This window comes from Phaseolus vulgaris, chromosome 9, assembly GCF_051622355.1.
Source record: "Phaseolus vulgaris cultivar YP4 chromosome 9, ASM5162235v1, whole genome shotgun sequence".
Classification (NCBI taxonomy): Eukaryota; Viridiplantae; Streptophyta; class Magnoliopsida; order Fabales; family Fabaceae; genus Phaseolus; species Phaseolus vulgaris.
Window position 1 is genome coordinate 4,236,422 of NC_143506.1, and position 72,089 is coordinate 4,308,510.

The 72,089-nt window shown below is 32.0% G+C and overlaps 6 protein-coding genes, 1 long non-coding RNA gene and 1 pseudogene across 8 annotated transcripts; 5 read left to right on the forward strand and 3 right to left on the reverse strand.

Moving 5' to 3' along the window:
• The first annotated feature begins 379 nt into the window (after nt 1–379).
• Nucleotides 380–1,530, forward strand: LOC137821122 (uncharacterized). The gene has a single exon (XM_068625564.1). It carries the CDS (start codon nt 562–564, stop codon nt 1,429–1,431), a length of 870 nt encoding a protein of 289 aa, XP_068481665.1. The 5' UTR covers nt 380–561; the 3' UTR covers nt 1,432–1,530.
• Nucleotides 1,531–2,432: 902 nt separating this feature from the next.
• XBCP3 (xylem bark cysteine peptidase 3) lies at nt 2,433–6,006 on the reverse strand. Its single transcript, XM_068625563.2, has 5 exons — nt 5,255–6,006; nt 4,046–4,281; nt 3,578–3,715; nt 3,041–3,466; nt 2,433–2,750 (listed from the first exon to the last, which is right to left on the reverse strand). The coding sequence occupies exons 1-5, from the start codon at nt 5,661–5,663 to the stop codon at nt 2,673–2,675; spliced, it is 1,287 nt and encodes a 428-aa protein (XP_068481664.2). The 5' UTR covers nt 5,664–6,006; the 3' UTR covers nt 2,433–2,672.
• A 5,952-nt stretch (nt 6,007–11,958) lies between these two features.
• LOC137821410 (LisH and RanBPM domains containing protein) lies at nt 11,959–15,278 on the forward strand. Of its 2 annotated transcripts, XM_068625994.1 has the most exons (7): nt 11,959–12,412; nt 13,248–13,389; nt 14,158–14,305; nt 14,381–14,456; nt 14,540–14,651; nt 14,764–14,855; nt 15,015–15,278. In XM_068625994.1, exons 1-7 carry the CDS (start codon nt 12,380–12,382, stop codon nt 15,057–15,059), a joined length of 648 nt encoding a protein of 215 aa, XP_068482095.1. In that variant the 5' UTR covers nt 11,959–12,379; the 3' UTR covers nt 15,060–15,278. The 2 variants fall into 2 exon arrangements, 1 of the variants encoding a protein (XP_068482095.1); XR_016515367.1 differs by lacking the exon at nt 14,381–14,456 and having other exon boundaries at nt 12,095–12,412.
• Nucleotides 15,279–15,586: 308 nt separating this feature from the next.
• LOC137821411 (uncharacterized) lies at nt 15,587–16,554 on the forward strand. Its single transcript, XR_011082791.2, has 3 exons — nt 15,587–15,719; nt 15,810–15,866; nt 16,180–16,554. It is a non-coding gene; the product is annotated as an uncharacterized LOC137821411 (long non-coding RNA).
• Nucleotides 16,555–23,431: 6,877 nt separating this feature from the next.
• On the forward strand, nt 23,432–24,574 carry LOC137822873 (dehydration-responsive element-binding protein 2D). Its single transcript, XM_068627886.2, has one exon. The coding sequence runs from the start codon at nt 23,495–23,497 to the stop codon at nt 24,251–24,253; it is 759 nt and encodes a 252-aa protein (XP_068483987.2). The 5' UTR covers nt 23,432–23,494; the 3' UTR covers nt 24,254–24,574.
• A 15,177-nt stretch (nt 24,575–39,751) lies between these two features.
• On the forward strand, nt 39,752–41,495 carry LOC150025118 (uncharacterized). Its single transcript, XM_090295108.1, has 2 exons — nt 39,752–39,776; nt 40,669–41,495. Exons 1-2 carry the CDS (start codon nt 39,752–39,754, stop codon nt 41,493–41,495), a joined length of 852 nt encoding a protein of 283 aa, XP_090151234.1.
• A 7,627-nt stretch (nt 41,496–49,122) lies between these two features.
• LOC137821123 (protein WALLS ARE THIN 1) lies at nt 49,123–53,480 on the reverse strand. The gene is made up of 6 exons (XM_068625565.2): nt 52,540–53,480; nt 52,352–52,414; nt 52,020–52,136; nt 51,495–51,909; nt 50,677–50,828; nt 49,123–49,617 (listed from the first exon to the last, which is right to left on the reverse strand). The coding sequence occupies exons 1-6, from the start codon at nt 52,761–52,763 to the stop codon at nt 49,425–49,427; spliced, it is 1,164 nt and encodes a 387-aa protein (XP_068481666.1). The 5' UTR covers nt 52,764–53,480; the 3' UTR covers nt 49,123–49,424.
• Nucleotides 53,481–65,549: 12,069 nt separating this feature from the next.
• On the reverse strand, nt 65,550–66,629 carry LOC150025119 (uncharacterized; annotated as a pseudogene).
• Nucleotides 66,630–72,089: the final 5,460 nt, after the last annotated feature.

Sequence of the window (72,089 nt, forward strand, 5' to 3'; positions counted from 1 at the left end):
GTGGATCCGAAATTTTACCGGAAGTTTCAATCTGAAGTTTTTTCAGATTCCATAATCCATAATACAAAAAAATAAATACAGTTCAAATGCATTTTAGGATTTTTTAAAAAATAATAGGGACAGTTTGGTCTTTGCATAACATTGTGGGGGTGTATAAAACGAATGTACGGGTGCAGGAAGAAACTGCCTTCATTAAAAGGTTGAGGAGATTTTAAATTAAAGTAGTGGGCCGAAGCATTAGATTAGGCCCAATCTAATATCTGGGGCCTGATTTGCCTTGATCTAATATGGCACGTGGAATATACAGAACCACAAAAAGAAATCTTGTGTCATCTGCTTAATCTTCATTATTATGTCATCCACATAATCTCACATTGAGCAGCTATAGCAAAATCTAACTCCAGCACTGTGAAGTTCAGAACAGATTTATAACAGAAAAGAGTAATAATAAAATTAGAGAAGGTCCAATAATAACCACACAACAAAACCTTTTGTGTACATTCACTTCCACTTCTGCGTTTTCTTCTCTTATATTCTATTCTAAATTTCTCATTGGAAGAAATGGCATTCCCGCAGCTTATCCCTTCTCCTTCTTCTTATTCTTTACCTCACAAACCCTCCTTAAACCCTATAACACTCTCCCTAAACCCTAAATCCCCAACCTCTCCGCACCATCTCAATCTCGCCGTTCTCCGCCACCGCTGCCGGAAGCCTAATTCCACTCTCCGCTGCTCCGCGTCTTCCTTCTCCGAGAAGCACCACACGAACTCCCCCAACTCCGATGATGTCGTTGAGCTTCCTCTCTTCCCTCTCCCTCTGGTCCTTTTCCCCGGTGCCATCCTCCCCTTGCAGATCTTCGAGTTCCGCTACCGCATCATGATGCACACACTCCTCCACACAGACCTCCGCTTCGGCGTCATCTATACCGACGCTGTCTCCGGTACCGCCGCCGTCGGTTGCGTCGGCGAAGTCATCAAGCATGAGAGCCTCGTGGATGACCGTTTCTTCCTCATCTGCAAGGGCCAGGAGCGCTTCCGCGTGAACAGTTTGGTCCGTACGAAACCGTATCTGGTCGCGCAGGTGACGTGGCTCGAGGACCGGCCATCTCCCTCCACCGACCTTGATCTGGACGGTCTCGCCACCGAGGTGGAGACCTACATGAGGGACGTTATCCGGTTATCCAACCGGTTGGGAGGGAAACCGGAGAAGGAGGTTGGGGATTTGAGAAGAAACCTGTTTCCAACGCCGTTCTCGTTCTTCGTTGGGAGCACCTTCGAGGGCGCGCCAAGGGAGCAACAAGCCCTGCTTGAATTGGAGGACACCGCGGCCAGATTGACGAGGGAGAAGGAAACATTGAAGAACACTCTCAATTACCTCACTGCTGCTTCTGCTGTTAAAGATGTTTTTCCCTCTTCTTCCAGTTCTTCTTGATTGGTGACTTATACTCTATACCCAATGTATTGTTGCTTTTAAGTGTAACTTCGTGGCAACATATTGAGAAAATAGTTGTAAATTGTTTTCGTGCGTAAAGTCTGCTTGCTTTTTTGTTCTTTACTGTCATACCTATTATATTGCTTGAGTAGATAAAGATAGTAGATACCATCTGATATGCGCGATTCAGTACAAGTAGTGCTGCTGGCTAATAGAATATTTAATCCTTTTCATTTCGCGACCTGATGCAGACAGTTAGAAGCATATTCTGTTTTAGAAAAAAAATGCACACCACATGATTTGATGTTCTTCTGTGTTGATGATGTTTTAGTAATGTTTTTTTGATAACTTGTTCTTCAGTGAATGTGAATTGCTGTGACTGTTCATTGGCTTTAATTGTTTCTTTGGATTTGCAGTTTTGCAATTATTGGTGTTGAAACAATTTAGTTTGTAACTAGAGTTTTGTTGAACATGTTTAATGATTAGTTTCAAAGTTTATATCTGAAGGCTGAGGTTTGAGTTGTGCAAACTGAAACCAGAGCATGAATAATCCAAATGAATACAATAGGTTACCCGATTTTCACTATCCTGCAAACGAAAACAAACATCTACATTGGCAGAACTTGCACTGATGGAGGATTGAGGGTGGTTTCTTCTGTCAATATCTGTCACCTCCCTCTCTTAACTCCTTTTGTTTTGACCTTAAAAAAATAATTCTTCCATTTTTTAAAGAAAACAAAGGCACGTTTTAGTTTTAACGTAATTTTATAACCGAAGTTGATTTTATTCTGATCATATATTTAATCTGTTACAGTTCATAATCAATTTCAAGCACATGTGAAACGCATGCATCATGATGTAAAAGCCACACAAGTTAGCATTAGTAACATTTATTTTGATAGGAAAATCACATGCGAGATCCATTCTCAAACACGCACTTCTGACAACTTTGAAATGGACAAACTCCAAATGTAGTTATGCAAAACTTTAGAAGCTAGCGATTGTAGCAAAAACATACATGTTTACTCTATAGTATAACGATATGCTATTCGGGTTGTACACGCATTCCCTACTGGCTTATCCAATCAATATCCTTACACAATATCGAATATAATCCATTTGTCAAAACTTGTGATTCCTTTTGAGCGCTAATAGGCTACTATTGATAAAATAGCCCATTAACACAAATAGGATGGCAACTAGAAGAACTGAATCATACAGATGGATGGGGTTGAAAAACCTCAATTAGATTTCCAACCTCTTGGCTTGTTGGAGATATCTTTATTTCCGGATGTGATCGTTGTCGTCCCATTTGTAATCTGCAAGTATAGAGAAAGTCACTAAGGATATTTGTTTTTATTAAAAATCCAATGCTCATGACACAATTTTCTTAATACATCTTTTATTTGTATGAATACAACGTGTTAGTATTTCTTAGCAAAGAATTGCAGCAAACATGGCAATGAACTAAAAATTGTTGAATTGAAATTTGACGTCGTGCATATTGAAATATATTTTATTGGAACATAAATGTCAAAAAAATTCATCACCCAAGTTTTGGGCATCATTTACTTGTGATGAGCATAGGTCAGAAGGAGTTCATACTAACCTTTAAACATTGGCTTTTTTCTGTATCACAAATTGGATAATCACGGGGGCAACAATGCCGCTTGTCTTTGCAACACACAGCAGAAGTTAAGCCACAGCATTTCCAAGAAAAGCATATTCCAAGAAAGCTCTTGGCACAACAACATGTTTCTCCTTCTGAACAGTGAGTGAACAGATTACATCTTACAGGAGCTGGGGGAGGAGGAGGATTGGGCTTGGTCTTGATAGGATATGAAGCTAATGTGTTGATTCCACATATCCCTTTGGGATCGCCGGTGTTCCGTATCATGTGTATGTAACCTTCCATTCCCCAATATTTTCCCCACGAGTTCTTTACAATCCAATAATCAACTCCATTTTCCGAACCATATCCTACGATCAGTACTGCATGATCCAAAGAAGTTGAACATGGTCCGGAGAAGATACCCTAATACATCAATAATTTGTAGCCACTGTTAATTTTAAGATAGATAATACAGACATATGTGGTAGTAATTACAAATAGGTCAGTGTTAATATTGATCGCTGGACTACCAACCTGTGAGTACAACTGGAAAGCTCTTTCACTACCACATATGCCTACACTTACAGGCTGTGAAGCAACAGCCTTTAGTAGCTCTTCCTCGTTCGGAGGCAAATCAACATAATCATCAATTGTAACAATGTGCCTTTTTAACTGTAGATTAAATGCAGGAAGAAAGGGTGAAAACAGATAATAAACTTACTAATCTCAGTAAAACAAATAAACACAGAAGAAAGAAAGGAAAGACTTGGTTGACTCATTATCATTGATACCTGAAGTCACATTAAACAGCGATTAATTTGATGGTGGACTCATTAACAATTTTTTATCTTTCTTTTCTTTTCACTTGATCTCAAGAACTACTTACAGAGAAATCATGTTCCATGGTGCTTGGACCAACAAATTTGGGTATACAAGCATTCTGATAGACGATGAAACATAACAATTCAACATTTTGGAGGGAAAGTGGGATGAAGCAAATACCTTGTCCTTATTGCAGGGCCGTTGCCGAGCTTGGTATGGATAATCATCTTCAGTATCAATCCCTTTGTTGTCAATGACAAATTGGTACGCATAATCCATTAGTCCACCTTCACAACCACTGTTGTAGGATGTATCACAATCTACCAATTCTTGTTCAGAAAGGCTTTCAAGAGACCCAGTAACAATCTTATTTATACCTTCAATTGCACCAGTAGCCGAGAACGCCCAACATGCACCTAGATAACACATCTTAAGTTGTCACTGAATTCTATCATGAAAGCTCTCTACCAGTACAAATCACAGTGACAACCAAAGTCCAAGAAGAACAAATAGCATGTCACCAAAAATGATGAATTCAAAATCAACTACTGAATTTTTTGTACAGCATACAAGAGAGATGAGTAGCTTTTTCGTATCAAAAGTTTTTGAACTAAACAGGATTTCCCTGAAAGTCTTATGCCACGAATTGGCAAAATCGTAAAACCAGCTGACCATGGAATAGTTGTTTGTCAAATTGGAGGCGAACTAAACACCTAACAATAGTCTATCAATGCCTATTAAACGTTTGGAAAAAATAATTATTCCTTTGAAATAACTTACTAATTATAAATATTAATCTTGGAATTTGGATTTGAGATTAACATACTCCCAAAAGCTAATTCATCAAGCGAAGATTGTTTCTCACTTATGTACACTATTTACCTAGTATGCCAGAATCTCTACCACACCCATAAGCATAAAATTTGTAGGATTCCATATTCACAACAAATGGTTGGCATAAAACACCCAACATTTACATTCACAAGCATCTTAAAATTGACCAAACTTCATAATGAGATGGCTCTCCTCCCCCAAATATTACATATAACTAGTTAGTGTAAAATCTCTTAGGCGAAGGATTAAGTATCTCCAATATGATATTTGCAGAACTAAGGGTTATAATAGACGGTCCAATGAAGGCAACGACAACTACTAAGCTACTGCTATAGTGTATAATTTTAACTTCCTTTTTATTTTTCGTTCCAGAAAGTACTTACAAGAAGAAATTTGCGGCTGTCTAATCCAACTTAAAAATTGAGCTCATGGAGTGAGAGTTAAGTACTACTACCCCTAGTTATACGCACTATGAATGAGGGATGATAAACGATTAAGAAGTAAGAGTATTTGATCATTTTTGAAAAGGGCGTATAAAGAAGAAACAGGGAGTACCGCAGCTTGCTTGGTCTTTGACGGGTGTAACAGCGCCGCTCTGTCTCCAATCGATCTGAGAAGGATTGTGTAGAAGGTGACGGGGTTGTTGATTCTGAACACGCTTGAATCGAAGCAAGGAAGGGGAAAAACCAAGGCGTGAGGTTTTAAATTCATGGTGGGTGAGATCGGCGAAAGCGTTGAGGGAGAGGGTGTAGGTGGAATTGTTATCATTCGCGTTGCGGTTGTGTTGGGAGACAAAGGCATAGTTGTCCTCGAACACATGGAACCTGTAGCGTTTCTCTTTCTCGGAAGAATAGGTTTTGGCGTGTTCCTTGCACCACCTTTCGAACAGATCGGAGGTGTCGGAGGCAGAGGCGAAAGGCAAGTAAAGCGTGAATAGGATGATGAGAGAGAAGAACAATTTCATCGGACCTTTCGTAGAAAACCAGAATTAACAGCGCTGAGTTGAGTTGGGATTCCTAGAAAAGAGGAACGTACGAGGGAGAAAGGTTGAGGTAGCCACTTTTGGATCGATTCTGGACATCCAATGATCCACACGCTCCTAACTCTCAACTTCAAACCCACACTCAATATGTGTTCTATCCACTTATAATTAACTATATTTTATTTCAAAAATAAACAAACAAACATCTTTGTCTCAAAATTTAACTACCAAAGTCTACCTGCGCATAAAATTTGTTTTAAAGGCACTGTGTATATATTTTTGCAGCGTGTGTGGACTGAACACTATTTTTTTTTTCGCCAATAACACATTCTCTACGAACTCGATTTTACTTAAATTGGATAAGATTATCACCCAACACTTGAAAAAATCATGGACAATATTTTTTGTAACTGGAGAATAGTTATTCGTTCTTCAAACACTAAGTGTAGACTTCAAATTATGAAGTAATTAAAATCAATCACTACATTATTCACTTTACACTTTAGAGTAAATTAATTATTATATGCTCAGCTATTTATATAAAATAAAAGATAAAATTGGATAAGATTATCACCCAACACTTTAAAAAATCATGGACAATAATTTTTGTAGGTATTTAATTTCGTTCTTCAATCACTAACTGCCGACTTCAAATTATGAAGTAATTAAAATCAATCACTATATTATTCACTTTACACTTTAGAACTCCGTAAATTAATATTTTCTAGTTTGTGTAAGATATGTTTATAATGAAAGAAATAAATTTTATGTAAAGATTGTATGTAAGAGTTTATAGAAAATATACATAAAATTAATCGTATAAACTTATAGATATAAAACAGAACATTATAATTTAGTTTAAAAAATGTATTTTTTTCGCATTTTATAAGTAATTATTTTAATAAGCTCACAAAATAAGCAAAATTGAAGAAAAAAATAATAAATAAATATTTTGTATTTTGAAAAAGAAATGATAATTGTGCTTTGCTTTTTTATTTTTCAATTTTTTTTTACTATAATTTTATTTTAGTGTTGTAGAGGTTACCTAACCATTATGGGTGGGCTTGAATTGGATTTTCCAATCTAGATCCAATCCAAATTCAAATAAATGGATTGGATTTAAAATCCATATCCACTTCAACTAGATCAAATATATTTGGATTTTTTTAAAATCCATTTAAAATTAAATCCACTTTGTTAATTATATTAAATCTACTTTGTCAATTACATTAAATCCATTTTGATATAGACAGAGACTAACTTGGCTTGAACTAGGCCTAAGCCGACTCAACCTGGACGCAGACCAACTCGGCTCTACATCGGCCCCGACCCAGACGACTCAACATCGGTCCGGGCCGGACGACTCGACATCGGCTTGGGCCTGGACAACTCAACATCGGCCCCGACCCGGACGACTCGACATCGGCCCCGGCCCGTCGACATCGGCTCGGGCCCGTTTGGCTCGACATCAGCTTGAGCCTGCTCGACTCGGGCCCGGTCAGCTCAAAATCGGCCCTGGCCCGGTCAACCCGATAGTGGCCCGAGCCCGCTCGCCTCGACATCGGTTCAGGCTCAATCGTCTCGACATCGATCGGGCCCGCTCGCTTCGACATCGATTTGGGTTCGCTCGACTCGACATCGGCCTGGGCCCGAACGACTCGACATCGGCCCGAGCCCGCTCGACTCGACATCGGCCCGGGCCCGCTCAACTCGACATTGGCCCCGACCTGCTCGACTCGAAAGCAGCCCGGGCTCAGTTTGCTCGAAATCGGCCCGGGCCCGCTCGCCTCAAAATCGACCCGGGCCCGCTCGCCTCGACATCGACCAAAGCCGCTCGCTTCGACATCGATTTGGATTCGCTCGGCTCGACACCGGCCCGGACCTAAACGAATCATAATCGGGTTGAGCCCGCACGACTAGACATCGGTCTGGGCTCGCACAACTCAACATTGGCCCAAGCTCGAATGACTAGATATCGGCTCTGACCCCCTCGGCTCGACATTAGCTTGGACCCGCTTGGCTCGACATCAGTCCGAGTCCGCTCGGGTTGACATCGGCCCGAGCCCGCTCGGCTCGACGTGGACTTGGGTCAACTTTGCTCAACCTGCGCTTGAATTGTCTTTGCTCAACCTGGATCGGGCCAATTCAAAATCTAACCCAAAATACAATTTAGATAATCCAAAAATGTATCCAATCCATATCCAATTAATTGGATTGGATTTAAAATCCAAAAATATAGATTTGGATTTGAAATAAATCCATTTAAATGGATCAAAACTAATATGAATTTGGATAATTATGGATTGGATTTTGTAATTTGGATTTTTTGTCCACCCTTACTAACCATAATCCACTTTATGCGAAGACTTCAAGAGCTAGAGTTTTTTTCAACAAATTCATTGGGTGTGTCATCAAAAATAACTTAATTTAAAATTGGATCGGAGTTGATTTATGGATCATGGGTGAAATTAACGAGTTTGCATCTAATGTCATTTATAAACACACATTATGAAATAAACCATAGTTGAATATGACTGTTTATATTTTGAATTGGTACTATAGGTCCTTTTAGGTTGAGTGGTGAGGAAAGAAAAAAATATGAAAAAAATATAATGCATATCGAGAGTGAAAAATAATCTTTAAAACGATGGAATTGTATTTTTTTCAATATAACTTTTAAATTATACTTTTTTGTATACTCATGTTCTAATAACTTTCTATTACCTATTTTTCTTATTATGTTATATAAAACACTTATATTTAATAATTCTATCGATAATTTCGGATCATAGAAAAATGTGTTTGCGTATTTAGTATTTTTTATATTTAAAATTTTGATAGTTTTATTATGAATTAAGTTAAGTTAGAATAAAGGAGGATTCTCCATTGTTATACATAAATAGTAGTGTTCGTGAAAATCATTGTGTTAGTTGACGATTACATATACTCTAAAAAACAACAAGTATATGCAAAATTTCAAAAATAGAAATAAAAACAAAATTCTTCATTACTCGGGGCAAGACTGCATTAATGAGTCTCTTTAGACTTATAAAGAAAATCAAATTAATTCATAACATACTTTTAACCATTTAAATGTTTGATTTGAGCCTTATGTATACTAACCACAACAACAATATTTTTCGTCGTATTTCAACTTTGTCCTCAAAGTTGAAATATTGGTTTGACATTAATGTTGGAATAATGAGTTAAACTAGTAAATGAGTTGTAGGAAAATTGTTAAGTGGTGTGAGATGGATTAAGAAGGGTAAATGATATGTAAGAATATTAATAGAATTTGTGACAAAACGTGATAAATTTTATGTCAAACAGATGAATATTATGTTTGAAAAAAAAAATCAAATAATTTTACACAGAGAAACAAATCTTCCTTCCAGCTCGGATGAATAAAAAATATTTAGTGCAAATCTTGTAGGACGAATTTGGGGCTCAAATTTTAGCCACAACTCAATACACACAATAAAGAATGTTCGGTAAACATTTTAGATCAACACTCAGGGAATAAGGCATAAGTTCCAGACCGAGAGCAAATAAAACTAAAAAACTTGTTTTTTCGAAAACAAAATGTCTTGATTTTTCTTCCCTATATCTTTTTTTGTGTTTTGTTTTTGGAGATGCCTCTTTAAGTGCATGCAAACAACATATAATGAAAGTACTTTGTGAATTTTTTCGGATTTTTTTAATGTGATATGGACCCATAATAAAATTGTAGAAAGTATGACGAAAGTTCACGAATTTGGAAGAAAGAAAGCCTTTGAGTGCGCCAAATTTTTGAATTTTTTTTCCAAAACAATTTTTTCTTGAAATTCTATGTAAGAATCCCAACAACATTTGGGACAAAATACGATAAATTTCAAGTCAAACGGATGAGTATTCAGTTAGAAAAAATATCAAACAGTTTCACACATGGAAACAAATCTCCCTTCCATCCCTGACAATGATGAATAAAAAATTTATTGCAAATTTTGTGGCACGAATTTGAGACTCAAATCTCAGTCACATCACAAAACAAACAATAAGGAATGTTTGGTAAAAACTTCATATTTAAAACACCCAATGAATAAGGCTTAATAAGTCCAAGACCGACAACAAACAAAACTGGAAAACTTGTTTTTCCGAAAATAAAACGTCCTGGATTTTCTTTCCTATATCTTTTTTTTTGTTTTATTTTCGGACGTGATTCCTTAACTATGTGAAAACAACATATGAAAGTACTTGTGTGAATTGTTTTAGAATTTTTCAATGTAATATGGACCTAGAATAAAATTGAGAAAGTAAGGCCAAATTTAGAGAGTTTGGAAAGAGGAAAGCCTTAGAGATGCACAAAATTTTTGAAATTTTTTCCTCAAAACAACTTTTTGTTAAAATTCCATGTAAGAATCCCCACAAAATTTGGGACAAAACGCGATAAATTTCAGATCAAACGAATGAGTATTCAATTAGAAACAAAATCAAACAGTTTCACACACAGAAACGAACCTTCCTTCCAATCCTGACATTGATGCATAAAAATGTATTGCAAATCTTGTGGATGAATTTGAGGTTCAAATCTCAGCCACAACTCAATACACACAATAAAGAGTGTCTGGTAAAAATTTCAAATCAAAACACCAAGGGAATAAGGCGTAATAAGTCTTAGACTGAGAGCAGAGAGAACTGGAAAAAAAAAATCCGACAAGAAAACGTCTTCACTTTCTTCCCTATATTTTTTTTTGTGTTTTGTTTTTTGACGTGTCTTCTTAACTGAGTGTAAAAAAACATATGAAAGTACTTGTGTAAATTTTTTCGGAATTTTTCAACGTAATATGGACACAGAATAAAATTTTAGAAAGTATGGTGAAATTTTTTTAGTCGGTCTAGGACTTATTGATGACTTTGAGCTCTTCTCCTTGCGGTTTTTGTGGTGGTTTTGGTGGAAGCATTCACAGATTGAGGTGGAACAAGGCTCTCCTAAGAGTTATGGTAGCCTTGGAGGTGCATGAAGAGTAGGAGAGTGAGAGAGGTTCGGCCAACTCTCTTTGTAGGTGAAAGGTTTGAAGATTAGAGACCTAAATCTTAAGAGATTTTAGGCAAGAGAGTAAGAATGACACATTTTAGCAGCATTTCATTACTCAAATTAATCTTACAAAATGAGAGCCAAGCACCTCAATTTATAGTGTTTAGAGGGCTGGAAATTCAAAAGAAAGTGGAGGGAAATTCAAATGAATTCCCTCCCAAAAATGGAGCCTAAATGAGCACATGGAGATGGGTGTGTCTAGTTTGTATGCTCACCCCCTCCATGTGCTTTCTAGACCGGCCTTGGTAAATTTAGAGGTTTTTTTAGAAACTCTAAGTTTACCTAGGTTGGTGTTTTAGGTGCCAAAATTAATTCTAAGAAAAATTACAAATAAAGTTCCTATGCTAATTTTGACAAAAAATTAAAGTCTACTCTACACTAGAGTTTATGACATTTGAACATGTAAAATAACGTCTTCTTGGATCCTCTTGGCCATAACTCTAGGGTTGGCCAAAATCTACCATTTGGTGGGCTTGCGTGTGGGCTTGTGCTTGGGCCTCTTCCGTCACTTATTATGCCTTATTCATGAGGTATTTTGATCTAAATTTTTTACTAGACATTTCTTATTGTGTGTATTGAGTTGTGGCTGAGATTTGAGACTCAAATTTCTTCCACAAGATTTGCAATAAATTTTTTATTCATCATTGCCGAGCTGAGGGAAATGTTCGTTTATGTGTGTGAAATTGTTTGATTTTTTTTCAAACTGAATACTCAACTGTTTGACCTAAAATTTGTCGCGTTTTGTCCCAATTTTTTTTAGATTCTTACATAGAATTTCACCAAAAAGTTCTCACGAAAAAGTTTTGAGAAATTTTTACACTCAAATACTCTCTTGCCTTATTTGTGAAATTTTGTCATATTTCAATGATTTTATCATGAGTTCCCAGTCCGCTTTTTATTTCTCTTTATCAAATTGATATTTCTTTTTCATTTTTTTATTTATTCATTCCATTAAATTGAGATCTATTAATAAAAATAAAATATTATAAAAAAATGAGAGATTTTATTTCACCCCTTACATTGATGTGTGTGCCTAATAATATAAATACTATACACCTTTCAAGAATTTGTTCAGATATTAACTATTTATTAAAATGTAAGTTATAATAATATTATATTTTGGTAAATCTAGGAGTCCACACTTATGACCTCTCAGTTGTTATTAACATAGATGAATCTCATGAAGCCTGTTTCACCTACCACATGCCTATAGTGCTAACGGTCATGGTTCTTGAGTCTAAAAATAAACCTTGTAAAACATTAACTTCTTAAAACATGGATTATACAATCTAAAACTTATTTAAATGTATAAAAGTATAGCGTCATACTAGGGTTAGTTGGGAGAATAAAAACAAAGAAACAGATTTTTTGGGAAAGAGAATCGTAATTGGTTGATTTGGGTTCAGTGGGTCGCTCGCTCACGTGCACCAGGCAGACTCATCACGAGTTGAGAATCACTCACGTGTTTGATCTGAGAAAACACACACCCACTACGCAGTGCTATCATCACGAACACGAACGGTTTGAATTGGAATCGGATCGTTTAGTAGCCACCGCAACGCAGTCGTGTCGTAACCGGCGCCTTCTTTCACTGTTTGGTTCTCACGTTGTTGTCTACCGAACCATGGACCTCGATCCTCGTCAATACGAAAACGTTGTATGTTTCTTTTTCCCTTTCCGTGCGCTATTGCTACTACTTCACTCTCTTCTTTTATGACTTTATTTTCTGGGACTGTGTTGTCAATTTCTCATATCCCGATCCCTTCTCGGGCCACTATTCGCATCTGTGCTCATTTAACGCTTCGTTGTTTTTTCTAACAAAATTTTGTTGAGTCCTATTTCCCTGTAGAACACGTAGTTGTTTATTGAGGTATCGACTAAAATGGAGACCCTTGTGAGTAGTTGGCCTGTGGATATTAATAATATGTTGCTTTCGCGATAAATGATTTCTTAGTCTTAGGGAAAAACTTCGATTAATTATTTCCTGAAAGATATTCCCAACCCTAATTTCTCATGGCAAAAAATTGAACATAAGAGGGATTGGAAACATGAAATAGAATATTTCTCCTGTCCTGTGTACTCGATGTTGCTCTCACATGAATCGCTTCGCTACAATTATGCGTTTTGGTTCCGATGATTAAAATTTTTGCCCTCAAATTTATGTTTGAAAGAGAATGTAATTAAATCCCTGGGAGGTTAGTTGAGTGGATAAGAGATGGTTTTGTATTTCAGTGTGCATATGAACTTGTCATTCATTTCTCTGGGATGAAGTAAAATTAAGTTTCTCTCTAAGTGGTCTTTGAGTTTGTCTTGGATTGGGCGTCATCCCCTCCTCCTAATTTTTATCTACCAAAGAAATAGAGTTGAGCTGAGATTGAATCCTTGTAGTATGCTTTGTTGGTTTTCTATTTTTGAATTGTTGATTTTCTGGTTCCATTGATTCTCTTGCTGTAATTAATCCATAATTTTTTCTTGGTTACTTGAATTTACAGGCTATAAATGATAATGACATCCACAGTATTGTACTGTCATATCTTATACACAATTGCTACAAAGAATCGGTGGAATCATTCATTACTAGCACTGGGACAAAGCAGCCATCAGATTATTTAGAGGACATGGACAAAAGGAAAAGTAGGTTTATGGTTATTTTTGGTGTACAAAGCTAATTCAAGACTTTTTGGTGTTTTCTGGTTATATTTTATTTGCTTGCTTAGCCTAGAAATTATACACTAAGTTCATTCATAACAGCTCTTGAGAACTTTTCAAATATAAAATTCACGTTGTCAACCCCAACTCGAGGGATGCTGAACTGTTGTTCGCGTTAATACTACTTGAAACATCTGTGGTTCTTTTATTTGAAATTGAAATGACCCGACTTTTGTATTTGAATTGTGATTAGACTGTTTTTGTTTAGTTGTGGTGTTAGTTCCTGAAACTTGGAGTGAATCTGGTTTTGGTCCCTTAAATTTGAAAAAGTTAGTTTTAGTCTCTCAAATTTAGAAAAATGTGGTTTTAGTCCCTAACACTAAATTAGAGGGACTAAAAAACAACTTTAAACAAACATTTTATGCCCTTCAAATTTAGTATTTAGGGATACAACTATATTTTTGAAAAGTTGAGGGTCTAAAAGAACTTCTGTAAGTTTGGAGGATTAAAATGACATTTATCCTAAAGTTTAGAGACTAAAAACATATTTAAGCCTACTTTTTTTCTAGCAGATCTTTTTTACTATGTTAAGATATCTCTACCGGGCTTCTCTTGACATTTTAAGATATCTTATTGTGCCACAAAGGGTGCTGGGAAATCCTCCACACTCCTATGAAGATAATTTGGCTTTATATTGGATCTTATTATTAGTAATGAAAACATTTCATGATGATAAATTTCACTTTTCTTTAGGAATCTTTCACTTTGCACTTGAGGGAAATGCACTCAAGGCTATTGAGCTTACTGAGCAGCTAGCACAGGATATTTTAGAGAAGAATAAGGATTTGCAGTTTGATCTACTAAGCCTTCATTTTGTTGAGCTCGTCTGCTCAAGGAAATGGTAAGCAGAATTTAATTTTGTCTCTAAAAGAATCCGTAGACTTCCCACTTTCATATAATTTCATTTTATTGCCAGCACAGAAGCTTTGGAGTTTGCTCAGACCAAGTTGGGCCCTTTTGGAAAGGAGCCCAAATATATGGAAAAACTTGAAGTATGTTTTGAATTTCGCATAGTTTTTGTGTGATGTACGCGTGTGCTTAAGATTGAATTTTTGCTATGCTACTGTTGTTGCAGGACTTTATGGCCCTTCTTGCTTATAAGGAGCCAGAGAAATCCCCAATGTTTCATCTCCTTAGCTTAGAGTATCGGCAACAGGTTGCAGATAGTTTGAATCGAGCTATTCTTGGTTGGTTAACATGTTATCTGCATCTTTCTTTAATATATTTTGTGGCAAATCATGGTGCTTTTTTCTATCCATGTTTAATGTGATTTTTTCTGTGATGGTGGGTAATTGGCAGCACACTTGAATCTTCCCAGATACACAGCAATGGAGAGGCTAATACAGCAGACTACAGTTGTTAGACAATGCTTAAGTCAAGAACCTGGCAAGGTAATGGGTATAGCTTATGAAATTTAAGATTTGATGCGAAGTTCTGTCTGACCTGGAAAACCTTGAATGCTCAGCTCATCTTGGACCAGTAAAAGGGAGATGTAGCTACTATAGTATGCACAATTGGTGTTCAAGCTGATTCTTTCATTATCTTTGCAGGATGGGCCTCCGCCATTTTCCTTAAAGGATTTTCTCAAAAGTTGATGGAGAGTCAATTGGGAAATGAAACACGTTTACCTTCATGTCACATATTGGATTTGTTAATGGTCTTATCATAGGTGTAAATTTTTTGAATACCTTTTCATCTATAAATTGTTTGCTGCCAAGCGATCTTGATCTTTTTGGTCTTGGTGCACTTGTGTGAACATGAGTAAACCATGCTTACCAATGTTAAAAAATGCAACCGGTACCGGATTGAGATGATCCTTCCTGTCTGAGGCATTTAGTTGGTTTCATTTATGGCCTAATTTCAACTGCCTTAATTTCTACTAATTTAAGTTATTTTCTATCCATTACAAGTTTGAACAGACAAGAATAATTATCACAATTCTCTAAATTTAGATGATTTTTAATCCATTAAGGTGAGCTGAAGGATATATATATATATATATATATATATATATATGTGTGTGTGTGTGTGTGTGTGTGTGTATTACTTTTTTCTTTTAATATTTGACGTAAAATGCTTAGGCTTCTTCTGGTTACATGTATGTGAATATTAGAAGGAAGATTGAAGACTAATAGTCTATGATATTATCTTTTCTCCAGGTTTGTAAGTATCAGCATTTTGTTATATATTAATATCTTAAGAGAGTACGAAAAGGCGCGTGGCTGGATTAAATTTCCGTTTGGGTGGTTATTATTGTATGAATTTTTAATTTTATTTTAGCTACATTCTTATTATTTTGGTGTGAGTATCAATATTTGTTTAATGATGCACAATAATCCATGCAGTGCCATTGTTCCACTCAACTTCTCTTTCTGTAAATCATTTGATTCAATAATATGATGGTGAGGATTAGGCTGTTTCTTCCTGCACTTCCTTATATTCTTCTCTTACCTTCATACATTTTCATATTTTCAAAAATATTCCTCTTTAATATTCTGGATTACGTAATCTGGAAGTTTTTATTTAAAATTGTAATTAGCTTCTGGATTATATAATCGAAAATCTTTTTTCAGATGCATGATTAGTTTCTGGATTATATAATCTGGAAATCTTTTTCTCAAATGTGTGTCCGGATTACATAATCCGAAAGTTACTCTATTGGGGTAGCATAAGAAGGATAAAAATGTGATAAAAATGTATTTTCATGTTGTGTAGGGGTGATAGAAGAATTTATGGAGGTGGAGGAAGAAACAGGAGGATTAATCTTCCATATCCAAAGACACCAATTTCCTCAAAACACTATGGCCGTTACACTTTGCACCCCTATTATTTTGAAGTTGCACCCCATGGAGGTGGTGAATGACTAAACTGCCCATGCTTCATATTTATAAGAATGTAATTTGGAATGTACAATTGCATATTAATGCATTTTAGATTTTTTATTTTGAAATATTTGTTTTGTATTTTGAAATGTATATTTCTATTCTGGATTGTATTTTTGTATTTTGAAATATACATTATAGAATACAAATTTATCTGTACATTTTGGAATAGAAATATATACATTTTAAAATAGAATATAAAATATATATTTTAGATTATACATTCTTAATATATATTTTGTATTTTGAATTATATATTTTAAAATATTTTTTTTATAGTGTATATTTTGAGATATAAATTTAATTTTTAAAATATTAGAATGTAGAATCCAAAAACTACATAAATAAAATTTCAAAAACAAAAATAAACACTCACCAAAGTCATTTCACCAACCACAGCGGAGTAGGACTAGTCACCACTAAAAACCTCCAAGCACTGGCAACATCTTCCCAAAGTATCCAAAAACTCCAACAAAAACACATTGAATGTCCACAGCTAATGATTTATTTTTAAAAATGTAAAATTATAATTTTCAATTTTATGGAGATTCAATTTCAAAACATGTGAGGGTGGTTGTTTCTTCATGCACCTCAATAGATTCTTCTAGAACTCCATACTTTTTACAATATAAAAAATACCATTGATATCTTTTTATTTTAAAATGAATCCAGAAAAACTCCAGAATACAGGATTCGTAAGGTATTTTCTGATCCAAATACCTTTCAGAATTTATAATCACGAATAAGTTTCTTAAAAAAATATAATCCATAAGGTTTTTTAAATATGGAAATACCTTTTTTGAATTTTGTAATCCAAAATATCTTTTTTAAGAAAAAATATTTTGAGTTATAAAATTTAAAAGATATTTAAGAATCTAAAAATATTTTCTAAATTCTACAGGAGGAAAATTTTAAAAAAAACTATTATAAATTATAGAATTATGTAGCACAAACACGGACAGTGATACGACACGAATACGAATACGAAGATACATATAATCTCTAAAATGTAGGATACGAGGACACATATCTATATATTATATAATTATGAATTATATAAATTGTCAATAAAGACTTATGTACACAAGTATGTTCCAGATTTTTTTTAGTAGAAATATGTTTTTCATAACTGGTTCAAAAGTATTTGTTTTTTACTTTTATATATACAATAAATTTGAGTTTTTAGAAAATTAATGTATTTTTTCATTTTAAAATTATGTTAGAACCGTGCTAGAATTTTCAGAAATCCAACAAATATTTTTTTAATTGAACATTTCATGAATACGTGTCCTACAAGTGTCGGTGTCCGATATGTGTATCCGATACCGACACGTCATTTAAGAGAAGTATCCGAGTTTTCATAGTTATAGAATGTAGAAAGTATTTATAGATTCAAATATATAGTTTAAAAAAAATATCTTTTAAAGAAGGAAATAGTCTTTTTACCTAACTTATGGGTGTGAGGAGAAACTATAAAGGTGCAGGAAGACAAAACACCATTTATGTAAAAATAGAGGCCCGGAAAAGCAATCTTAAGGGCTTTGTCCACTGTTTCTAACCTTTCGCATAAGCCATTAGTTTAAGACTGTTTCTTCCTGCACCTCCATATCTTCTTCTGCCACCTCCATACACAACATGAAAATACACTTTTATCCTTCTTGTGTCACCCCATACAATAGTTTTCGGATTATTTAATCCAGAAACTCATTTGAAAAAAGACTTCCGGATTACATAATCCAGAAGCTAAATAAGACTTCCGGATGTAATCCAGAAAGTGATCATGCATCTGAAAATAGACTTCCGGATTATGTAATCTAGAAACTAATTACAAGTTTGAAAAATGACTTCCGAATTATGTAATCCGGAAGGGGCATTTTTGGAATTTCGAAAATTTATGGAGGTGAGAGAAGAAAGTATGGAGTTGCAGGAAGAAACAGTCTTAGTTTAATTATGAAGTGTGTTGTCAATGTTGATGCATGATTAATTTTGGTCTCTCAATTGCATTATTAACACAACCTTGCAAGTTCTTATGTCGTGTACTTTTGATTATTAATTTGTGGGTTTACTTAAAAATATATGTAATTTTAAGACAAATTTTTATGGAAGCCAAATTTAACATACATTACAATTTTTTTATCAGATAATACTGTAATTCTTTTTTATATTAATGAATAAATGAATTTTTCCTTAATTTTTAATATTAATTGTGTATTACACTGAAGAGACTCTTTTTTTTTTCATCTGAAGAACTGGAAAACTTTTGTATTAAACTCGAATCTTAAACGTTGTGCTCTCCAGCTGTGGGGGGATTGTTATCCAATATTATTTGACGGTGAGAATATAATATTCGGAAAATGCAATGAGAGATTGAGGTTGGTGTGTAAAAAAAATACGATAAATAAAGTAAAATCATTAAGAAGGAATTAAAAATTAATACTATTTAGTTTTATGATAAATAGATTATTAATAAAATATTTATTTACTTTACTTTTTTAATTGTTTAGATACAACTTTTATTTTTAACAATATATTGTGATGGACCCAATGATCCTAACATTCTCCTAAAATAGACTCACATCACAAAATTAAAACTTTGTCATAGCCATTATTACTATTCGTGGATGTTGGTGCTATATTTTTTATTGCTTGGTATGTATCACCCTCATCAATAATTATAATCGAGATAAATAATGATTTGAATATGTGTATTTACTCTTTTTATTTCAAAGTCAACTCCAATAACTATGTATATATTATAATGAAACTTTAGGCTTCAAAAAATATATAAAGTATCCCTCCTCTTCACACAAATATTTCAAATCAAATAATTAGAATATTATCTACCCATAATAAAACCTCTTACTATACCATATCGTTTGAATAGCTAAGGACGAAAGATTGTTTAATTGAATGAACTATTCACCTAGTACATTAAGTATATTCACTTGTTTCTTAACATAAAAAGTTAAGAGATCTATAATTATATTTGTTGTTTAATTTTATAATGAATAAAAAAACTCACATTTACAACAACCACTTCAACAAACGTCTCATTTACATCTTATATTACTATTAAGGAAAAGGGTATTTGAGACTAATTTCATTAATATTTCTCATTTATTAAATGATTATCATTAATATGTAGTTGTTAACTTTAAAAATCAGTCATTTTGCATCTTAAAACGAAGATACACGTATATTCATAAATGCTTATAAAAAGGTATAATAAATGCTAACTTTTATTTAGAGAACTAATGAAAAGATAGACATATTTTTCATTGGCGTGAAGATAAATATATATTCTTTTATGATTTTTTAATGCGTTCTAATATTTGTTAATTTTTTAGTTAGTGTCATAAGTAAGGGTTAAAATAGACTAGATTATAGAAAAATCTTTTGGAATTAATTGATTTAAATCTATATAAAGAAGATTTTTCATTACAACCGGTTTTTGGTATACACAATTTTCTTCTAATTCTACCGTATTTAATATATTTCATTTTATTAATACAATGAAATATTTTGTCATTTCAGATGAGTTATTTAAAAAATAAAATTATTTTTTAAAATAATATTAATGTACAATTTTTATATGACTCTCCCACTTTTTTCTTAATTTTTATTTTAAGGCAACAACACTAAGAAAGAGAAAACATACATTCACACATTTCTACACCAAATCTTACCTATCAAATAAAATAACTTTAATTTTTAATTATTTTTAGCATTTTATTTTTTCTTTTCATTTTTTACTCATCTAAAATTATTTCTATATGTATATTAAATTAAAAATTGAGTAAAAATGAAAAATGCGAATAAAACGTGTATGTGTATTTTCGCTAGTAATATTTTTTCATATTCTTTGTTGTTTTAATTATTAAACTTGTTAATTTATATAAAAAATTATTTAAAGATAAATTCAAATCTCATTTAAATATTTTATTACAATATATCATTATTATATTATATTATATTAACATAAACATATTTAATATAAGAAAATCATAATTATTCATTCACTTATATAAATTAATACTACAGTAACTTTGTTAGTATTTGAAAGATTTTTACCAATGAAACAAATTTGTTAATAATTTTTTCTGCAACTCAGGCTGGTTGTTAAAATAAAAAACTGAAGAAAATAAAGAAATCAGTTTATTTATTTATTTGAATAAAAAAGAAGATTATCCTGATCTGACCTGAGCAGAGATATTTTGTCTGTAATAAGGACAAATGCGAGGAAAATGGTAATTAAAATAATAAGGTGTTTTGGTCACGTGTCTAAATGCATTGTACGCATGTCTTTCTAGAAATAAACTGAGATGCAACAACAGCTTCTACGTGTTTAAAGAAACGCACGTCATTTCAACTCTTTCATATGTGTGTCGAAATACAAACGAATCACGTGTTTAGATCACCGTTCGCCTACGTGTCAATACCTGCGCACCTCAGAGATCACACAAAGCGAGGTTCATTTTTTTTTTTCTTTTTTCTTTTTAAATGATCATTTTTCATTCACAGACAGCGTGTAACAGATATAATCTATAGTTCATCAAAATTAAAAAAAAAAAAATCTTAAATGCAAAAGATAGCATAAAAAAGTCTTCAATTTTTATAATTCAGCATCAAATTAATCTCACAAAATGTAATTTAACATCGAGCTGATCTTTAAATATTAGGAAACGTTCTCTTGCATGTTAAAAAATGGAATAAAAAACAATTTTTTTCTGAAACCAAATTCACATCTTCGAGGGATGAGAATGATATTTTTTCTTCCTTCATTTGACATTGGCATTATTAATATTGTCTCTGTCGTGATTGTGAATCGATGTTGCGAAACTGCTTCGGGAGTTGAACGTGTCTAATGTAGACAAAGGCTTGAAATATTGCATCATGATGTGTGAGAATTCCAACCTAGGAAATACTTCAAATAAAAATAAAAGTTTTATTTGCTGCCAAAATGGTGAAGCTTCATCATATTGTGTCAGAACAAGTTCATCCTAAACGATCTCTTTCTGCTTTCTCTGCTTCTTAACCTTTTAACTTCAACACTTGCATCTTCTTGTTACATCAATTTCATTAACATTGCATATGTAAATGACAAAATTTCCTTGTGTCTACATTATCATATAAATCTTATGCAAGGAAAAAAAAACACTTATGGGATGCAGTTGGTTGAATAAAGTGTGATGATTACAAGCTTTCTAAGTTTTTAATTTTTATGAATAAAAAACTTATACAAGAAAAAGAAGATTGCTTTGAGAACAAACATACTGAAAAGTAGTGCTTCTTGGTTTTTCTTTTTCTTTGTATAACGGCTGCACTTGAATATTTCCAGTGCAGTCTTCACTTCAAAGTCAACTGTAATTTGTTATTGAATGGTTATGAGTATACTTTGAGTGAGGTGCTTTAAAGAAAATTTTCAATAAAACTAATATTTTTTATTTTTCTTCTGAAAATGTTATTTATAAGTGTTTATGATAAAGTTTCTTTAAACAGATTCTATGTTGTTTAACTTTCTAAAGTTGTGCACAACTTGATTCTAACATTTGATCTATTTTATCTCTAATCTTTTCAATTGTTTTGATCCTACGAAATGTTGATGACTTTGATCTAGAGAACCTGTAACAATTAATTAATGGTTTAGAATACAACATGCCTCTTATAAGCCTTGAGACTTTCTGAATATTGCAGGCACTTGCAATAATACCAACGCCCATATGATGAGATGTTGAGATGCTTACTGTTTTACTTCTGACCTTATTGTAAAAACTTAACACCAGTTAAGGATTAGCATATATAAAACACTTGGATGACAGGTACGGTTACAAATTAGGTGATTAACAAAACTTATGGGGTAAAACATTGATTTGAAGGAAAGTGAAATTCATAATGACTTTGCTTCTGCCCCTTTGGATGGTATTCTCAACCAGCTGCTAGTTGAATTTGTGTTTTGGTAATAAGTTGGTGATTGAATTTGAAGTGAGTCACAGTGAAGTGTGAGACAAATAATGACATGCACATCAGCTGCATATATGAATCTCGAATCCCGCAATTGATGAAGAAGTAAACATTAAAGACTGCTTATCTCTCGGTTTGTGTTACTCCTTATCTAGTCCCTTCGATCCACCGCTAGCTTTGTTGTTAATGCTATGGGGCAAAATATATTATATATATATATATATATATATATATATATATATATGCCATAATAGTAACGGTCCTCTTTTGTGTTGACAACCCCCTAGTATTTGCTATATTTACACTCGTGATGGAGTGTCACCAGACGACAAAAAAGGCAAATGCAGTAGCTAGTGTAGGAGTATGAAGATGTAGAATTATAAGTAAGGGGGAGTGCAATGCAAATGCATATCGACCAATTTCTGTAAACTCTTAATCCGTGTCCCATTTGCTATGTGTGGTGTCACACTCCATTGGATCTCTTTCACTATTCACTGATTTCCAAGTCCTTCCCATAGCATGAAACACAAACACCTGGGATTGTTTTCATTACACGTCTGAATGCATTGTTGCTAATTTTCATGTGCGCAGTTTTGGAACCCCCGCAAGCACTTATCTTCAACCGTTTCGTTCCAATATGACACCGATCTCACACAATGGTAAATGACTTATTCGAATCAGAATTATCTATACATGCCATAAATCCCATTATTCACACAACCGCATCCTCTCACCCACACCTTTAATTTTCTTTTACACTTTGCTCTATTTTTTTATTGCTTTTTTATTCTTCCTCCATCTTATCCATCACAAAAATTCCTTGACAGATAAAAAATACAAAAAGAAACTATAAATTAAGTAATAATCTTAATTTATTTAGTGCTGTTTGCCACATGATGATGAGATTCAGTATGCCAGTAAAAGGGAAGGCCAAGTGTGTATAAGAGAAATCAACAGTGAGGCTCGTCGTGGACACGGTCTGTCTAGCTCACATTGCCAAGTAGCGTCATGGGCCCACTCTGGGGCCACGTTTCATGAACTTTTAATCTCTTGAACATAGATAGTATTTACTCTCTTGTTCTTGCAATATAAATAGCCCCATCAACCTCACTCCATCTAAAAGCAAGCCCTTGAGCTTATCTCTACTTTTGTATCTCTCTCATCATCTCAATCCTCCAAATCCTAACATGTCCACAATGCTAAAATCAGGCATGAAAATTGATGAGAAAAAGCAGGTGAAGAAAACAGCACAGGCCAGCTCCAGAAAGGGGTGTATGAGAGGTAAAGGAGGTCCTGAGAATGCCAGTTGCACCTACAAAGGTGTGAGACAGAGGACCTGGGGGAAATGGGTTGCTGAAATCCGTGAACCCAATCGTGGTGCAAGACTCTGGCTCGGGACATTCGAAACCTCTCATGACGCTGCTTTGGCTTATGATGCTGCAGCACGTAAGCTTTACGGCCCTGATGCCAAACTCAATTTACCAGACCTCACTGTGCCCCCAATGAAACCACCTCAGTGTCCACCACCACATCCTGATATCAACACTCAAACTCCTGAAATGGAGAACCTGCAACAGCCTCTGATGCAAAACAACATAGACATGGCAACTTGTTCTAATTTCAATTTCAATCCTGCAGTTTCCATGGCCTCTCAGGAAGTTGGAGTTACTCCAATTTACACAAGTGATTGCATAGTGTCTCTCCCCTTAGACACCAATCCTAAGCCAATTGAAACCTACACAAAGCCTGGGGGGATCGAGGGGGAGTTTTGCCCTTCTTGGGAGACAATGAACGAGAGTTTACCGGTTTTTGATGATTCTATCTGGGCTGAAGCTGCTATGTCTCTGGATTTTCCTCTAATTGCAGCAGAGACTGAGATTTACACACCGGAGAACACCTTGGCAGATGTGGATATGTGGGACCCTCAAGCTCCATGGTGCATGTAACATGTTCATAAGGTCATAAGGGCAAGTAGCTACTATTCCTTATAGTAGCTGCTATCTGGTGTTTTCTATATATATACATATACCGTGTATAGAGGGGTAAAGAGATATATGTTGCCAATGGTTGGGTAATAATAAGATATTATATATACATATACTACTATTATATATATAGTATGTGTTTTTTAAGTTACCACATATATGAATGTAAATATTACTTAATAGTGTTGGATGGTGGTCGCGTGTCCTATATCGTCCTCTTTAACCCCTAAATCGTATCCTATTGTGCCCTAGTACGAAATAAATAAGTTATTTAGGTTTTGCCTAAGTTATTTAGGTTTTGCATTCGATAGTGTATTTTCGTTGGTGTATGTTTTGTCTTAAATAATGTATTTTGTGTAGTGTCGCCTTAGATGTATCTAAGTGTGTTTTGTTGGTAAAGTTACCAAAGTCCTCTAGGCATGGTTGTTTTTCGATGAATTATATTTGTAGAGATAATCTATCTATAAGGTTAGAGATAATCCATGTATAAGGATGTATAAGGTTGGAGTGTCCCATTTATTTTAATTTACATATATTCATTGTTGATTAAAAAAAAGGTTAGATTATTAGGTTTCGCTTGGAATCAATAAGTTGTTTAGGTTTTGTTTCCCATCACATTTTGTGACCTATTTTCTTCATATCAATTTAGGATTTGTGTCTTATAGGTACAATAATTTTTTAGGTTTAGGTTCTGTAAGGTTTTGCCCCTATCCTATATGGTTTTGCGCCCTCGATTGGGTTTTGCCCTCCCCTAGGTTTTGCGTCCTACGTGTTTGGTCGATTGGGTTATGTTATGTGTTTTCAGTGTCCTACGTGTTTGGTCGATTGGGTTATGTTATGTGTTTTCAGTTGTAATATGTCTTATTGTTTAGGTTTTATGCTATTTTGTACAGTGGGAATCTGTCTTCTATGTCAATAAGTACTATATCAACAGGTCTCAGGTCTTGCCACTCTTGTGTAGTGGACGAGGTATCTGTAAGCAGGAGGACATGTTGCTTTTGTGCGGTCAGTGAGATATATGTAAGAAGCTGGGGACTTGAATGTCAAAAAATATTATATTAATAGATCATGTGCAAAGTGAGATATATATGCAAGCAGTGATTTATATGTCAATAAATATGTAAGTAGTGAGATGTGTTCGTAAGCAGCTTATGTGTTATATGAGATACGTGAGAGCAGCTTGTGGATTATGTGAAATTTTATCTCTTTAACATAAAACCTTAGACAACTAATTTTTTGAGATCAATGACGATTTTTAACTATAATAACTACCTTAATGAAGTTGATTTGTAAAATCTTGTACTTTAAATTATTGGTAATCTTATTAATACCAAACCAATAAACAACTTATCTAAGATAAGCATCAGTGTCTAAAGCAAATATGGTGAGAAGAGGTATTAGTATGGTTAATAGTATTTGTGGTTTGTGTGGAGAAGAAGAGGAAACCACGTCCCACCTCTTATGTACTTACAGAGTAGTCTGACTAGTATGGTCTAAGTATTACAATGGATGGGGTGGCATCGACGGAGCATTGTGAGTAAAATATATGAAAAAAAGTGTTAATCAGATTTGAGGTTGTGTGTGGATAGCGATGGTAGCTGAATTGTAGAAATATAGGAATAAGAAGATCTTTAAAAGCGACAGGATAAATCATATTGAAATTTTTACCATGGTGCAATTGAAGGTATGGTAATGGGTGAATTCCAAAGCCTCCTAGGTAAGTTTTTTGTATTTTGATTGGTGTCTCGAGCCTTTGATATGTATGAGATTTGTTACAATGATAGGTGTTTTTTTTTTATAATGTGGAGAGTTCTTTACGATTGTCAGATTTGCTCCTCTGTTTTATGTGTTATGGTTTGTGTAAGAAGTTTTGAGAAATGGTTTTGATTGACTTTGTATAAGGGTTGTGATATCCTGAAATACTTCTATTTTATTTATTTATTTTTGTCGATATAAAAAACTTGACAGACTAAAAATATGGTATAATTTCTATCTGTTTAATTTCATCCCTTCACATAAACTTATTTATATATATTTAATGTATATTTTATGGGATGTTACTATTTTTAAATACATTTTTTGGGTCCAAATAACAAAAACCCTTAATACAAAATTTAATTTTTGAGAGTTTATGTAAGAAAATTTTGACGAATGTCGTATCATGAGTCAAGTCTTATTATGTCATGAACATATGTCAATCAGTGTTATGTCATCAACATATGTCAATCGGTGTAATAAAAGACATTAATACTGTATAGAGGCAAATATATAGTAAAATTAGCCTAAATAAAGGTATATTGTTTAATGATGAAAAAAACCAGAAATAAGATTAGATACAGAGTAAGACAGAGGATTTAGCATAAGGAAGAATGTATCATGGAGACAGACAAATAACAAGGAATACACGTATTTCTAATAAACCTAATACTCTAAGATGAGATTCTCTTTAAATTTGACTTGAACAAAAATATATTAATTTTTTTGATAATATTTGTCACAAACTTTTTTATTTCTTGAAAAGATATAATTAATTACATTTTTTACTTTGTCAATTATTAATATTTAATATCACCAGTTATGCTAAAATTTACAGATTTTTGTCTTATTATAGTTCATGTTAAATTTTGTTTTATTTATTTATTTTGAATGTATTTTAAAAATGACAGAAATTACACTATCAATAAAATCTTAAACAGAAAAGAGAGGACTATGTCAAGCTTGTACAATAGAGTGTTCTTTCAGAAATGATTGAAAGGATTTTTTCTCTTGGTTTAGTTCATTCTCCGATCATATAGTTAAATATGCAACCAGTATAATAGTATATCTAATTCATAAAATATATCATAGTTTTAATAAATATAAAAAGTGTTTTTAAGTAACTTTTTTTTTTTATATTGAAATCATTTTCACTAATACTACCGATAATAATCAGGGTATTCAAATGATTGGCTAATAAATTGGATTGGTGAAATAATTGATTTTGAAAAAAAATGTTGATGAAGAAAAAAAAGTTCAATATCAAAGACATTGTTGGGATCAAACTTTAAGTATTTCACTTTCAATCCATATATTTATTTGTAATTGTTATAAATCACCAACTATTAATTCTTTAATAAATAGATCCTAAGTTTAGTTATTAGTAGATCAATTTTGCAAAAAATATAATAAAATAGAGTTATGAAAGAAAAATTCTCACCAGTGAAATAAAAACATTTATTTTAAGAATTACAATTTAAAAATAAATATGGCAAATCAAATTTTATTCCTAGAAGCATTAAGTGATCTATTTCCAATCAATAAGATTTTATAAGTTATTATTCATCCAGAAGCAGCAACTATTTAATGGCAAGAGTTGTGATTTCAGAAATGCTTAAACTTTATCTACATTTCTCCATTCAAACTTGCTTGTCTAGTTTTAATGATGTTTTAGGTCTATCTTGTAAGTTGTTTTCTGTTGAACAACTTCTCCTACTTTTTTTTCAAAAATTCTTACCTAGATTTCTCTACCTCAATTTTGTTGAGCATATTCAAATTCGTTGAACCCAAAACAGAGTTCCATTATTCTGTCTAATTTTTGTTTTAGTGATTTGGATTTAAGGTTTTTCTTTCTAAGCGAAGAATATATAGAATATATGAATAGTCTCATCATCTAACATTTAATTCAGAGTCCAGCAACAGATCTACTCTAGTATACCATAGTGCAGAATTGTGCAGAACTAAGCTTGCATAACTTTGCTGCTGTCAACAGATCTACACTAGTATACCATAGTGCAGAATTGTGCAGAACTAAGCTTGTATAACTTTGCTGCAGTGAAGACTTTCCTAATACAGCTTGCTAAGAACCCAGCTACAAACAACCTCCTAGAGAGTAATAAATAAATTTATGCAGCGTATAAATACAATCCCATAAGGTTATTAACACTTATCTACATCTCAACTAAAACCAAGTACACAGCTTCCCCTCTGACAACCCTTTGAATTTAAGGTAGTGACTTCAAAACCTTATTGGTTAAAGTTCCAAAATCACTAGGAAGTCTCAAAAACACATTACCATTTTGATGGGATGAATATGAAACTATATAAGGTTGAATTCTTCCAAACTTATCAATGAAATGTAATTTAGTTATTAAATCAAATTCTATTAATAATATAAAATACTGTAAAACATGAGATGAATAGGAAAGACAGAAACCACCTCCAATGAACTAGTTTAATAAAAAGTTAGAAAAAAAAAAGATGGTTCAAGCATTTGGACTCACCAGGCTAATAATGTGGGGGCTGTTGGTGCATCAGCCCGATGCCCTTCGACTCGGTCCTTGGAGTGGGAAAACACCAACCTCTAACAACAACAGCCCAACCAGAGCAAGTCCCCCTAAAATCGGTTCCATCAGCCTCACCCTCTAACATGAGTTAGAAGCTTGGAGAAACCCAATTCTACAAACTTGACCAATGATCATATGGTACATAACTCTTTCCATGTTTAATTTTCTGGTCAGTGTGGGACTTATAAAGGGGAAATCAGTTTAAGTTAACATGTTCAGTCAATCCATTGTCCCTACATCAGTTCTCAACCAAAGTACTGAACTATTTTTGGGAAGTTAAGGTTTTGGTTGGCCAAGTGTGTTTGAGAATTTGCTGAACAACTAATAACAGATCTTTGGGGGTGAAGTAAATTAACTAACCATTCCCTCCTATGGGTTGTGTTGTGTCTCAAAAGGAAATCTCACTCATTGTTAGCATGGAACTCACTGATTTAAGAAATATTTTGAATTACACATCAATGTGTTGTCCTTTTGTTGGGACTAATTTCCCGTCCAATTTTTCTAATAACAACCTAATCTCATCATTGTTAAGTCTACATAATAATACAATTAAAATGATAGATATTTTAATAGATTTTCTCTTAGTAATAATAATAGACACGGCAAATAAAAACAAAAATCGGATTTTTTCGTCTCAGAAAGAATCTTATACTTGTAATCTTAAGATTATATTTTTAATTATATTTTATTATTTTTAATATTTAATTTGTTTAGGACGAGTAGGATTGCATGCCCAAATAAATTCCTCGTGTTTGTCTTGCTTGGTATTGATCTAGTAAGGAAACTTTGATTAACTCAAATATTGAAAGAGAGTTGGAATTACATTAAGGAATAACAATGTCCCTCTCGTAAAGTTTTAGAAAAACTGTACATGAAATTTCCTTTAAAATTTGTAATTTAATAGTACAAGGAATGAGATGTGTTTTCTAGACATATGATTATAAAGAGTCTCAGAAGTATATAATTTTAAACATTTTAAAAAATTAATGACTTTCTTATAAAACAATGACTTTCTTAACTGGATGAAATCATATATATGTTATTCGCATTACATAAATGATATGATTACACTAAGAGATGAAAAACAAATAAATTGAATATATCCACTTTAAAATAAAAATAAAAAATCTTGAAAAAGCTTAACAACTTTCATGTTTTTTTTTTAGAAAAAAAAAATAACTAAGAGAGGTATTTAAGAGACTCCTATACAAAGAACACAATCCAAGTCCTTTCAAAACAATTCACCCCTATAACTGCAGCATGCCAAACCAGCTGCTATAAATACACAAAAATTCAAGTACTTCCATGTATAACAGAGGTTCTTATACTAAAAATGACATCTTCATTTCTCAAAGGAACATGTAATTTTAGATAGAGAAAATCAAAAGTTTCTATTGAACATAATCATAAAATGGAAAGTAAAGAGAGTTGTCCTGTTAAAAAAATCCAACATTATAAATATTACACATTACTTGTACACTTTGTGATAAGTCAATTTATATATGAATATTGTATGTTTTTGGAAAAAGAACTCAGATAAAGTGGAGATGCCTAAATGAAATAATACATTATCACTTTGAAAATAAAGATTGACATTCTTGTGCAATTGCTTTGTTATAACAAATTGGCCTCATTTTTTACAAGATTTCAAATAAAAATTATTTTTATTACGAGACTTCCTCAAAACATATTTTAAGATAATGTAGGCAAGTTAAGAATGATATGTATTCATTTATCAATTTAAGGAGTATTGTTCAATAGAAAAAGTATTTTAATGATAAAGATGTATATAATGTACATTTTCTCGTTTTAGTTATCCAATTGTTGCTAGGTGGTTTGAAGATGAGTATTTCAGTCAAATTTTTGTATAAGGGTTGAGGTATCCTGAAATACCTTGTATTATTTCATTCGTTTTTTGCTGATAAAAAAATAGAGAATATATACAAAATTTACTTGCTACTTTTAATATTTTTATTATCTTATTTTAAAGAATTTGATATGATAAAGAATATAATTGTTTGATCGGGTTTATTATTTCTTTGTACATTCTAAGTTTCTATTTAATCTGGATTGAATGTGTTTCACAATAGTATATTCTGAAATGTGAAATTTACAGGGGAAAGAATACAAAATGGTTGTCACTTTTCGTAGTAGTATGTTACAGTGAAATATTTGGATCCACTAAGAGTTCTAGATAAATGTACTCCCACTAGTGCAAAATACGTAATTGACGACTGCTTATAAAGACGGTTCGTAAAAAACAGTCGTTATAAGGGAGGCGGTGACATTTTTGTTATTTTTTTCATTTTTTTGACATTTACCACGACGGTTCTCTTTAGAACCGTCTTTATATGTATCCCGTGAGTGTTTACAAAGACGGTTCTGCCTAGAACCGTCCTTATATGTGTGGCGCGTCAGCTTACAAAGACAGTTCTCCTTGGAACCGTCCTTATATGTTAGTGTGATTGTAAGTTCTCGGGCCCTCTCTTTTTCCTCACTCACATTCCACACTTTGATTTTCTTTTTTCACTCACCATCGCTGCAGTTTCCCTCTCACTATTCCTCTCACGAGTTTGCGCTGCCCTCTCACTCACCGCCGCGACATATCTCGCTGTCATCCACCACGCTGCCACACCAACTTCTTCTCCGCGAGCCAGCAGAATGGCAACGCTGCGACACCGCGAGCCAGCAGATCGGCGATGCTGCGACACCGTGAGCCAACCCCACCGCCAACACGCCACCGCGAGCCAACCCCTTCGCAAGGGCATGCCACCGCGAGCCAACCCTACCGTGAGCGAGCGCACCCCACCATGAGCGAGCGCCACCGCGAGCAAACCCTACCGTGAGCGAGCGCACCCCACCGCAAGCCAACCCTACCTTGAGCGAGCGCACCCCACTGTGAGTGAGTGCGCACCACCGCAACCCAACCCCATCGTGAGCGAGCACACCCCACCGTGACCCAACCCCATCGTGAGTGAGCGCCACCGCGAGCGTCTTCGCGTGCGAGCGCCACTGCGAGCAAGCTGCGCAACGTGTCGTCACCGCGCCGCCATGACCAGCAAGCTGCGCACCGCGTTGTCTCTACGCTGATAACGCCATCGCGCCTCCCACCATGCCGCTTCTGCAACTGTGAATGAAGATGTTCATATTTCTAAGAGCATGCTGGTGAGAAGTTTATTACTTTTAATATATGATTATCTTCTAATATCTTGGTTGATTGTGTATTTCGTTTTCAATATGATTATTTGGAGATTGTGATTTTGACCCATCCAGAAAGAAGCACATCCAAAGAATTGCTCAGTATTAAGTAAATTCTGGTGAATGATTAAAATAATTCCTTAGAGGAATGGTAAGGTATTTTTGTGTATAATGATGAATAAATTATCTTGTTGATTTTGCTTGCCAAATTTTAGAAAAGTCAAAGCAAGAACAAATGTGATCAAATGGTAATATATTTGAAAACTAGTCTTAATTATAGATATTTGAATGGAGTAGAAAACAATCTTAAATTAGTGTGAATATTATGATCAGTACACGTATTATACTAACTTTCCATCCGATGATGGATTTTGTGGTGAATATATCTCATTCCTCATCAAACAAATGTTTTAATTATTGTGATTCAATTTTTCATTTGTCTTTTAGCTGTTTTTTAATACAAATTTATTGATAATATGCATGCATTATATACAACTTTTTTTTTCCAGGTTTATATACTCAATCCAAAGCAAGATGTGCACGGATTTATTAGGTTTTGATCCTTACAAGCATGCTCCAGAATTTAGAGGTAAACTTTTTCTTGTTCTATATGTGGCCAATGCTGATTCTCTATTCCATTAAACATTATCATTGATATAGATTTTATAATAATTATTGTAAGAGAAATGATCGTATATAAAATATTTCTTATATTTCTTACTTTTGTGATAAAAACTTAAACATTAAAAAGATAGAACGAATAAAATATTTTAATTGATTTCTCTCTTTTTTTTTACTTTATTTTTCTCTCAAGCTTTTTTCCTTTCAACAACACACTAAATACTAAGCTGGAAAAAAATCAATTATGGTTATTTGATTAAAAAATGTTTTTTAAATATACTTTTTTTCAATTAAATATACTGATCACTTAAATTTTGTTTGATAAAAGTAATTAATTTTTTTTCTATTCAATGGCACTGTGTTAAAGAAACCTATTATACTTTTTATAATTTTTTATTTATTTTTTTTTATAAAGTTTTCGTGTTAGGCATCACTATGCAACTTGACATCTCAGCTAAGCTGACACCTCAAGTAACGACAATCATATGCCATCACATGAAAAAAAATATTATTAAAAAAAAGAAAAAAAGAAAGAAAGTACAAAAATATGGGGGGACTAGACCAAAACCCATATGTTAACACAAACGATACATAGGTAGATTATACCTATTCATAAAAAATTCTAAGAACAGACTAGCTGAGAGTCTATTATACCAATGAAATGATTCTCTATGAATAAATCCTAAATTAGCCAACTTATCAGCACACGCATTCCCTTCACGAAAAATATGAGTTACCCTAAACCTGATTGTCCCACAAAATCTATACTTTTTATAATGCCACAGAGAAACATGTTATAATTTTTTTATTTCATTTTAAATACATGTATCCATATAATTAAATTTACAACTTAATGTCAGATTAGTTCTCAAAAATACAATCTAATGTCAACTTGATTATTTTGTACAGTTTAATGACAAAATCTATTTTTTACAGTTTAATCAGTTTTAGAAATTCATATTTAATTGTTGTATCTTCTTTTTTACAGAGAAAAAAAGATCACGCCTATCCAACAAAGGGGGACTTGGGTTCTCTAGAGATAGTCTATTTGGTTTAAAGTGTAAGATACTTAAAAACTGAGAATATAAAATAATCAAAGAATAGAAATAGTGACGAATTGGAGAGAGTTTTATTTTCAGCACTCACTCTTTGCACCATATTCTTTGTATCATATTTGGGCATTAGAGGTGATGATGATTAGTTAAATAAAAGCACCAAATAAAAGTTATATTTTATTTAATTTGTTGTATGTATATTTTTCATCTTTGTGTATGATTTTAAATTTTTGATTTTCTGAAATTGAATTTTTTATGCAGGAGGTTTGAGATTTATTAAAAACCAATTTTTTTTAAAAAAAAATCCACATACAACGACGGTTCCCAACCGTCTTTAAAAGTTCTTTTAATTTTTTTTATTTAAAATCCACTTATGACCTCGGTTAAAGGAACCGTCGTTATAAACGTTTATAACGACGGTTGACCAACCGTCGTTAAAAATGCCTACTTTATAACGACGCCTGCAACAACAACGGTTTAAAGACCGTCTTTAAATGTTCTTTTTAACCGTCTTTAATGTACCTTTTTGCACTAGTGTCCACCTTCTAAGTGGATTCAGTACATATTATATGTAGTTATTCTATCGAAATGCAGAGGAGTGTATTAACCTTGAAAAGTAAATGAAAATCTGTGTCTTCACAAATTTATATAAATACGCTATACGTGCATGCATCATTGTTCAGTTTATCCATGTCTAACATTTTTTCATAGTAACATACGAAAAGACTAGTTCACTATTTATATATAGTGCATAGTGCATAATTATGCAACAATTGAAACATAATTTTACAAGGAACATTGGTACTGATGTCACAAGAGTCTACAAGCACCAAACAATCGGACAATCAATAAAGAGTGGAAGCATACTGTCTTGAATTTACATTGTTGTACAATGTATAATATACAATTTTTGACCATTAGAAAATGTTGAATTATTGTGTAGGGAACTATGTGTATCTATTTATGTTTTGAATGTTTGTAGTGTTTATGCGATTGATAATTAGATGGAGAGACAAAGAGATTGAAGTCATTTGTATAAAGATTAGAACACTTCTGAAATGTTCTCTTTTAATTTAATTTATTTATTTTTTGTTGAAAAGAAAAACCAAAAAGCTAATTCATTGATATTCATATCAAAAACCTAAAAGATGAGGTATGAAGATTCTTAGATATAATGTTAAATTCTAAACTCAATTTATGTAATTTTTACTAGTAATTATTATTGGTAGTCATATAAGAAACAAAAATGAGTAATTTCAAGACTAAATAGGTAGAAAAAACTTCCCAATTTCCAAACAGTTGACAACATATGAATCATGCAATCTGATAAAAAAAATGAAGTATTTAAATATCATTATTCAAAATTACATTTATATACAAACATCACACATTAGATATTGAAAAGTTACCAGCAAGTTTTGAAAACAAAAAAGATATGTTAACAAAAGCTTAGTAAGAAGACATGACAATGATGTATGTTGTTCTTAATAGAGTACCACAAGGGATATGTACCATTTGATGCTTTGTATGGCACATTATAACAAAATAATATAAGGTTTGAATGGTTTGGTTTCACCCTGCAGTACAACTCTGCAGTCTTAAATTGTAAGTTTTAGTAACACATGCATAAATGTTAAGATTTTGTTGTTATAAACTTCATAATAAGAATTGAAATTTACATTTTTCTAATATGAGACTGAAAATGAGAACATTACTTAGACCAAGTGAATAATTTTTCTTTATATTTTATTTACAATGACTTCTGCAAGAGAAAAAATGAATACAAGTCCTTGTAGAAGTCTACATGGGTGCCAGTAGGAGGAGGAGGAGTATCAGAACTATCCAGTGGTATCTATTCCCGCCTCATTGTAATATTTGGTGTCAAACTGTATATATTTGAAATCACAAGAGATAAGTATAAAGAATATTAACTGACTAAGAATACAATGAAGAAAAGTATTTTTTAGGTAATGGTTTGTCAAGATTAGATCAAATTTATTAGATTGATTTTTTTTTCTTCAATAATTTCACTTTTGAATCTTTCTTTCTTTCTTTTTTTTGTCTTTTTTCTTTCATTCTCCTTTCTTGACCTTTTCTTCCCTTATAATTGTATAAAGAAACAAGAGCATGCATTTTGTAGATTTTATTCAATCTTTACTAACCAATTATTTTGATTAAAATAACATATTTTCTTTTAGTCATTGTTCTAATATATGAAAACATTCCACATGGTACATGACTAATAAATATGATTTTCAATAAACTTAGGGTTTGATAATTAGATAAAAAAATTATTTTATCGATAAAAAAATAAATATGAAAATACTTGAGGTAATCTAATTTATGTACAAAAATATTTACAAATATACAGACCAAAAGATGAAACTATAAGCATACAAATTCTAGCAGTAACAAAAACCTTCAAGTTGCTTTGTATGCAATGATAAAAATTAATATGTACAACTATGAGAGTAGTGAAAAACTCAGTTGCATCAGAGCTTAAGTGTAAGAGGTAAAAAATATATTCCAATAGCTTTAACCACTCATTCCAAAGATATAACATTTGATAATATTTTATTAGAAATATATCTTCCATAGTAGACTTCCTCCACTGGTTATTTGTAATACACCTCTTATGACTAGTATTGATAATCTTGATTTAACTTCCCTCCTAAAGATGGTGAACATGGTCCGGGTGTTCTACCAAAATCTACTGAAGGACAATGTACATTTTAACTTTCCAGGAGTAGTTCTTGATAAAACTTTCCATTGACTCTAATAAACCTACAATATAGATCACAAAAACAAAGACATGTCCAAGGTAGCTTGAAAGAACTCGGATCCACTAGCATGTTTACTGTTATTTGGTAAAAAAAAAAAGGCCAATTGACATTCCCGTAGTAATTTGGTGTCACTTTATTATTTATTCATGCTCACACCTTAATTTACGAATTTATGTCAATATCAATGTCAATGTGAATACTTCTTCGCTTTATAATACTACTCCTTTAAAGTAACCTTTTTTCTATGAATCCATATCCTCAAATAAGAGCCACCACATGCACCTCCAAGCTTTATTGCCTCTACTATTTAAACATAGATCAAATTGGTAAATATATGGCAATCATATTATGATGAACAAAAGATCTTTCTATCCACAAGTCACACTTGTGTCATACCTTGGTAGCCATCTTGCAACAAAAAAAACAAATTATTTACACTTTCTTCGCATGACCCACATAAGAGACAAAATTCACTTTCCATCTCGACACCCTTATTTTATAGGTTACACAAGTGGTCACTTTCCCTATAACATAACATGACGTCATGTAAGGAATTACTACAAGAAAATTATTAAATAAAAACCAATTTTAGAGACAAAAAATAATTAGTTATTATATTGACAAAATTATATATTATTTCAGAGACTAAAAAAATTATTAATATCTAAATTAATTTCTATTATTGGTAAATAATTTCTAAATTAGTATAATTAGATACTAAGGTTTTAGATATCAACTTTAGAATGTAAATAATTGGTAGTTAAATCTTAGATAACTAATTAGATACCAATTTAGAAACTATTTATCAATAATAGAAACTAATTTAGATACCAATAATTTTTTTAGTCACTAAAATAGTATCTAATTTAGTCACTATAAAAACTAATAATTTTTTGTCTCTAAAATTGATTTCTATTTAATGATTTTCTAGTAGTAAATTAAGTTGAAGGTAGAGTTTTGATTTTTCAAAACACATCAAATCTATATATTATTATGACTACTTAACTATATAAATGCAGATTTCACACACATAATATATATATATATATATATATATAAATTTGTGATATGTCATCCCTATTAGAGGGTTGTTATCTAACTCCATCATTAATTCTTCCATCACACCTTTCTTCCACTAAAATCATCATCATCTTTTCCAGGCATCTTTCATTGTCATTGATTACCTTCCAAGTTTCATGTTTATCCAAAGTAGTTTCACGATTTTATTCTTTTTTTCTAGTATAGCCGATGTTCTTATCAAACCAATTATCTTTTCCACCTCCCCTCCAAATTTTTCTTATGTCCCTTGACTACCAAGATTCATAATTTGAGTCCTCATTATCATTCAACCCTCTCCATGATCCATATACTTGGAGACTAAGATTTGTTTCGCAAAAATGCATAGTTCCGACATGCAAAGGAGTAAGTCAAGGCAAAATCACATTCTTAGAATGTGAACTTGCCCTAATTGCTTTGGGTATGGGTGGAATCAAGTCTTGTGTGTCGTACTGATCAATTTGAAGAGCGAGACAAGAAAGATGTCCAGATGAAGTTCTTATTCTTCAAATGCTTCTTTTTCTTCATCAACATGAGTGTTATCAACATAAAGCCCAAAAAAAATTATATCAATGATTACAACTAAATAAATAGATTTCAAACAAAAGAAGAAAAAAATTGAAAAGTGGTAGACCTGTCCATCAACTTCCTATGATGGGACAAGTTATCAATATCAACCATATAATCTTGGTGGCCCAGCTTAACCCACTTTTGCCTTCGATAGTGTATTTCATTGGTGTATGTTTTGTTTTGTCTTAAATAATGTATTTTGTGTAGTGTCGCCTTAGATCGTGTCTTTTGTTGGTACAAGTAATTGTTTATTTTATGGTGTTGGTATCGTATGGTGCCCTAGGCTTTCAATAGCAATAAGTTAGGTTGTTAGGTTTCGTCTTGGAATCAATAAGTTGTTTCGGTTTTGTGCCCTGGTATCAATAAGTTGTTTTGGTTTTGTGCTCGGTATCAATAAGTTTTTTAGGTTTTGTGTCGTTGTTTAGGTTTTGTCTCCCATCGCATTTTGTGACCTATTTTCTTCATATCAATTTAGGATTTGTGCCCTATAGTCCTGTTCAATAACTTGTTTAGGTTTATGTTTTGTAAGGTTTTGTGCCCTCGATTAGGGCAGGTTTTGTGCCCTATGTTATGTGTTTTCAGTTGTAATATGTCCTATTGTTTAGGTTTTGTGCTATTATGTGCAATGTGCATCTGTCTTCTATGTCAATAAGTACTATAACAACATGTCTCAGGTCTTGCTGCTTTTGTGCAGTGGACGAGGTATATGTAAGCTGTAAGCAGGAGGACATGTTGCTTTTGTGTGGTCAGTGAGATATATGTAAGAAGCTGGGGACTTGAATGTCAAAAAGTATTATATTAATATATCATGTTTGTTCTGTGCAAAGTGAGATATATATGTAAGCCGTCTGTGATTTATATGTCAATAAATATGTCAGTAGTGAGATGTGTTCGTAAGCAACTTATGTGTTTTATGAGATATGTGAGAGCAACTTGTGACTAATGTCATGAAGTATGTATGCACTTTCTTATCTGCATAAATATTAAGATGTCTTATGGCAGTTTATGTTTCTCTGCATAAATGATGTGTTATGACAGTTCATATTTACTCTATGTTTAATTACTTTATTATCATATTTTATTTTAATTTCTCGTATATATGATATGAAGTCTTTATAGCAAATCAATCTGATGTGTTGACAAAAATAAAATAAAAAAATTTGATGCAATAAAAGATCTCACTAAAATTTTAAGATGCTAAGTGTCTTGTCCTGTAAAGTTTGAGAATTATGAAAGAATTTTATCTCTTAACACAAAACCTTGACAACTAATTTCTTGGGATCAATGACAGTTTTTAACTATAATAACTACCTTAATGAAGTTGATCGGTAGAGTCTTGTACTTTAAATTATTGGTAACCTTATTAATACCAAACCAATAAACAGTTTTCCTAAAACACTATTGGACTACCATTGCAATATATAGACTAAGATAGTGTCCATTGCATTAGTGTCTAAAGCGAACCTAAAACACTATTGGACTACTATTGCAATAGATAGACTAAGATAAGATAGTGTCCACTGCATTAGTGTCTAAAGCGAATCTGGTGAGAAGAGGTATTAGTATGGTTAATAGTATTTGTGGTTTGTGTGGAGAAGAAGAGGAAACCATGTCCCACCTCTTCTGTACTTATAGAGTAGTCTGACTAGTATGCTCTAAGTATTACGATGGATGGGGTGGCATCGACGAAGCATTGCAAGTCAAAAATATGAATAAAAGTGTTAATCAGATTTGAGGTTGTGTGCGGGTAGCAGTGGTAGCTAAATTGTAGAAATATAGGAATAAGAAGATCTTTAAAAGCGACAGGATAAATCATATTGAAATTTTTACTATGGTGCAATTGAAGGTATTGCAATGGGTGAATTCCAAAGCCTGTTGGGTAAGTCTTTCGTATTTTGATTGGTGTCTTGAGCCTTTGATATGTATGAGATTTGTTAGAATGATAGGTTTTCTTTTTTTAAATGTGAGTTCTTTACGGTTGCCAGATTTGCTCCTCTGTTTTATGTGTTATGGTTTGTGTAAGGAGCTTTGAGAAATGATTTTGATTGACTTTGTATAAGGGTTGTAATATCTTGAAATACCTCTAATTTTTTTTGTGCCCATAAAAAAAACTTGACAGACTAAAAATATGGTATAATTTCTATCTGTTTAATTTCATCCCTTCACATAAACTTATTTATATATTTTTAATGTATATTTTATGGGATGTTACTATTTTTTATATACATTTTTTGGGTCTAAATAACAAAAACCATTCATACAAAATTTAATTTTTCAGAGTTTATGTAGAAAAATTGTGGTGTCATAGGTCGAACCTGATTTCATGAACAAATCAGATGTTGATAGTGAAAATTTGACCTATTTTGAATTTAAGCTTAGTCTTATTGACATTTGCTTGAGGTTAGACGGGTGTCGTGTCATGAGTCGAGTCTTATAGAATGGAAATTACCTATACAATGGATGCTAAATTATGAAGTATACGGGTAAATGGAAATTCATTATTATAGGGCATTTTGGATCACCCAAAGGTTGATTAGTTGTCCTTATAATTGATGGATATGATTGTTGGTAGTGAGTATGTGTTATTACTAGCATATATCTTACCAAATAAAGTTAATACTATTAGCATCATTATGTTTTGTGTATTAATGGATCTCCCAAAGGAGAACATTAGTATACATATAATGTTTTCTGAATCTGTATAGTATGTTTAGTTTATGACTCGAAGTATTAATGTTAAGCATGTGTGATTGCAATATCTGTTCCTGTAGCCTTACATTCGCAAGTTACGTCTGTTCCAGTCTTTAATGGTCTAAATTTTTCTGACTGGAGTGAAAAAGTCCAATTTCACTTAGGTATATTGGATATTGATTTGGCCATTCGAATCGAGAAACCTGCTGCTATTACCGATGATAGTAGCAATAAGGAGAAAGCTCATTATAGGGCTTGGGAAAAGTCAAATAGACTCAGCCTGATGTTTATGCGAATGAGCATAGCAAACAATATTAAGTCTACTCTTCCCGAAACCGAAAATGCAAAAGAATTCATGAAGTTTGTGAAAGAGTGCTCCCAAACAGCTGATAAGTCTCTTGCTGGGACATTAATGACTACCTTAATCACCATGAAATTTGATGGTTCTCGTACTATGCACGAACATGTCATTGAAATGACTAATATTACGGCAAGACTTAAGTCTTTGGGAATGGCAGTGGATGATAATTTTCTCGTACAGTTCATTTTGAACTCTTTACCGTCTGAGTATGATCTTTTCCAGATGAACTATAACACTATGAAAGATAAGTGGAATATGCATGGATTGCATAGCATGTTAGTTCAGGAAGAGACTAGATTGAAGAATCGAGGAAACCACTCCATACATTATGTGAACAATCAAGGAGCTAGAAAGAAAGGTTTCAAGAAACAAGGAAAGGGTAAAAGACCACTGAAGATAAATGAGTCCTCTACTACGCTCCAGAAGAAGAATGACAAATGTCATTTCTGCAAGAAAGCTGGACATTTCCAAAAGGATTGTCTTAAACGTAAGGCTTGGTTCGAAAAGAAGGGGATTACTTTCAACCCGAACCATAAAGCCAAATGAAAAGTTTGTCTTCATGGGGAATAGAGAGAAGGTTCCAGTGAAAGCAGTCGGCTCGACACTGGATTTTATTTAGATTTAATGGATAGTTTTATTTTTATTTTATGTACCTAGGATATCTAGGAATTTAGTTTTATTGTCTAAACTTGATGATGCCGAATACTCTTTTATATTTGGGAATGTTTCAGTTTATATCACTGTACCTGTTTTATTGTGGATGTATGCTTTAAAAACTGCCATGTATATGTTGAACAGGGTTCCTAGTAAGGCAGTTCAAAAGACACCTTTTGAATTGTAGACAGGAAGGAAACCCAGTTTGAGACACCTGCATGTTTGGGGATGTCAGGCAGAAGTTAGAATATACAATCCGCAAGAGAAGAAATTGGATGCAAGAACAATCAGTGGATATTTCATTGGTTATCCAACAAAGTCAAAAGGGTATATGTTTTACTGTCCTACCCATAACACAAGAATTGTTGAATCTAGAAATGCACGGTTCATTGAAAATGGTGAAACCAGTGGGAGTGATACTTCACAAAATGTGGAGATTAAGAAAGTTAGAGTACATGTTCCTTTAACTAGTACCTCTACTCCAAGTATTGTTGTTCCTAATGTAGTTGAACCACTCAACAATGAAGAAGAACAACAAGTTAATGATCATGAAGTTAACAATGAACCTGTAGTAGAACAACCACAAGAAATAGTATAAAGAAGATCTACTATTTCGAATGATTATGTGGTTTATCTACAAGAGTCAGAAAATGACTTAAGTATTGATAATGATCCAGTTTCATTTTCAGACGCCATCAATGATGATAATTCTGATAATGGTTAGATGCTATGAAAGATGAGCTTAAATCAATGGCATAGAATGATGTATGGGGCCTTATAGAATTGCCAGAAGGATGCAAGAGAGTCGGGTGTAAATGGGTCTTTAAGACTATATGTGACTCTCATGGCAACTAATGATCTTGGTCTATTAAGTGAGACTAAGAAGTTTCTCTCTAATAACTTTGAGATGAAAGATATGGGTGAGGCATACTATGTGATAGGAATTGAAATATTCCGTGACAGATCACAAGGATTGTTAGGTTTGTCTCAGAAAGCATATATTAATAAAGTTTTAGAGAGATTCAGAATGGATAAATGTTCGACATCTCCTGTTCCAATATAGAAAGGAGACAAATTTAGTCTCATGCAATGTCCAAAGAATGACTTGGAACAGAAACAAATGAAGAATATACCTTATGCATCTATTGTTGGGAGTTTAATGTATGCTCAAACTTGTACACGACCAGATATTAGTTTTGCAGTTGGTATGCTTGGTAGATACCAGAGTAATCCAGGATTGGATCGTTGGAAAGCTGCAAAGAAAGTTTTAAGATACTTGCAAGGAACGAAGGATCACATGCTTACTTATAAAAGATCTGATCACCTTGAGGTGATTGGATATACAGATTCAGATTTTGCTGGCTGTGTGGATACACGAAAGTCTACATTTTGTTATGTGTATCTTTTAGCCGGAGGAGCGATTTCATGGAAAAGTGCGAAGCAGTCAGTCATTGCTGCGTCCACTATGGAAGCTGAATTTGTGGCATGCTTTGAGGCCACAGTTCAGGCTAATTGGTTGCGGAATTTTATTTCAGGACTTGGAATTGTTGACAGTATTGCCAAGCCGCTAAAAATTTATTGTGATAACTCCGCAACAGTCTTCTTTTCTAAAAACGACAAGTATTCCAAAGGTGCTAAACATATGGAATTGAAATACTTTGCCGTTAAAGAAGAAGTTCAGAAACATAAAGTGTCAATAGAACATATTAGCACTAATCTTATGATTGCTGACCCTTTAACAAAAGGGTTACCGCCCAAAACATTTACTGGTCATGTTGTAAATATGGGCATTATGTCTACTAGTGAATTATGAATGTTGTTAATGCTTATTTGACACTCTGAGCTCATTGATAAATAAAGTTTCTGAAATTTATGTTGTTTTCTACTTTATGTATATGCATGCAAATTATGTTATTATGGTGTGGAAAACAAATTATGTTGTTATTGATGACAATGACATTATGTTTGAACCTATTATGAATTTCTCACTATAAGGTCATATTAAGGAGAAAGAATGATATAGTAGTACATGGAAGGAAATGTGTTGATTCAAATGACATGTAACCGCCATGACTCTTATTATTTTTGTATTCTTGATTATGAATAATGATAGAGCCAATTTATGTAAGGCCTTTTAAATGCGCATTTATGTAATTATTAAATCATGAAAGTATTATAACTCATATGAGTCAAGTGGGAGAATGTAAGAAATTATGTAAATTAATTTTTATAAAGTGACTCACATGACTTAGAGTTTGGGCTTTGGGCCCAAATATGATTTAATAATAATAATAGAATTAAAGGCCCATTGGTTAATGTGAGAAATATATATCTGATGATATACCTAATGAAAACCTACATCTGATGGAGATTGGGTACTAAAGGCTATAGGGTTCTGTCTCTGCAAATAATAGTTGTCTCACTGTTAACCATCACGAAAGTGTGTGACAAGTACGAAATTGCTAAGAGATAGATTGGGATAAAGGAGATAAAATAACTGTTCAATTAGGATCACTCATGGATCAAGGTAAGTGCCTATTCCTTCTTCACTTTATGTTTTGTGTGAGAATCATGATATGATAAGATCTATTTGTGAACATAATTGTATGTGTTCAATTTACGTTTATTCATGTTTTAACTTACAATTAACACTGCTCTAAGACATTTATTCACGATTTTACCTCAATGTGAATACTTCCTCGGTTTATAATACTATTCCTTTAAATTAACTTTTTTTCTATGAATCCATACCCTCAAATATGAGCCACCACATGCACCTCCAGACTTTATTGCCTCTACTGTTTAAACTTAGATCAAATTGACTAAATATATGTGAATCATATTATGATGAACAAAGGATCTTTCTATCCACACTTGTGTCATACCTTGGTAGCCATTTTGCAAAAAAAAAAACAAATTATTTACACTCTCTTCATATGACCCACATAAGACACAAAATTTACTTCCCATCTCGACATCCTTATTTTATAAGTTACACAAGTGGTGACTTTCTCAATAACATAACATGACGTCATCCAAAGAATCACTACAAGAAAATTATTAAATAAAAATCAATTTTAGAGATAAAAAATAATTAGTTGTTATATTAATAAAATTAGATACTATTTTAGAGACTAAAAAAAATATTAGTATCTAAATTAATTTTTATTATTGATAAATTGTTTCTAAATTAGTATCTAATTAGATACCAAGGTTTTAGATACCAACTTTAGAACCTAAATAATTGGTAGCTATAACTTAGGTAGCTAATTAGATATCAATTTAAAAACTATTTATCAATAATAGAAACAAATTTAGATACCAATAATTTAATTAGTCACTATAGAAACTAATAATTTTTTTTCTCTAAAATTGGTTTCTATTTAATGATTCTCTAATAGTAAATTAAGTTGAAAGTAGAATTTTGATTTTTCAAAAAACATCAAATCTGGATATTGTTGTGACTACTTAACTATATGCACGCAGATTCCACATATATATATATACATTATTTTTATTTTTTTTATTGTGATATGTCATCCCTCCAAAATTACCCAACATCCATATTAGATATTATAGGGTTGTTATCAAACTCCATCATCAATTCTACCATCACACCTTTCTTTCATTAAAATCACCATCTTCTCCAAGGCATCCTTCATTGTCATTTGATTATCTTTCAAGTTCCATGTTTATTCTTTTTTTTCTAGTATAACCTATGTTCTTATCAAACCAGTTATCTTTTCCATCTCCCCTCCAAATTTTTCTTATGTCCCTCGACCACCAAGATTTATAATTTGAGTCCTCATTATCATCCAACCCTCTCCATGATCCATACTTAGAGACTAAGATTTGTTTCGCAAGAATGCATAATTCTGACATGCAAAGGAGTAAGTCAAGGCAGAATCACATTCTTAGAATGCAAACTTGCCCTAATTGCTTTGGGTATAGGTGAAATCAAGCCTTGTGTGTCATACTGATCAATTTGAAGAATGAGACAAGAAAGAAATTCATATGAAGTTCTTGTTCTTCAAATGCTTCTTTTTCGTCATCAACATGAGTGTTATCAACATAAAGTCCATAAAAAGTGATATCAATTATTACAACTAAATAAATAGATTTCAGAAGAAGAAAAAATTGAAAAGTGGTAGACGTGTCCACCAACTTCCTATGTCGGAACAAGTTATCAATATCAGTCATATAATCTTGGTGGTCCAGCTCAACCCACTTTTAACAAACCAGTCATAGATTAAGTCAAAATACAGAGTGACCCATTTTATCACCCTAAATCTTCATGGGATTAACTCATGAATGGGCTTGCTTTATAGCACATGCCTAGCCGGACAAAAGCTTATTGATGGTCTCCAAAAGTCTATTGGCCAGCCCGTTTCACAAATCTAGAAGTACGCCATTTTTTTTCTCAACTAATTTTATAATTGGTTTCATCGTTTACTAGTGGTTTATCATTTTTTAACTAATTTTGTAGAACTTGGGAATTATGTTAAGTTTGACAAAAAAAAAAAGGAAATATTTAAAAATAGATAAATATTTTAAAGTTACAAAAGTACTTTATTATTGAATAGTTTTTTCAACCTATAAGCTTTTCAAGTTAAAAATTCTTAAATAACGTGAATATTTTGGTGTCATAAGTATCCTTGTGAAAAAGATAAAAATAACCACTTGAGATAAAAGATTTATGTAAGAAAACTGATATTTTTTAGTAAATATTTTTTTACACACACGAATCATGTTATAAAAGAAGAAAGTATATTTCAAATAACATAAAAGGAGAAGTAAAATTCAAAAAGCTCCATGAGGCTAAAATCCAACAACATTTTATCAATTCTATATGTTTGGTTTAAACAAGAAAGGAAATATGTTTTGGAAGATACGTGGGTTTTTATTTTCAAAAGTATTTGAGAGTATTTATAATTATTTTTATAAATAGAATATGGATACTTAATGAAATCTTTGGAACGGCACAATTAAAAGTATCTACATGGATCACCAATAAAATAATCAAAAGCAACATTTTTATATTTTGATTGGTATTTTAGTCTAAAGTCATGCCTTTAATCTATTATATATATATATATGTGAACTCTCTATAATATTTTTCCTGTAAGACAAAAAATAATTAGTTGTTGTTCTCGTCAATTCGAGGTCGGTCGAAATCTGAATGACCTCAGTTACTACAGTGACTAAATTAGATACCATTTTAGATACTGATTTTTTTTTTCTAAATTAGTTTCTATTATTGTTAAATGGTTTCTAAATTGGTATCTAACTAGCTACCAAGGTTTTTGACACCAAATTTAAAATATAAATATTTGGTAATTAAAACTTTGATAACTAATTAGATATCAATTTAGAAACTATTTAATAATAATATAAACTAATTTAGAATCCAAAATTTATTTTAGTTTCTAAAATAGTTTATAATTTAGTCATTATAGCAACTAATTATTTTTTTCTCTAAAATTAATTTATATTTGATGATTTTCTTATAATGCAATAACAATAATAAGTGTTTGATATGAATTTACAAGTTATCAGTTTTTTTTTTCACCTGAAAAAGAAAAAGTTTTAGGCTGCATTGTTATTTTCTTATCATATATGTCACACCTAATAAAAAAGCAGTCAAGGTTGTTTTTCTTCTTTTCTCCTTAGTGCAACATTATTTTTCAACTTGTAGGTGAGAGACCATGAAAGCTTACAAAAACACGGACGTTTGGATTGTAACAATGAAGCTACCAACAACTTTTGAAGCACTGTATGAATAGGAAATTATAGAACACCTCTTCCTGAGGCAGCCATGCTTTTGCATTCTTGTATTCACATGTATAGAACTATGACTAAAATATTATCTATCTCTCCTTATAAAAAAATTATTAAATAATAACTAAATTTATAAATTAAAAATAATTAATTACTATATTGACTAAATTATATACTAATTTAAAAATTAAAAAAATATTAATATCTAATATCTAAAGTGATTTCTATTATTAATAAAATTTATAAAATAATTTATAAATTGGTATATAAATTAGCTACTTGAGTTTTAGTTACTAATATTTTAGATTTTAAATTAGTTTCTAATAATTAGAGAATAATTTAGAATACAAAATAATAAGTATCTATAATCTTAATAATTAATAGTTAAATACCAATTTCAAAATAATTTTATAAATTTTTATTATTAATAGAAACTATAATAATTATTTTAGTTTATAAAATTATTTCTAATTTAATCAAATAATAATTAATTATTTTGGTTTCTCCAATTAATTTCTTTTAATGATTTTAACTAATTGTTTTGATCGTTACAATATTTAATGATATACTTTATAATATGTGTTTAATTCTTTAGGGGGAGGTTGGGGTTTTATGGTTTCAGGGAAAGATGGGGAATTCTTTATGGTTTTGGTGGATTTTCTGCACTTTATATCTTTTTGTTACTAAAGTAAACTTTAAAAAAAAAGGGAGATAGCTATATATATATATATATATATGATTATGAATATTATATAGGAGCACAAGGTTTCATTCCCTTATTCTAATGCCAAACCTTCTGCTTTACAGATTCAAGCCCGGTGTAAAAAATGCTGTATCAATTTAGAACAGTATAAAAAAAACCAGAAACTTGAAAACAGCACCACAACAAACAGAAATAAACACATCAAAGGCAACCTAGAACAGACTGTGGTTGCAGCAACTCCATCAGCTTTTATCACCCGTACCCTGATGTTGAAAGTTTGACTCTCACAGATGATTATGGATATCTTAATGATTATTTCCCCACACACACACATACACACACATATATATATATATATATATATATATATATATATGCAGCTGGGGATATGCTAAATGAATATACGTGTGATTCCTGTCCATAAATTATGCCTAGAATTTTGTCAATTTGCCCGTGTCTTCACAAAAGTTAACGGTGAGATGTTGTTGGAATTTAGCCTCATGGATTCATCTTCTAAACACATTATTGTCTAAACACATTATTGTGTAAAATTCCTTGTCTTTGCTACTTGTCACGTTTCTACGTTTCTATGTCTTCTCATGTGCATGCTATCGACATAATAGAGACGATATAGAGTAGTGCCACAGTTTCCAACATGACATAATAATTATTTGATGCAAACTTAATTATCCATTTATGAACTTAACAAGATCAGGTGAATGATTAATGTTAATTAAGTTGCTACAAATTAGAAAATCAATCACGGACGGTCGGCCATTGGTAGTGATTTTTAGTTATTTGTGCTTGGGATTATGCCAGCATGCACCTCACTAAGAAATGGTGTTGCTAAACTTGCGCAATGATAAGAAATAGAAGATATTGATTAAACCCGACCGAAATCATGATTCCGTCTGAGTGTGACTATTATTATGGGTTATAGAAATGTTGATGCTTAGCCATCTTTTGAGACAAGGTGACGGAGAATCTCTCCCTTAGCTTTCTTTCCGTCTATGTCATGATCATCTCTAAGCATAGAGCTGAAATTAAAAATCTGCTTTGGTAAATCAAACCATTAATTAACATATAAAGCATATGGGATTTCAGTCTTTAAGGCTGCTTTTACGTGACATCCATCATTGTAATGATTCCCATGAAAAACCTCATTCTAAAAGTCCTAGAAAGAAAGCATGTGAATTAACCAAAAGAAAAGAAGAAAAAAGAAGGCCTTCGTACACACACAAGCTTCCTGACATAAAGTAGTAATAATGTATATAACTGGTATCATTTTCTTCCTTTTCTTTTTCCTTTCTCTCCCAGAAAATGGTTCATGAATCTCTTCATCACACGTTCTCCGTTGATGAAGGGAGAAGAAGAGGCTGAGCGAGTGATGTTTTGGCATGGCTTGCGGATCTGATGCCACTGTGCTCTGGGGTGGACGTGATCGCAGCCTGTTCCTTTGCAAACTTTCTTTCTTCGGTTTTGCCCCACAACACAAAGTACAGTCCCACAACGATCAACACTGCTCCAATGATCCTACACCACAAATTCCACCCACAGCCACTCAATCAAAACTCGAAGGGACTTTTCTTTTTTCGCAATAAAGTAGTCTGTGTATGCGTAAAAGATAAACCTAAAAGAGACACGGCACCTTCCATTCTATTAAAAATCTTAACACTTTTTTAACCTCGTCCGCGGAACTATGAAGCTCGGATACTCATTTTAAATGGTGTGTCGATGTCAGATACTCGTATTGGACACCAACACTCGTATGACACTTGTAGGACAGGTATCCATGAAGTGTTCAATTCAAAAAATAATTGTTAGATTTCTGACCATTATAATATGGTTCTAACACAATTTTAAAAAAAAAAAATACATTAATTGTATAAATTTTTATTATGATTATAAAAATAAGAAACAAATCTTTTTAACAAGTCATGAAAAACATTTTTCTGCTCAAAAAACAAACCTGGAATATACTTATGCACATAAATCTTTATTGTCAATTTATATAATTCATAATTAATATATATATATATATATATATATATATATATATATATATATATATTCTCCGTGTCTTACATTTTAGAAATTATATGTATCTATGTATGTGTGTTCGTATCGTATCAGTGTCCGTGCTACATAGACGCTGAATCATTAAAACATGTTCCTTCGGATTTCTTAGCCTTTTCTAAGTTCAGTCAGTTCTCGTCCAAGCTTCAACCTCAATCGTACCTAAGCTCTACCTCACTTCTAGTTTAGTGTTTCCTTTGTCGGACTCAATATTAATCATTTTCTGTTATCTCATTCTTAATTTTATGTGCAAAATATGTTGATCATAAAGTTGTTAAGCACAGAAAAAGGTATGAATATTTATTTTAATTTTCGCATCTTACTTTTGTGTTACATTTCTCTCGATCCCTTTATTATAACACTCATCGCGTTTATTATTTTTCATTCTTAATCTAAACGCACACATTTAGCATGTGAAGTGGAATTTTCTTAAAAAGGCGAGTGTTAGAAAGTAAGGTGATAATTTAAAAAAGTGATTAAAAAAAGAAAAGAAAAGAGCAGAAGCATAGGACGAACCCTCCCAAGTAGAACTCTTCGCCTAAAGCAAGGGAAGCCATAATAGCGACAACAAGAGTTTGAACAGGTTGATACACTGCAACGAACACAGGGCCACCTCTGTCAATGCACCATATCTGAACAGCGAAGGCAATTCCAGATGCCACCACTCCCTGCAATGCATAATCCACTTTTTAATAACATTAAAATTATCTTCACACGCCTACCCTCAATTATATCTCAACAATTATTGCATAAATATCGTTTCACTACTCCATCATACAGACAGCTACGGATAAATTCTTTATTGCATAAAATTCAATGTAAGTTTTTATAATATTAAAGCCACCAACTTGTTCAGTTTCTATGAAATGAGTCTGGACCTACGTGGAGATACTTTTGCGTAGTGTTAATTCTTTACGCGCTTTAGATTAATTTAAAAGTAGAGAATTCATAAAAAAAAAATTATGGGATTTGCAATTTTTGAAAAGAAGATAGTTTATTAAAAAGTTATTACGAAGTGGACTTTAAGCCTAACTCAACCCCATAAAACCGGCTCATGAGTTTGAGGATTGCATCTACTTATATACAATGAAAGACTCTAACCTCTAGTAGAAGTTGGATCTCCACCACGTGGACTTTAAGACTAACTCAATCTCATAAAACCGACTCATGAGATTGAGGATTGTACCCACTTATATACAATAAAAGGCTTTAATCTCTAGTCAACGTGAAATCTCTAATAAAAAAATGTTTTAAAATATCAAGTGGAAAATAATTTTGATAATGTACAATTGCATAATCCAAGTTTATAAAATATTATATAGTTGATTACTGACCGCGTAGAAGATGGTGAAAACTTCTCCACCAGAATTGAAAATCCAAGCCTGAGCATCTCTTTCAAAGATGAGAGCAATGGCGAAGAACTGGATGAGGCCAAAGAAACATGTATAGGAAGTGACAGAGAGGCGAGCAGGGTACTTCTTGAGTACAGGTGCTTGCAACACAAGCCAACCAGACCAGGACAAGCAGTGTCCTATGAGGTAGACGCAGCCGAGGGTCCAGTTCTTTCCCTTGGCATCTCCCAGTGAGAGTGAACCAAAGTCAATCACTGGGCTAGCGTTCAGTGTTGGAGTTGGGCTATATATTGTTGGACCCTTGTATAGTGTAATCACCGATGCCCCAGCCACACAGAATAAGGTTCCGGCAACCTTCGCTATCCCATCCTTTCGGTTCAGCCGAACTTGCTCTATCCTGAAAATAAAATAGCATCTCATAAACATTTGCACATTATATATTACACCAACCATATCAATATCCAACTCTCTCTGTGATGGCGGTGCAACGACTAGTTAAGGGCTTGCCTGAGTATGACTGCCATGAGAAATGTTATGGCTGGGACAGAGTTTTGTATGGCTGATGCAAAGGTTGGGGATGTGTTGTCCAAACCAAGCAAGTAGAAACCTTGGTTTGCAGTAATCCTGTGTAATGCAAAAAAGTTTCAGTTGATTCAGTATTAATTAGGATCACCCAGCGAATATAGATAGTCTCAGCTTATAGTACGGTGCTCAATTCCTTTATATTTTTCTTAAAAACAAAACAAAACAGTGATATATATGTTGTTTTCCTTGCCCTTTTTTTTGTTTTGTTTTCGGATACCTAATTAATTGGGACGTGATCTGAAAATTTTACATACCCGACAAGCGCGAGAAGAAAGAACTGTAAGAGGAAGTTTAAGGTAATGGCAGGCCTCTCCTTCCTGACAAAAGAATGAACAAACTGCTGCTGAGAGAGACAGATGATTGTAACTGGAAAGATTTGCAGAATTTTTATATATAGTTTGTTTTTTGTTATGTCATGTTAGAGGAGGTAGCAGTAACTAACTTTTCCAAGAAGTAGGCAAAAGGAAGGAGCAGGAAAAAAGCAATAACGTTGCGGTAGACTGGGAAAACAAGTTTGCTAATGCCCATGTTAAGGGCAGCTCTCGAGACGACATGGAAGCCGGCGTAGCCAAACTGCAGGGCCAACATGGCCGCATGCAGCTGGAATTTTTCTGGGATGGAGCACCACATTCTGGTGGAAGAGGAGGCTGAGCCAGAATCAGCCATTGAAAGAGTTAAACGACGAAAGAAGTAATATATATGAAGTAATAATTGAGGCCTAGGTAGGTGGTAAAAGAAAGGGAGGGAAGTGGTGAAGAGGAGAGGGGAGAGTTGGGATATAAATATAGCGAGGAGAGAGTGGAGGAAGAAGTAGAGTGTAGAAGCAATGGCATAGGTATGACCCACAGTGACCCTAAAAAGGCGTCGTGTCAACTGTTGGTAGCCTTCAAATGTTTTTGTTTGTCTCCCACATTCTTTGCTCGATTCCACCCTTCTTCGCTGACAAGACAACCCTCACCGCACTTGCTTTCAAATTAAACATAAAATTCAAAAGGGTGTGAGGTCAGGTCAGGTGAGGTGTAGCCAGAAATTATGAGAAAGAGAAAGTGCAGTGAAAGAGATTAGTATGCAATGTAATGTAATGTAAGAAATTAAGATGGCTGGGGTTTGACACCATGCCAATAATGATGGTTGTTTGTTGAGGAATGGCTGAGCCGCCATTGATTGATAGATAGCGCGCACGAGTGGAGTGGTGGATGCCCCATGCGTTGTTCTCATCCCCATGAAAGCCTAAAACCCCACCACACTCCCCCACCCTGCAACCCCTTTTTCACTATTCAATAATAACTTATTACAGACTGTGTATGTGCTTGTATATACCATCACCGCTCTAAAGTAAACTACAGTTTTGTGCTAACTTCTTTTTTCTGCTGCTGCCATTATAAAATTAAGGAAGCCGTACCATGTGTATAAATATATGCAGAAATATTTTGCAGCTACTTCCTCCACTATACCGAAAAGGAAGATAATGAAGTGTTCCCACTCCCAAAGCTACCATAATATGCGGATTGGTTGTTGAAATCATCTCCTTAGCTTTAACACACATAATGCTGCCCCTCCCACCCCTTTTTAAATCGCACCACCCTGCAAAAATTATGAGGGTAGCAAATTAACCCTAGATATACCTTATTTCTAACATATTCTTTCTTTTTTTTTAACAAGAAAAAAATGATAGTTTCACAAATCTTTGAGTTGTATATAATTTTTTATTTGTATACACAATTTTTTGTACATGTAAATTGTTTGTAGCTCGTGTGGGTTAAGTGCTACGAGTGGATAGGGATGGCAGTAACGAATCTTAGGGAGCATTTTGAAGGTTTCAGGTTGAATGGGGTTAAGGAAAGTGTTAATCAGATTTGGGGAGATGTGTGGAGAGCAGTTGTAGAAGAATTGTGGTTTTTCAGAAATAAGAGGATTTTCAGAGGTGGAAGGTTAGATCACTCTGAAATTTTCACCATGGTACAGATGAAGGCTTGATCATGGGTATTGTCTAAAGCACATGGTGTAAGTTTTTCGTATTCAGATTGATGCATTGAGCTTTGATTTGTATGAAGTCAGACAATGTTTCTAGGAGATAGGTAGGTTTAGTCTAATGAGTTTGTCTTCTTGGTTACCCAATTATTGCTAGGTGGTTTGAAGATGAGTATTTCGGTCAAATCTTTGTATAAGGGTTGAGATATCTCTGAAATACTTCATATTATTTCATTTATTTTTTGTCGATAAAAAAATACAGTTTTTGATATGATGGATTTAGAAATAAATATATATAATAAATAATAAATTTATAATTCAATAATATAAAATATATTAAAATAATAATATTGATAATTGTAATTGGTTGTATAAAGAATTATGGTAGTTTATCATTATCCTTTCAACAACGACACATTATTTACTTACAGTTGGTTAAATTTATGAAATCATGACATGCATTAACTATAAAATAAAACACAGATAAATTAACATATTTTATTTAAGTATATACATTTTACTGTTTTTATTATAATTTTTTTAATTTTACCTCTCAAATTTAACTTTTACGTATGTGAATTTAGTAAATTAAGCCAAACATTTCCAATGCTAGCAGAATACTAAGGTCTCACTATATAAAATAAAATAAAAAAAATATGAATGCAGCATTTCCTTATCGAATTTTATTAAACCACATTATTTTGATTTTTTTCATTTTAAATTTTTTCTATAACTTCTCGTGACTTTTTCAAAGTTGAATGGATAAGTAAAATTTATGAAAAATTGAAAATTGTTATGATAAAATATGTGAAAAATAAATTTTAATAAAAAAAAATTGGTAAGACAATGTTAATATAATAATAAAATGTATAATCAAACATTCATGAATAATTAGAATTAACAGTATTAAAAACAAAGGTGAGTTGTTGTATACTTTTAGAGTATGAAAATATGTGAACTTGATTAACGTTTTTCCCGTCAAGTGTTTTCAAAATGTTTGAAAATAAAGTGATCTATATTTACGTGTTTTCAAAATGTACAGTTTTTTTAAAATGACTGTTGTTGTATTACACAAATACTCCTATTCTTATTCTCTCATAAAATATAACATATATAATATTTTTTTTATAAAAAAAAATAGAATAAAATAAAGAAGATACTTCAAATTACCTCAATCTGTATACAAAATTCATGAAAGTAAACGCAACTAAAGAAAATGTTTTCTAAAAAGAAAACCCTACAACCAGCTCCAACAAAATAACATATATAATATAAAAGTTTTAGCTCTAATGAAGAAATAAAATTAGTTAATTAGTTCATGTTTAACAGGCAGTGTATGGTGCCGATAAAAAAAAAAAGAAAAAAAAAGGCATGGTATGGTACTGATTGCATTATATGACAAAAGCTGGGGGGCGGAGACTGATACATGGAACGGTCTCATACCACCCTCACCAAGCCACTTCGGCTCTTAATTGAGTTTTCACCAACTTCCTTCCCTTTTCACTCCCATAAGTACGCCCCTTTCACTTACGTATTGTTTAGTTCTCGCGGTGTCATTGTTGCGAAGATGACCATGATGGAGTTATTTTTTTTGCTTTTTATTAAAATAGGGTCTGTTTAAAAAAAATTACAAATTTAGGCAAGTTGTGCCAATTCGGCACGACTTCATATGCACAAATCGTTTCAATTTGACACGATTCTGCCATGTCATACCGAAGTCGTGCCAACTAGGTACGACTTCTGCCCTGTCATACTGAAGTCGTGCCTTTTGTCACGTCATATATTTTTTTTAATTTTATTGTTTATATATTGGGTAGTAAGTTATGTAATGTTAAAAAATAATTTGATACATAACTTTCTAAGAGTGTTAGTTTTAAGGAACAAAAAATTGGTTAATCGTGTATGGATCATGTCCGGCGCCATTAAATATCAAAATATCAAAAAATTTGCATACATGAGACATTAAATATCAAAATATACTTTTTGGCTAGTGGAAAACCATGTCCGGCGGCAATGTCCTCAGGAGTTAATGGCTCAAAGTTTGAATAAGCTGATTATCCAAACATGATCCATACACGATTATCCAATTTTTTGTTCCTTAAAACTAACACTCTTAGAAAATTATGTATCAAATTAATTTTTAACATTACATAACTTACTACCCAATATATAAGCAATAAAATTAAAAAAAAAAAGACGAGGTAGAAATCGTGTCAAGTTGGCACGACTTCAGTATGACATGGCAGAGTCGTGTCTAATTAGGACGATTTGTGCATATGAAGTCGTGCCGAATTAGCACGACTTGCCTAAATTTGTAATTTTTTTTAAACGGACCCCATTTTGGTAAAAAACAAAAAAAATAACCCCATCATGGTCAAAAACCCTGCGAAGACAGATGTCATGGTAGCAAAGACAAATGAGAAGACAGATGTCATGGTATCGAAGATGGATGAGAGGGTGTCACTCCATTTGATTCGGTGTATAGTTGAGGGCGAGGGTGCGGGTAGAGAAATGGAGAGTTTAGGGTTCCCTCACACCAATGAAGAGAAAAGAAAGAATGCATGACAGAAAGTCACGTCACACCACATAAAATACCATACTATCCTTGTGTTTTTCACTTAATACTTTATGTTACATCAGTAGCCTGCCATTTCATGCACACGACAAGTGCAGCACTGCCATATCATGCACACGACAAGTGCAGCACAGTCAGTCCATACACAACGACAACAATGGTACTGTGTACGAATGCTATGCACAAGAGATTCCTGACTCTCTTTTGTTGGAGGGAATCTTTTTTACCACACTTGAATGCCATAAATACAGTTGGTCAGAGTAGATAGGTCATAATAAAGTGCTCATTCACGTATATAAAAGCATGCTTTTGGGAACTTAAGAAGGCACTTAAACATATTTAAACTATCCTTACAGACTTTTGCATTGGTTTAGTGGGCTGGAGAGGTTCGTCAGTTAGCAGAGTGGTACGAGAGTGAGTTTGGTACTGCATCTTTGATCTCAGGTTAACATTTTGTGACTTTTGTAGCATGCCTAACCGATTATCACTGAAAAACAACACAAAACATAATCGATTATGTTGTTAAAAATAGTGGATAATCGATTATGTTGGTGACATAATCTATTATCTGTAGTTTTTTGGGAGCATAATCGATTATCTTCTTTGTGTAAATATCATGTTCGATTTGTAACTACAAGCATAGTCGATTATGCCTCTGAAATCTTTGGATAATAGATTATGTGGTATTTTTAAGGCAGAGTGTAATCGGTTATGTCACATTTTTTCTAGATTTCTAAATTTGTGTTGCGTGATTTTTGTTTTCTTTTTTTAATCAAATGTGTATTGTTTTCAGGCACAAGTTCTTCTTCCTCCCAAATGTATTGTGTTCTTGTTCTGCTCCTCTTCCTCCAAGTTGAATTGTGATCTTGTTCTGCTCTTCTCTAGGTATGTGTTTTTTTTAATGTATTTTTTATTTTTTTAAATTTGTGGTTTAAATTTATATTTTGTTTGGATGTTTGGGGTTTTAAAAATTAATTTGTTTAAATTATTTTAAAGTAGTTATTTATGTTAACAAATTTGCAATTTTAGATGTGAATTTTTATTTGAAATTCAATAACTATATTACTAAATTAATTATTCATGTTAAGTTGTTTATTTAATTTATTATTATATTTTTGAAGAAAATAATTGATGAAATATAAGTTTTTATTTTCTTTGACAATTACATATGTGAATATGTTTTTTTAAAATATTATTATTAATAAAAATGATTTTTATCTTTTTTATGAAAATTAATTATATACATTATTTTAAAATAGAAATATTAAGATAGTAATGGAAGATATTCAATGTCAAAATGTCAGAAATGCAGGTAGTCTGAATATGAATGACAAACTATTACATTACATATGTGTGCACATGTTGTGCCTTCGTAGCAACAACTTCGCACAACTATTGAACAAAGATATTTTCATGTTATAGTGCATAAAAAATGATATAATGATTAATTGGCATCATTACATCATGCAGCACATGATGAAATGTCGGGATAACATGTCTCTACCGTATGCAATTTTGATAACACAGATCATGGAGGTGTATGGCTTGGACTTGTCAAATGATGCGACAATAATGTTAGGATGAAATCATGACTTTAGGAAAAAAATTATGACGAAATTAAATATATTTCAGGTCAATAGTGTATGGCAACTTGGTAGGCTTGACCAAGCAAACGAAAAAGATGAGCAAGACCTTCAATTAGCACAAGAAGATGTTCAAGGCGGTCAACCTGAGTCCGTAATCCCCAATCAAACCGAATTGTTAACCCAAATTTGGGTCGAGATGCAAAACATGCAAGAAAGTATGAGGAACATTAATACCCGTATTGACATGGTTGATCAAAGGATAGAGCGAATTTGGGATACTCTGGATGACATTCAACGTCATCAAGGCCATTGATTGTCTTATCATTATGTTATTATCATTATTATTTTTATTTCTATTTTTCATGTTGAACATTAATGAATTGTTATTGTTATTGTTAGTTTTCACGTTGAACATTGACAAATTGTTATTTAATATTAAGGTTTTATGGTAGTTTTCGTGGTACTTATTTAGAGAATGATATTGTTTTGAATGCAATTTTTTTAACATTTTATTTCTATTATGCATAAATCAAATTTGGGCTCCATTACCTAAATTGGAGAATCAAGAGCATTGCTTAAGTGACCTTCAATGTCTGTGTATCACACCACATCTTTGTCTAGTTGTATCGGTTGTGGTGTGCAAAAACATGGTACTTTTACCCATGCTGCTGGGAGCACAAGTGCCTTCGTTGTTCCTATTTGTGATTGTGGAGAGTTTGTTGTTTTGGGAACAACAACTAGAAAAAAAAATGTCAAAAAACGATTTTGGGGTTGTCCCAAGTTCAAGGTAAAATTTATTCAATTAGGTTTGATGCAAACTTAAGAATGCTATTATAAACTTATTCATTATTCAATTTTATTCTTTTCTTCAAAAATGAAAGAGATGCAATTATTGTCAGACAACGGAATAAAATAAGTCTTCTAGAAAAACGTTTGAAGGTCACAAGAAGAATTAAAATGTTATTAGTGGGGATGTGTTTTCTTTTTCTAATTAACATTATTATGTTCTTAAATTTTACATAATTTTAAAATTATGAAGAAATTAACACGTCTTTATCTCTTTTCGAATAAAATGTAATGATTTTATATATTTTGGCAACTACTTAATGTCCATCCATGCTATGTTCTAAATACCTATTTACTTTTTAATATATATTAATATTGTTAATAATAATAATAATGGAAATCATGATTATTAATAATTTTGTATATATGTATATACATATGTATATATATATATATAAAGAATCAAAAATAATATTAAAATTATCTAAATACATTAATTTAAGTAACAAAATTAATTTAAATTAATAAAATAGAAATAATAAAATTATATTTAAATTTTAAATTTTATTTATTTATTTATTTGAATTTTACATTATTTTTTCTTTTATTTATAATTGAAACTTTCAATTATTTTAACTAACTAATATATGCACAAAATTAATAATGATTTATTTATTCTTTTTTATACACAAGGGTAAATTTGTAATCTTACAATTTATACCATTAAAAATAATTTAAAATACCCTTACAACCATCACATCACTCACGTATCTCAATAAACTTTCCTCACACATCTACTCTAACATATCCCAATCCAAACACATTCAACTTTCTTCACACAAAACCCTCTCTTTCTCCTAGAAATTGTTAACAGGAACAAAGTGTTTGCTTCTGGAGGTGGCACTGTAGTCGAAAACGGATGAGAGAGTATCACCGTTGTTTGCTTCAGTGGGCACATGAGGGTGAGGGAGCGAAGAGAGAGAAAGTGGAGCGGGTGGGGCATCCTCTGAAGAATGAAGAGAAACGAGAGAGTGGTAAGGTGAAAGCCACATCACACACCTCAACTAACCATCCTACCCTTCCTTCTCTTCATTTTATTCTTCATGATCCTATCATGCATGCAGAGGAAAAGAGCACAATGCACCACTGTCATGCACATGCCACTACCATGGACTGTTTACGCATGCCATGAGATTTCTGACTTTGGCTCAGGAATCTTTTGACCACAGAGTGTCATTTGAATGCCATGAATGCATTGGGTGAGAGTAGATGTATGATAATAAATTGCTCATTCACGTATATAAAACCATGCCTATGGGAACTTCAGAATTCACTCAAACAAACTCAAACTATCTTTACAGAGTTGTGCATTGGTTCACTGGGCTTAGAGAGGTTTGTGAGGTAGCAGAGTGGTAAGGGAGTGAGTTTGGCAGTGCATCTTTGATCTCAGGTTAGCATTTTGTTAGTTTTGTAGAGCACATAGTCGATTATCACTGAAAAATAAGAGAATACATAATTGATTATGCTGTTAAAAATAGTGAATAATCGATTATTTTAGTGGCATAATCGATTATGTGCTCTGTGTAAAATTCAGGTTAATCGATTATGCTGTAGAATAATCGATTATGTTGGATTTATAACTGCATGTATAATCGATTAGGCCTCTGAAATCTTTGGATAATCGATTATGCTTAATTTTTAAGGCATGGGTTAATCGGTTATGTTCATATTTTTTTTCAGATTTGTGAATTTGTATGTTGCTTGATTTTTGTTTTGTTTTATCAATAATTTGTGAATTGTTTTCAAGCACAGGTTATTATTGTGTTTTTGTGGTGTTGTTCTTCATCAAGTTCAATTGATCTTCTTCTGCTCTTCTTTCAAGTATGTGTTTTTTTTATATGTCTTTTTTGTTTGTGTTTTAAATTTGTGGTTTAAACTTATATTCTGTTAGGATATTTAGGATTTTGTAATGTAATTTGTTTAAATTATTTTTAAATAGTTATTTATGCTAATAAGTGTGTAATTTTGGATGTAATTTATTATTGTATTTTTGAAGAATTTTTTTTTATGAAATATAAGTTTTTATTTTCTTTGACATTAATTTAAATTACAAATGTCAATATGTTTTTTGAAAATATTATTATTAATAAAAATTATTTAATTATTTTTTATGAAAATTAATTATATACATTAATTTAAAATAGAAATATTAAGATAGTAATGTAATTTATATTACATTATTTAAAATTAATTTAATATATTAAATACATTTATTATTGAGAATCCATTTGAATGAGTTTTGAGAGTGTTAATTAAAATTCATTTTAAATATAGACTAAATTAATGTAATTATTATTTTTTATTGATTAATAGGAATATTTTGAAAATATTACTCAGAATTTTGTTTTCTGTTTTTATATTATTCCTTTATTTTTTATATTCTTTTGTTTACAAAAGTATTTTTTGAACATTTAATCTTTTATAAAAAAAAATATTTTTATTTTAAATTAATATTTTGACAATAGGAAATATAAACTGCATTTTTTTCCATTCCAATCATTCAATACTTATGTGTATTAAAATAATACAATTCATGTATTAATTTAGATATATTTTATTATTTTGAGATATTATATACAGTTGAACATATTAATTTATATATGTATACAATTTTTAATATACTAATTAAAAGTCAAAATTGAATGTAATGTTTGGATTATTATTATTAATATAAATTAAATTTGTTTTATTAATCAAAATTAATTATATGTATTATTTAAAATGAAAAATATTAATATAGTAATGAAAGTTATGTTATATATTATAGTAATTGCATTATACATGGCATCATCATTCCAGAAATGTCACACAACCCGTGTGGGTAAAGCTTCAGCAGAAGATCATGTTGTTCCTCCTACCCCAACAACGAGGATTGAAGAAGTTCTTGATTATTCAAGATATTTTAGTACAAAACGTCAAATGGTGGTGTTTGAAAATATGTTTCACGGAAGACCAGTCTTATCACCAAAAGCTATGCATTCTCCATTTTTTGTTGCTCTAGGGTTTGAATTCCAAAATCTTCTGCACTTTCAAGGTTTATAAGCTTTCCTTAGAATGAAACTTCCGTATTATGAGGATTTGGTCAGAGTATTTTATACAAATGTAAAGATCACACCTACTGGTCACCTTGCCATTGAGATTTGCGGAAAGCGAAGACACATTAACCAATTGGATTGGATGAACATTGTCAATCTCAGGTATGACAGTGTTAAGTTAACCCATGGGACGATCCCTGAGGAAGTAAATTTTGATCGAGCACTAGCATTATTGTCCAAGATTCGTGAAGATGTTCAAGGTAAAAATGTCAGAAATGTCGATAGTCTGGAAATGAATGACTAACTATTACATTACACATGGGTGCACATGTTGTGCCCTCGTGGGAGCAACTTCGCATAACTATTGAATGAAGATATTTTTATGTTGTGGTGCATCAAAATAATATAAGGATTAATTGGCCTCATTACATCAAGCAACACATGATGAAGGTCAAGATAACAACATGTCTCTGCCTATACAATTTTGATAACACGGATCTTGCAGGTGTATGACTTCGACTTGTCAAATGAGCAAGCAATAATGCTAGGATGGAATCATTATTTTGGGAAAACAAGTATGACGAAATTAAATATATTTTGGGGCAATGGTGTATGGCAACTTGGTAGGCCTCATCAGACAGACGAAGAAGATGTTGAAGATGATCAATTGGCATAAGAAGATGTTCAAGGTGGTCAACCTGAATGATAACCGAATTGTTAACCTAAATTTTGACCGGGACACAAAACATGAATACCCGATTTGACAGGGTTGATCAAAGGATGGACCGAATTGAGGATACTCTGACTGACATTCGACGTCATCAAGGTCATTGATTGTTTTATCATTATGTTATTGTCATTATTATTTTTATTTCTATTTTTCATGTTGAACATTAATGAATTGTTATTGTTATTGTTATTTTTCACATTGAACATTGACAAATTGTTATTTAATACTAAGGTTTTATGGTAGTTTTCATGGTACTTATTTAGATAATGATATAGTTTTGAATGCAACTTTTTTAACATTTTGTTTCTATTATGCATAAATCAATTTTGAACAAATGTAATGAATTTATATTATATATTTTGACAACTACTTAATATTCATGTTGTGTTCTAAATACCCATTTACTTTTTAAAATATATTGATTTTGTTAATGATAATAAGGGAAATTATTTTTAATAATATATATATAACATAATTTAAAGAATAGTAAATAATATTAAAATTATCTAAATAAATTAACTTGTAAAAAAATTAATTTAAATTAATAAAATGGAAAATAATAAATTATATTTATATTTAAAATTATATTTAATTATTTCTTTGAATTTTACATTATTTTTTATTTTATTTATAAATGAAACTTTAAATTATTTTAATTAACTAAAATATGCACAAAATTAATAATTTTTTTTATATGCAAGGATAAATTTGTAGTCTTACAATTTACACCATTAAAAATAATTTAAAATACTTACAACCATCACATCACTCACATATTTCAATAAACTTTCTTCACACATCTACTCTAACATACACCAATCCAAACACTCAACTTTCTTCTCAAATCTTCACACTTTCACTCATCCACACCCTCAATTTTCCACTCTCTAATCCAAACATAGCATAAATGATAGTTACTATTCACTGGTATATCCTCTCCGTCTGTTGCCCACAAAATCCTGGATCCAAATGACAGATATCCTCTCACTTCTTTGTATGTGAACAATACAACCATAAAAGCAAACAAACTCTTAAACTTAATTTTTTTTTCTTCATCTCACCATTCCTTAAACTCCTCTTTCATTGCCTCCAAATTATATGTAAAGTTCATTTTAGTATTGCACCTACCCTATTCTACCTAACTGTCTTAAAAGTTGAGAATGTCAAAAAGTTTGGGGCGCTTGTATACATCTTTTAATCGAGTTTTTATGATCATGGATAAAACGACCTAATTAATAAGCTTTAAATGATGAACGATTATTTATAAAACAATAAATAGCAATCATAAGGTTAATCCATCCAAAGATCTCATAACACGACAAAAAAAATGAAGACACCATCTAATAAATCTATAAATACACACTATCGAGGAAGAACATTTGATCTCATACTCTTAACTCTTATATTATTAAACACTTATCATCATCTTTGTGTTCATATCGACTTAATTATCGGAGAGTCTTATTCAGATGAACATCCCCTTCATGTTGGAGATCAACCGAAAACTTGTTTAAATACCCAACCCTCATCGAGAAACTCTCCAAATTGATTTTCGATAAAAATAACTACTAATATAATACTAAGTGCAATCTAGTATCTTACATATATTCAACTTAGTAATTACAATATTATAAATTATTTTGAATAGTAAAGTTTGTGAGATTACAATTTTACCCTTGTATATAAAAAAAAGAATAAATAATGATTAATCCTATTTCATATTTTAGTTAGTTATAATTTAAAATTAAAGTATAATTATATTATTTAACATTTTATTAATTAAGAATTATTTTTTATTTAAGTTAATTTATTTACATAATTTTAATATTATAAATGATTTTATAAATTATGTTATGTTATATATATACAAATATATATAAAATTAATTTTAATAATAATTTTCATTATTATGAATAGCAAAATAAATATATTTTAAAAAGAAAATAGAAATTTAGAATATAACATGAATATTAAGTAGGTGTCAAAATATATAATATAAAGTTATTACATGAAGAACATAATAATGTTAATTAGAAAAAGAAAAGACATTCCCAGTAATAACATTTGAATCCTTCTTGTGGAGACCTTCAAACGGTTTTCTAGAAGACATATCTTATTCCGTTGTATGATAATAATTTAATCTTTTTCATCGGCTACGTCTTCAATGCACCATTTGAAAAAATTACAGCCTAGAACCATGCCACTTCTAATCTGTTTTGAAGAAAACAATAAAATTGAACAATGAATAAGTTTAAAATAACATTCTTAAGTTTGTTTGAAACCTAATTGAATAAATTTTACCTTGTAGTTGGGACAACCCCAAAAATTTTTTCCAACATTTTTTTGTGTTGTCGCTATTCTCAAAACAGCAAATTGTCCACAATGACAAATAGGATCAACGAAGGCACTTGTGCTCCAGTAGCATGGGTAAAAGTACCACGTTTTTGCACACTACAACTAGTACAACTAGATGACGACGTGTTGTGATACGCAGACATTAATGACACTTAACCAATGTTGTCGAAGTAATAAGATGGTAAAAAAGTTGCATTAAAAACAATATGATTATGTAAATAAGTAGCATGAAAAGTAGCATAAAACCTTAACAATAACAATGTCAACGTCAAAAGTAACAAACACAATTCATCAATGTTCAACATGAAACTTAGAAATAAAAATAACAATGACAATAACATAATAATAACACACTCAATGGCCTTGATGACGTCTAATGTCAGCCAGAGTAACCTCCATTCTGTCCATTCGGGTATTCATGTTTTGTATGCCGGACAAAATTTGATTTAACAATTCCCTTTGAGTGGGGTTTTCCTCCTCAGGTTGACCACCTTCAACATCTTGTGCTGGCAATTCATCCTCTTCATCATCTTCTTCGTTTGCATGTTGGGGTCTACCAAGTTGCCATATGCCATTGACCTGGAATATATTTAATTTTGTCATACTTTTTTTGCCAAAGTAATGATTCCAGCCTAGCATTATTGCTTGTTCATTGGACAAGTCAAAGCCATACACCTGCAAGATCCTCGTTATCAAATTTGCATATGGGAGAGGCATCTTGTTATCCAGGCATTTGATGATGTGTTGCATTATGTAATGAGGCCAATTAATGCGTACATTATTATTGATTAACCACATCATGAAAATATCTTCATTCAGCAGTTGTGCATAGTTGCTTCCTCGAGGGCACAAGATATGCACCCATGTGTAATGCAACAGTCGGTCATTCATTTTCAGACTACCGACATTTTTCAGATTTTGACCTTCAACATCTTCACGAATCATGGACGATAATGCTAGACCTCGATCAAAATTCAGTTCCTCAGGTATCGTCCCAGGGGTTAACTTAAGACCGTCATACTGTAGATGAGCAATGGTCATCCAATCTATTTATTTAATGTGTATCATTTTTCCGCAAGTCTCAATGGCAAGGTGACCAGCAGGTGTGAATTTTGCATTTGTATAAAATACTCTTACCAAATCCTCATAATACGGAAGATTAATTCCAAGGAAAGGTTGTAAACCTTGCCAATTCAGAAGATTTTGGAATTCAAATCCTGGACCAGCAAAAAATGGAGTATGCATCACTTTTGGTGGTAATACTGCTCTTGCGTGAAAGTTCTTTTCAAAAACCACCATTTGACGCCTGGTACTGAAGTATCTTGAATAATCAAGAACTTCTGAAATCCTCGTTGGTGGAGGAGGAACGTCAACATCTTCTGCTGGAGATTTACCCTTACGGGTTCTGTTACGTTTGTGGGATGATGATGCCATCTATAATGCAATTACTACAATAAATAACTAAACAGAAGTTAACATAATATCATAAAGCAATAATGCAAGTTCAAAAACCAAAATATTAAATTGCTAATGAAAGTAGAAGTTCACAAAGCAAAATATTACATGTCCAATAACTAACACAGACAGTCAAATATTACATGCCCAATAACTAAGAAAGACAGTCAAATATTACATGTCCAGCTACTAACAAAGACAGTCGAATATTAGATTAATAATAATTAAAGGTAACCCCCACGCAGAGATATGAAATCAATTCCTAGTCATAAATCCAAACAATTTTGTCATTCGACGCTCATATGGCATCCAAATAGTTGCTTAACTCTTCCGGGATGGTCACATAAAAACTCATAGCATTGATCCATGAGTTGTTCATCTTGAATGTTTAGCTCCACGAGCATTGCCCAAATATCAGACTCTGAGTACTGGTATGGGGCATGGCGTCGATGGTGGTTTACATGCTCAGCATATAGATCGTTTCTTCGTCTAATTTCGGTAGCTATATCTTGAGCTGCCGTTGCCTGTGCACGAGCAATATTAACCAACTGAGAGGCATTTTCATTTCCATCCTTCATTGATGACACGCATTGTTGAAGATTAGTATTCAACATTGCAAATTGTTCATCAATGTCGTACATAGTGGGGCCTTTTCTCTTTGATCCTCGGGATGAGGATGTGCCCGCAGAGCCAGCAAACGGCATAGAAGGAGTATTTGATGGTGTGTCTGAAGGAGTGTCACTAGATTAGAATTGAGCAGCAGGTGATCGTGGGACGTAGTCATCTGCCTCCTCAAAGTTCGGTTGTTCGGGGATATAATCCATATTATTCTCCCCAAGGTTGACACTGAAATTGGTCATGTCAGGAGGTGAATTCATGTCACGGGCTGTCCTCACCCGACTTCCCGTGGCTCTATCATTAGACCACAACTCCTCCATGAGGTCATAATGGCGAATGGGATTGAAACGCCATTTTGCCGCAGATGGTTTGGCCTACATACATTTCACATATTAGTATATCATTCGAAATGTGAAGTTAAATGTTCATGTTACGTAAAAAAGTACTTATCATTGTACCTTAATCAGCTCACTCTAAACTTCGTCCTCGGCTTCAAAAAGTTTGGTGGTCTGGTTCCATGCGAAACCACTCAATCCACCAAACAAATCATGGATTTCCCTCCACTTGTCCTTCAGGCTTTTCTGCCGGTTCTTCACATTATTCTAAAATACAACTTCTAAAATATCAATTACTTTTAAAAAAACCTACGAATTACAAATTCCTATTTCAAATTGTAAAAATATTCATTGTACCTTAATCATTAATTTTATTCTTTAATCACTACAGCATTCTGTAAAAATATTATTTTTCTTATGTAATGTTTTTCTGACTTTTTAAATTACTATAACATTTTTTTTATAACATTTAATTCTAACACCAATAATTAATGTGAAATACAAATTAAAACAAATTAAGTCAAAATCATATTTTTACTCAACATTTTGACTGTTTTTTTTTAATTACTACAACATTTTTTTATTTATTTAATTATAACATTAATAAATTATGTTAAATCTACAAAAATGAAAACCCTATAAAAATATTTTTAAAATTTTGAATTTTATTCTGTCTAAATTAAATTTTGTAAATCTTCTTTATGAACAATTCATTTTTAAATAAATAATAACTTTGTAAATTTATTATTAAAATATCAATTAAAAATACAACTTCTAAAATATCAATTACTTTTTAAAAAACCTACGAATTACAAATTCCTATTTCAAATTGTAAAAATATTCATGGTACCTTAATCATTAATTTTATTCTTTAATCACTACAACATTCTGTAAAAATATTATTTCTTATAAACAATTTAATTTTGAAACACTAATAACTATCTAAAATTATTATTAAAAATTCATATTTCTTATGTAATGTTTTTCTGACTTTTTAAATTACTATAACATTTTTTTTTATAACATTTAATTCTAACACCAATAATTAACGTGAAATACAAATTAAAATAAATTAAGTCAAAATCATATTTTTACTCAACACTGACTGTTTTTTTTAATTAGTACAACATTTTATTTATTTATTTATTTATAACATTAATAAATTATGTTAAATCTAAAAAATGAAAACCCTATAAAAATATTTTTAAAATTTTGAATTTTATTCTGTCTAAATTAAATTTTGTAAATATTTTTTATAAACAATTCATTTTTAAATAAATAATAAATTTGTACATTTATTATTAAAATATGAATTAAAAATACAACTTCTAAAAATATCAATTACTTTTTAAAAAACCTACGAATTACAAATTCCTATTTCAAATTGTAAAAATATTCATTTTAAAAACATTAATTTTATTCTTATAAACAATTAAATCTTATAACAAAAATAACTAAAACAATTTTTTTATACTTTTAATGATAATATTAATAATTTTTGTCCAATCATTTTAAATAAATAAATCTATTCTCTTATAAACAATATTTAACTAAATTTTTGTTTCCATTCTGGAAATCATTCATTTCATACAAATAAATATTTTTTTAAAATCTTACAAAAATTATAACTATCTACAAAAATTAAAACAATAAATCAAATAATAACATTAATTTACTAACTCCTTAACATAATTAACTAAACTAAAGTCTAAACAAATTATATTACAACCAACATTAATTTACTAACTCCTTAACATAATTAACTAAACTAAATTCTAAAGAAATTATATTACAAAACCATAATCATCCAAACATAAATATAAAACAGAAATAAAAAAAAATAACTTTACATAAAAAAAATTAAAAACCTGAAGATAAGCAAGAACACCACAATTTAGGATGACTGATAGGATGAAGAACAGTGCCTGAAAATCACATAAAAAAAATTAAGAAACACATAATTCCAAAAAAATTTAGAACATAATCGATTATGCTCTCAGTTATACACATAGGATAATCGATTATCCATGGATAATCGATTATGTTGGTAGGCAAAAATTTAGCGTAATCGATTATTACCAACATAATCGATTATGGCACTCAATAATCGATTATGGCCCTTTTTCAACACTCCAGATAATCGATTATGGCTCTAAATTTTTACAGATAATCGATTACTAACTTTGAAAAATCGATTATCTGCACCATAATCGATTATCTGACTGGTTCTAATTGAGGTATAATCGATTATGCACCATTCCAAAAAAAGCTCTCACCTCAGACGAACCCAGATGAATCACACAGATCAACCCCAGGACGTGAGATGAACAAGGTATCCTAACACAAACTATGATGGCTTATAGGAATCTCTCCAACCACACTACAATGCACTCTCTGATGGCTCGGTTTCTTTGGTTTTCTGTGAATGGAGGAACCACCTTCATGCTCTTAATATAGCCAGCTTCACGCCCACCTACCTCACCCACTGCATTCACTCTCCTTTCACAGTTTCACACAGATTCACACAGAGTCAAACGATTCCTGAGCCAAGTCAGGAATCTCATGGCTTCATGTGGCATGCATGCAGGGCCACTGTTCCTCTTGATTCCAGTGAAAATAAGGGCAACTTTGTAACTTCCTTCGGATGACTTGGCACTCCCACTCTACAGTGCAACTTTCTCTTCATCTTTGCGCAGAAGGAGAATTCACTCAACTTTCTCCTTCCTTCCACACTCACCCGCAACCATGCATGGATCCAAACGGGTGCTGTTGTGACTTCCGTCGTCGACAACAGTGGCACCCCTGGATCCAAACGAAGCCTAAAAGCTTTGGGGAGTGATACTCAGAAATTATGCATGTAACTTGTTGACACCGTGCACGCACATAAAAAAAAGGTATAACTTGCAAGGATTATTGATTTATAAAGAGTGACGCCAACACTACATGTGCGTAGACTAGTACAAGTGGCAAACTAAAGAAGCAAACACTTGTGGTCCAAACCTCTGCAATTCTTTTTTCTTTTTAATTATTAATCAACCAAAAGAGAAGGGTTGAATTAACCATATATATTATCATAAATATAATTAACTTCTAATTTAGGAATAAAGTTGTTCATTGGTTAGCCACAAAATCTTTAATTACGGAAAAATAGACGCCAGAGAGATTTGGTGTCTGATACATTTAGAAGTCTAACTATGGATGAAAAACAAATACCATAGAGGCTCATTCATGTTAAACTACATAGTTGCATTTAATAAGTTATCTTTTTGCCTTTATGTGTATGTTTATTTTTAGCTTTTTTCAAATTATGAGCTAAAAGGTTGGGAAAGGTTTTTGTTTTTAGCATGTGGAAGGGCATTTATCTGGCATATATATATCATTTCTTTTTACCTAAGCATAACCTCTTATTTGTTTTGGGATCACTTTTGAATATCTCACATCGACTAGAGTTTAGGACATTTCATTATATATAAATGGGTGTAAACCTCACCTCATGAGCTGGTTTTATGGGGTTGAGTTATACTTAAAGTCCATTTCGTTCGTAATATGTTATCTCATGCACGAGCTGTCACCCTCGGCGTGAAGGTGTGTTGGAGATCCAACTTCGACTAGAGATTAAACTCTTTTTGGTAGTAATCCAAACAAATGTTATAAGTTTTAATAAATTATAATTGTTGATTAAGTTTAAGAAACATCTAAACTCAAATTATCCTCTTTTCTTACTCTCCTTCTATTAGTTATTGTAGTTTTAACATTTAAAATATTAATTTTTTTAATTTATTCTCAAATTAAGTAATATATATTGAGTCTTGTATAGAATAAAAAGTAGGATTGATATTCCCAAAAGTTACAATTCAATCGTCAACTTGCACAATTGACTACTGTGTGCAACAATCATAGTTAAGTTCTCAAACTAATTGCAAGTAATTAACGATAATAAATTAATTGGTTTAGTAGTTTTTTTGTTCTTAATTTTTCAAATTTTTTTATTTAGTTCATAGACAATATTTCTTAGTATTTTTGGTTCTTATTTGATTGTTCCCAGAGGTATACTTTTTTTATCAAATGTTAAATTAACTAATTATTTAAACAACTACGCTAAGAAAATCATCTTTAAATAGAAACTAATTTTAAAAATTAAAATAATTAGTTATTATATTAATTTAATTAAATACACTACAAGAATTAATGATAGTATAGTCTTAAAAGAGATAGGCAAATAGCAAAAGAGAGACGCTACATGGGGTTACTGTAGATAGAAATAAAATCTTTTGGTGGTTATACTTGTGAGTGATTTTATACTGGGAAGAGTAACGCATTTACGAATGCGACTATTATCATAGTCGCATTTATAAATGGAATTTACGAATGCGGCTATTACAGATAGTCACATTCTTAAATTGTGCTTTGATTTAAGAATACGACTATTACAAATAGTCGCATTTGTAAATGAAATTAATTTCAAAAATATCATTGCGTTTTGAAA

Bases quoted from the DNA above. Each gene is read 5' to 3' on its own strand.
- LOC137821122 (XM_068625564.1), top strand. From the start codon at position 562: ATGGCATTCCCGCAGCTTATCCCTTCTCCTTCTTCTTATTCTTTACCT.
- LOC137821123 (XM_068625565.2), bottom strand. From the start codon at position 52,763: ATGGCTGATTCTGGCTCAGCCTCCTCTTCCACCAGAATGTGGTGCTCC. The intron at 51,910-52,019 runs GCAAGCCCTTAA...TTTTATTTTCAG, and splicing joins CTCATGGCAGTCATACTCAG to GATAGAGCAAGTTCGGCTGA. The intron at 49,618-50,676 runs GTTCGTCCTATG...TTTGTGGTGTAG, and splicing joins GAAGAGTTCTACTTGGGAGG to GATCATTGGAGCAGTGTTGA.
- LOC150025118 (XM_090295108.1), top strand. From the start codon at position 39,752: ATGGGTGAATTCCAAAGCCTGTTGG. The intron at 39,777-40,668 runs GTAAGTCTTTCG...CTGTTCCTGTAG, and splicing joins TGAATTCCAAAGCCTGTTGG to CCTTACATTCGCAAGTTACG.
- LOC137821410 (XM_068625994.1), top strand. From the start codon at position 12,380: ATGGACCTCGATCCTCGTCAATACGAAAACGTT. The intron at 13,390-14,157 runs GTAGGTTTATGG...ACTTTTCTTTAG, and splicing joins GGACATGGACAAAAGGAAAA to GAATCTTTCACTTTGCACTT. The intron at 14,457-14,539 runs GTATGTTTTGAA...CTGTTGTTGCAG, and splicing joins AATATATGGAAAAACTTGAA to GACTTTATGGCCCTTCTTGC.
- LOC137822873 (XM_068627886.2), top strand. From the start codon at position 23,495: ATGTCCACAATGCTAAAATCAGGCATGAAAATTGATGAGAAAAAGCAG.
- XBCP3 (XM_068625563.2), bottom strand. From the start codon at position 5,663: ATGAAATTGTTCTTCTCTCTCATCATCCTATTCACGCTTTACTTGCCT. The intron at 3,467-3,577 runs GTTGGTAGTCCA...TTGATGTATTAG, and splicing joins CTTTCCAGTTGTACTCACAG to GGTATCTTCTCCGGACCATG. The intron at 2,751-3,040 runs GTTAGTATGAAC...CTATACTTGCAG, and splicing joins AAAAAAGCCAATGTTTAAAG to ATTACAAATGGGACGACAAC.